Source organism: Hyperoodon ampullatus (genome assembly GCF_949752795.1).
Source record: "Hyperoodon ampullatus genome assembly, chromosome: 10".
NCBI lineage: Eukaryota > Metazoa > Chordata > Mammalia > Artiodactyla > Ziphiidae > Hyperoodon > Hyperoodon ampullatus.
Window position 1 is genome coordinate 42,566,297 of NC_136923.1, and position 66,543 is coordinate 42,632,839.

Genomic DNA, 66,543 nt, shown 5'->3' on the forward strand with positions numbered 1-66,543 from the left:
TACCATTGAAAAAACTGTACATATTTTCATGCACAACACATATTGTAGCAGTATTTAATTGAACTATTTTAAAATAGTGGCAATTATACTTCCTTACGTACTTTTCTAATTTTTAAACCATATAATTACAATTTGAATATACAGTCTGACTTATAATTAGAACTATGCACAACTTCTAGAGTGTATTTTTTCAGATTTATTTCTGCACATAAATTAAAGTTTAACTTGGTCCTTGATTTGGAGAGCTGTAACTACCTGGAAGCACTAAATTTTAGACTTACTGACAGCTAACAAAAACCCTTAAAGAGGGAAAAGCATCGACACTACCATGCGTGGAAAAGCAGCTGCTGCCTCCAAGTGCAACATCGGATTCAGCACAAGACCCGCTCAGAGGTCTGCATGTCTCCATGAAAGACCCCCAAGAAACCGAAAGGTCCAGAAGGAAGGAGCTGACCAACCAAGGGTATTTTCCACACTGGGGCAATCGTGAAAACAGAGGAGGCTTTGGACCTCTAGCATAAGAGAGAGACTTCACATTCTTTGATTTCACTTACACCTTTTAAAAAAGATAAAATACACCTGAACCTTTTTCATCACACTTAAACTGCACAGCTCAAGCTGACTGAACTCATAAGGCAGCCCAACTGAAGCTCCAAAGGAACACCAGACCCTGGTCTCCTCTTTCCTACTGTGTAGTCACAGACTATTTCGTCCAACTACTTGATGTATGTAAAAGACATTTTATAAACAGAGTAGAGTTAGCTTATTATTAAACTAAAGAAAAGTCCAAAGATGTATGGAGTATGCTTGCTAACAGCAACTGCTTCTACAGTGACAATAAACTGAGCTAGAAAAATAATTTCACTGTTTTAAATAAGGAAAGAAGCTAGATTTTTTTAAAATATATTACTTATTCTGCAACAGCTGATTAAATTGACAATGAATAGATTCCTTCCATTCCGTGAGCTGAATTGAGGTTACATTTTAATTATAGAATAGCTTCAAATTATAAATATAACCATCCCAATAGTAAAGAGATCATCAAGGCAGTAACATCAGATCAATTCTAAGTCATCACCCCCACACAAACGCGCAAGATGTGCTTTTGGATAAAGGATTTAAAAAGACCTTGGGCTGACGTGGAAAGCGGGTCAGTAAAGACTCCAGTTCTGCATAATGGAATCTTCCAAGCCAAGCCGCTTTCCACAGACACAAATTCAGTCTATCTTTTCTTTCTGGACCAATCTGGGAGCATCAACAAAATCTTTGCCATTGTAAAGAATAATAAAAAATGTTCCAATGCTTGCAACTCCCCAGAAGAGCACATATGCCAGTGTTTCTGTCCAGGTGTCACCTGTTGATTTTAAAAAACAAAGAGCTGATAAATAACAAGTCATTTTATTGATACTAGATCCAGCTTTCAGCCATTTAGCACATCTTGACAACATTAAAGTTTACAAACACATCCAAAGGAAAAATATAAGAACCTCTCAATTAAGGTTTAAACCAGTGGTTCTCAAACTCTGGCTGGCAACAGAATCCGCTTCAGGGCTTGATAAAGAATCAGCTGCTGGGCTCAACCCCAGAGTGTCTGTCTCATTTAGCAGGCCTGGGGTGGTGTCCAAGAATCTGCATTTCTAACAAGTTCCCAGATTATGCTGATGCTACGGGTCGAGAGACCACATTTTCAGAACCACTTGACTAAACTAATTTCAGGTTATATCAAGCAAATAGTAATTATTAGTTTTAGATTATATACTTTAATATTATAAGAAATTATTACTAATAGTTTAGTTCATAGTCCTATCTATGACAGGTATCAGCTACTACCAAAATGCCTACACAGGGCTTCCCTGGTGGCGCAGTGGTTGGGAGTCCGCCTGCCGATCAAGGGGACACGGGTTCGTGCCCCGGTCCGGGAAGATCCCACATGCCTCAGAGCGGCTGTGCCCGTGAGCCATGGCCGCTGAGCCTGCGCGTCCAGAGCCTGTGCTCCGCAACGGGAGAGGCCACAACAGTGAGAGGCCCGCATACCACAAAAAAAAAAAAAAAAAAAAATGCCTACACAAAAAATACTGGGTTGGCCAAAAAGTTCATTCAGGTTTTTCTGTTATGGAAAATAACTTTACAAATATACATGCTTCAGAAAAGTTATGTATTAAAGTGTATAGGGGCTTCCCTGGTGGAGCAGTGGTTGAGGGTCCGCCTGCCGATGCAGGGGACATGGGTTCGTGCCCCGGTCCAGGAAGATCTCACATGCTGAGGAGCGGCTGGGCCCGTGAGCCATGGCCGCTGAGCCTGCGCGTCCGGAGCCTGTGCTCCGCAACGGGAGAGGCCACAACAGTGAGAGGCCCGCGTACCGCAAAAAACAAAAAAAAAATAAAGTGTATAAAACAAAACTCAATAAATACAACATATTTAACACAACTCTCCTGATATGCATTTTTTTTCAAAGTCTAGAGTACATGAAGGAAGCAGCAGGCCAACAGGAAAAGATCTATTTTGTTCTACTCCTTGAATAGGTGAACCCAGTGTTGCTTCTCTCCTGCAATAGTACTGGCCTCACCTGCTGACAGGGAAACATGCAGAGGTCAACAGCCAGTTAAGAGGGCATGCCAGAAAGGAAATTCAGGGTGTAGACACTTTCCTAATAAGCTGTCAGAGAACATGCTTGCATTTATTTGCTATTCTCTTAAATACCAAAGTAGGGGCTAGAAATCAGACACTGTCATATCTAAACACCACAAAGATCATTACTTTACAACAATTAACTGACATGAGATGTTACTATCCACAGCATCCAATATCTTTTCACTTGAAAACATTCAAATTTCCACAACTGCTAATTTTGACAGCTCTGGGTTTTAAAACTTTTTGGATAAAGGAAAAAGCAGTTCCTCACAAGCCCACTCTGGGACACTCCCCAAAGGAATGGTCCATTTGTTCAGGCTGAGTCTTGGTCTTGACTTCCCTGCCTTTCCAGAGGTTCCACAGGGAAATGTGAGTATACAAAAAGACCAAAATAATAAAACTAATTCAGCAGTGGAGTGGTTCCCAGAAAATGGCATCCAATGGGCAATGTTTTAAAGAAAGAAGTCAAAGGATCTAAGGTGTGAACTGAACGATGAGCAGCACATGCCAGCTGGTCCTGTCCTCTTCCTTCCTGCCCCAAATGTGACACAGACCCCCTAGTCATGCCACACAGTGATGCTGCACTCGAGAGTCCTCAGCTTGTTTTTGCACTGTGATGGTTTTTACATTTTTAAAGAACTGTAAAAACAAACTGTGCAGACAGAGACTGTATGTAGTTTACAAAATCTAAAATATTATCTGACTCTTCAGAAAACGTCTGCTAACCCCTGCCCTAGAGTAACAAGATAGCTCCTCCCTGCGTCATGACTACCTACACTGCTGAACACTGAGGGGATTACAGAGATGAACAGGTTCTGAGCCTCCCCTCAAGAAGCTGGTAGAATTAGTGTGGGGTGTGGGGGGTGAATAGGAGTCCTTAATTCAGCAAAGTTTTGCTGAGAGCAAAACTGTATCTCAGACACAGGAGGTAAAACAATGAGTAATAAGACACCATCTCTGCCTTCAAAAAGTTGCTGATTCAGTGAGAAAGACGAATGAGTATGCAAATCACTACCACACAAACAGAAATACACCTTGGGTGCATTCGGGACCCCAAAGAGTACAGCACCTCTGAAGAAGAAATCCCTAGGTGCTTACAAGGTTTAAAGAAGAAAGTGCTATAAGAGAGGTACACAAAATGCTGTGGAAATCAGAAAGGGGGAGATGAGGTCTGTATGGGAGAACAAAGAGTCACTTCATGAGAGGGGAGCCTGAGGATGGCAGAAGTCAGCCAGGCAGAGAAATGTTAGCCCAGCGAATTCAGGATAGAGGATGAGACTGGAGGTGCCTAAGGCTGCACCTCCCAGGCACAATGCAACGTGTTACAGACTCAAACTCCCAGAGCACTGAACACTACTTAATATGCATTTAAGACGAAAATGTCTCCATTAACTTAGTAACACAGAAAAACATTGAGAGAGAAAATAAAACCAATAAAGACCTTGTTAGCTCAGGTTCTTAGGCAATTTCGCTATTAAAATTTAAGAAGTAATGTATTAATCTATAATAACATTTATTTGTCCAACATAGGTGGCTGGTTAAATAAATTATATATCCATTAATGGAATACTGTGCAGCCATTAAAAATAAAGAAGGTGGGGAAATATTTATATTACTCAGTGAAAAAACAGATTACAAAAAAATCTGTATCTCACTTTTGAAAAAAAAAATACACACTTATGAAGATTAAAACATCAAAATGTTAAGAGTAATTAGCTTATCTCTGAAAGGCAAGGTGATAAATAACATTATCTTTTTTGCCCAACTGTATTTTCTGTAATTACTATGTATTACTTTGATAGCAAGAAAAAAATATTTTAAAAAGCTTAAGTGGAAAAAAAAAGTATCAAGCTACTGAGTATACATTTTTCCTTTTGTCACATCTAAGGACTAATCCTCCCATCTGCCCACTTTACTCATTCAATTCAATAGGGAAACATCAAGTACTGAATAGGCGCAAACTTAAGATGCTGTACAGGAAAGTTCAACATTCTAAGAAATGACTGTAAGAATGTGAAACAAGGGCAGACTTACCAGCCATAAGCAAACAGATAATGCACATGGAAAAGGCGACAACCATGATAATAGGCAACTGGAAAAGAAGACGGAAAGAGAAACCATCACATAAGATGCTAATCAATGGTTGCACAATCAGTTATGCATGCTTTGCTTTAAAGAGAATAAAACCCTTCTGCAATCTAATATACAAAATATCTTTCTTTCAGCAAAACATCATTATTTAGAGTTTTGATCGTAACTGCCCAAATCTTCGAACAGGTTAAAAGATCTGAAAAAACATGGCTTTGCTCCAAACCAGGGAGTGCTAAGCAGAGGGAGGTCGCCCAGATGAGAACTCAGACACCAGGCCCCTCCACTCCAGGACACCCTGCCCACTGGAATGAGACCCCAGAGAGGCTCTTGAAAAGTCTGGTGAACAGAGGAGTCAACTTCCAGGTCACAAGTTTGCCTCCGGCAATCCCTGAACCTCAGGGGAGTAGTCTCCGGAAATGAGAAACCCTCACACTCCCCTTGCGTCTGTGTTCTCACTTAAAAAGGATCTGCGAAAGACAGTCAAGTTTGAAAGAAGACAAACATTCCAAAGTTATTTTACTCCTCTCCCTGATCTGCTCCTTGGGGACACTTAAATATTTATGTTCCATTTAGAACAACATACAATGTTTTGTATCAAGGGGAGTTGGCACCATCTATACCTTCAGACACAATCCTTTTAACAACTTGAAAAACATAAAGGTTTCTTACAGCCAGGAATTTCAAATCCCTTGGAACACTTAAAGGACTATGAGATTCTAATTCATCCACTGAATAGTTCCCAAGAAATAAGTCTATGGAATCCTAGAAGAGAAAAAGAGGAAATTAGTAACTCCCAAATTAGATATGATTATATTACTGAAGAACAGTACAAAGATACAGCCACCTAATGACCAAAAATTAGCATCAAATAACAAACTTACTTGTCTAAATCCATCAGAAAAGTTGTTCTTGTAATACCGTATCAGTGAGTTCCAGCCATCCATTATAAGTCCCAGCTGAGTTCTCTTCCCAGTTCTGGTTAAATATGAGGTTAAGTTTTGAGTTACAGATTTGCATATTAAATTCTCAAACTGTTTTATAGCCAATAAGTATGTGGTATGGAGACAGGTGAATTATAAAGATTTTTAAAAAAATATCCCTGAAGGGCTTCCCTGGTGGCACAGTGGTTGAGAGTCCGCCTGCCGATGCAGGGGACGCGGGTTTGTGCCCCGGTCTGGGAAGATCCCACATGCCGCAGAGCAGCTGGGCCCGTGAGCCATGGCCGCTGAGCCTGAGCATCCGGAGCCTGTGCTTTGCAACAGGAGAGGCCACAACAGTGAGAGGCCCCCGTACCAAAAAAAAAAAAAAAAAATCCTTGAATATATGAAGGAGACACCTCACAAAAGAAACCAATATCAGGTCCAAGAAATGTGTATCCTATTTCTAAAATATTATCAAAGTAGGCACAAAGGAAAAACGCTCAGTTCCACTTGCAAAGACAAGAAATAAGAAGAGAAACACACAGCCCAGGTTAAGTGGCATGAAACAGCAAAGAGACTAGAAAGCTTATCTTGCTCCCAGGGAATCCATATAGCAGAAAAAGACCCAACCACATGTGTAACAAATTCAAAACATTCTATCTAACCTCTCACTACCCAGTGTGGTCCTTGAAAACAGCACCAGCATCACCTGGGTACAGAATCTCAGGCCCTGCCCCAGACCTGCTGAGTGGGACTGGGGTGAGTCAGGTGCACAGTAAGTTTTGAGAAAAGCTAAGGAGCCATGGTTCTCAACCCCCACTGTGCATCAGAATCACCCAGGGATGCTAAGAAGACACCAGTGCCTGGGCCTCATCTCCCTGCAGTCCTGACTTGACTGGTCTGAAGTGAGGGCCAGGCACTGGTGGTTTGCTGTTGCTATTGTCTAAAAGTTGCCCGAGTGATCTACTATGCACCAGAATTGTGAACCACTGGTCTGGAATGTGATTTTAAAGCATGGCTTGCCTGGTAAAGTCAGTCTTCAAGGCACCAGTTCCCGCATACTGTTTGGCACAAGCATTTGCATTGTCAGCCCAGGCTGTGAGAAAAAGTAAAAATCAGCTGATAATGATTAAAATGACAACCAATGCTCTAAATCCAAAATATTTATTTCAAACTTTGAGTAACCTTGCCTCTGTTAAAGAAATTACCTACCGTTTTTGTAAATCTTCTCAAATTCATCTTGCTCTTCAAGCTTCTGTCCCACATGCAAAACTCCTAGTCTCTGGAATAAGAATCATACCTATGTTTATATGTAACAGATTTCAGCACATATGACTTAGGAAGAAAAAGCACAGTCCCCAGATCATCTGTCACCTGGCTGCAGGTGGGAGATGCTTTCCCTGTACGTGGGGACCGCAGCACTCTCCCGCTCAGGCCAGGCTGCAAAGCCTCTCTTTGGGCTTCCTTCTGCCCACAGCCCCCACTCTCCCTTGAGCCCCAGCACCGCAGGAACAGCGGCAAGACTGTAAACTCAGAGACAGGGGCAGAAGGGAAAGGACGGGGGAGAGGGAAGGCTGCTGCAGGATTCCAGCCATTCCTACCTCCTTTCCTGCCACCCCCAGCCTTCCACTGCCTTTACCCCTCTACCTCCTCACAATTCACCATCTCCAGACTTCTGACCTCCAAACTTATCCCCTAACCCTGGGACCCTTTGAGAATTGGGATGAATACTACCTACCTACCTCCCCACAAATAGCCCTTTGCATATAATCTCAGAGGACTCCTGGGCATCCTGAAGCTCTCTATGGACTCCCCACTGGAGTTCACTGACCACAGATTAGGAACTCCTGCCTTGGTCTTTGTCTCAGACCCGCAACCCTCTTGGAACCACCATCTTCACTGCTCACTTCAAATGACATCTCGCTCTCTCTCCCTCCTCAGAATGGGGCCTGCCCACGCTCAATGACCTGCCCTCACTGGAAGGGGAAAGGCACAACTGGAGTCCCCACATTAGCTGGCACTGAGGCTAGAGAGGTTCCTGCCCAAAGACTCTCTGAAGGTTGGTTAGGTTTTATAATACTATTTTTAGCATGTAAATTAGTTAAATACAGATTACAGAACCTAGTTAAATAGAGTTCTGTTAATCAGCCTTGGAAACAACCATTCCTAATATTGTTTCTATTGAAAAATATATTCTGAAGTACAATAAATCCAACAGACTGACAAGGACATAGTACCATACAAGTTAGAGAATGCTCAAAGAGGGCAACCACTCCTTTGGTATGTCCTACTTGAGGATTTGGGGAGGTATTTTCCCTCCATAATTCTTCCCTGAGTCCCATAAAATTGTCATAAACAAAGTTGAATGTTTACAAATTATTTAGGCAGGAAACCACTTGGGATGCATTTTGTTTGCTCCCTACAACAAATGCCAATGTGATCTGGAAATCTGAGATACACATGTTTTTAATTCCAAATATAAAGAGAAGAAAATATTTATACCTATGCTTTCTCAACAACACAGTCTTACTGGTAAAGCAAAGCTGTGTCAGAAACTTTATACCTGGGAGTTAATATCCCTTGCCAAACAATAAAAGAGGTGCAAACGAAAACAACTTTTGAGGTACTACTCTGTACTACTAAAGAAGAAATAAAACCTTTCTAAATAAAAATATTTAATGCTGGCAAGATTCACTTTTCACTGCTGGCTAGTCTTGTGTAACTGGTATAACCCTCTCGGAAAGTATATATTCTCTTTAACCCAGCAGGAGTTAACCCAAAGGAAATGATTCAAGCTAATAATAATATACATAGGTATATTCTCTATAGTCTTATTTATAAGCTAAAAATGTAGCAACCTAAACGGCTTAGTAAATTATAGCACAACAATGCACCTCTTAAAAACTATGATCACATATAATGCTAGAGCAAAAAGGCAAAATTTAAAACTGTGTACATACACTGACCATGGTTATGGACAAAGTATACATCCATGGATGGCAAGACACAAAACCAAAAAGAATTGGGTTAGGACGGGGGCATGTGAATGTTTCTTGTTATTGGTTTTTAAAGATGAAGTTTCTTTTTTGCTATATTGTTTATCTGATAAAAGAAAAAAAGCATTTGTACCTGAAGCTGGGCCTGAAGCGAACGACGAGCTAACAGACTCTGGATCACATTAGTTCTGTCCAGACAATCCATGCAATTGCTGCGGAACACGCCTTCCTGGTTAGTCACCACCTTGCCATCAGAGTCCACTAGAAAATAACTAAAACATATTTGTATAAACACTCTCATACCAAAGTCAGCCAAGCCTACTAAGGACAGACCTCTTATAACACAGGTCCATGTCAGAGACATTATTAAAACTGAATTAAACCTAAATTAAAAGGTCAGATGGGAAATGTACAGTTCAGGTATATTTGATTACCAAAGACCAAAAGGAAGTTTGAACAGAAGAGGCAAGACAGCCCCTATCTCAAAACAACTGTAGCATCAAGGTCACTTCACCCAAGAGATGTGAAAAGGGGCAGTTGGGAGTATTGTAAAGATGGCTATGGACATCACCGTGTTTCCCTAAGGCCAGAAGAGGTCTTCCTTTGACATAATTATTGCACCTATGCCCCCTACGTTGGGATTTCTTGAAGCACAGTCCCCTGTGCTGTCTGTATCAGAATTCCCTGAGATGTTTGTTAAAAATGAAGATGCTTGGCCTTGAAATAAACTGAGTAAGACTCTCTGAAGCAACGGCTGGATATTGTGCATTAAAAACATTAAAAAATCCCTTCTTAAAATGGGTAATAGGGCTTCCCTGGTGGTGCAGTGGTTAAGAATGCCAATGCAGGGGACACAGGTTCGGGCCTTGGTCTGGGAAGATCCCATATGCCGCGGAACAACTAAGCCCAGGCGCCACAACTACTGAGCCTGCGCTCTAGAGCCCGCGAGCCACAACTACTGAAGCCCGCGTGCCTAGAGCTCACGCTCCACAACGAGAGAAGCCACCGTGATGAGACCATGCACTGCAACGAAGAGTAGCCCCCGCTCGCTGCAACTGGAAAAGCCCATGTATAGCCATGAAGACTCAACGCAGCCAAAAATAAATAAATTAATTAATTAATTAATTTTAAAAAGAAGGGTAATATATGCAAATAGTACTAAATTTATAAGGTATAATAGGGTATTATTTGAAAAATCCATTTTCCTTTCTCCCCTGAACCACCCAGATGTCTGCACTGGAGCCAACCATGGTTACCAGTTCCTGTGTTTCTGTCATTTTTAACAATCTGTTCAGATTATTCTATGAACTCAAAAATTTGACAATGTTGACTCAGCGTGGCAGTAAAGAGCATGGACTTTGGCAGCAAACAACTGGTTTGCTACCCTTAGCTCCTTAGGCAAGTTACTAGCTATGTAACTTTAAGTAATTAACCTAATCTCTCAGAGCCTAAATTTTTTTCACCCATGAAATGGAGATGATAGCACCACCATTAGGCCGCTCTTAGGTTTAAATGAGATAATGTAAAATGCATATAAAGTGCTTAGCCAGATTGTATGGGACAGAGAATACAATGAATACTAGATAATATTAATTTTATTGCAGTTACTCCCCAAAATCAAAAAATGAGGGAGAAACACAATAGATTCACCAAGGGCTAAAAATCATGACCTTAAAATTAAGGGCTTAAGGGACTTCCCTGGCAGTCCAGTGGTTAAGACTCCTTGCTTCCAATACAGGGGGCATGGGTTCGATCCCTGGTCAGGGAACTAAGTTCCCACATGCCGTGAGGCGTGACAGAAAAAAAAAAAAGGCTTAAAAGAATGTGTTTAGACTAAAACTCTACATGAGGTTCATGCCAAACTGGTGAAGTTCGATTAGAGTATGTATATATAGAGTGCATGTGAGTGTTGGCACCCCATTAGTACTTGTAAACTAAATACTACATGTTTTATAAATATTATTTCTTAAACTATACAAGTCTAAGAGATAAGTATTATTATCTCCACTTTACAGATGGAGAAATCAAGATTTGAAGATAACTAACCTGCTCCTTGGTCACATGGCTAATAGGAGGCAAACTGAGATTTCAAACTTATTGTGTAGGACCCCAAAGCCCAGATTCTTTCCACTTCCCCCAAAATCCCTGGAAACAAATGTGCAGAGAGGTCATCTGAAAGTCACAGGTGAAACGTCTACTGTCCCTGTGGAACACAGTGAGAGCAAGGGACAAAGATTCTGGTGTCAATCCTCCCTTCTTTCTTATACTCTGTGGGGCAACAATTAACAGATGAACCCAAGGAAGTAACCCCTCTGACAAGGTTGGTCAAAGGTTGGACAAGCTATGCTCAAAACAAAACCTCACAGAAGAAAAAAAAAAAAAAAAAGCAGATTTAACTAACTATAGCTGATGACTTAATATGTATAAAAATATTTTTTTTAAAGCTGAGCAGGGGCTTCCCTGGTGGCGCAGTGGTTGAGTCCGCCTGCCGATGCAGGGTATGTGGGTTCGTGCCCCGGTCCGGGAAGATCCCACATGCCGTGGAGCAGCTGGGCCCGTGAGCCATGGCCACTGAGCCTGTGCGTCTGGAGCCTGTGCTCCGCAACGGGAGAGGCCACAACAGTGAGGGGCCCGCGAACCGCAAAAAAAAAAAAAAAAAAGCTGAGCAAATGTCTACAGAAATTTTACTATGTTACTGTGTAACTGAAATTACACAGTGCATTAGAACTACACAGGCAGAACAAAATGAGACTGGTTTCCAGATTCCTACTTCTGGCTTTAAAATAGGTAAAGACTGACATGTGCATAGAGTACAGCGAATATATGAACCCACACAGTAAGTAACACTGTAAACACATATGAGAAGTACCATGAAGATATTCAGACCCTTTGATCCATTATCCTACCCTCAAGAATTTATTTCAGGAAACCGTTTAACACAAGTAAAAATATATTTATACCCAGAGTGATTCACTGCAGCACAATCTTTCATGGTAGGAAGAGAAAAGGAAACAAACCAGATGCCCGATGCAAAGAAAAGCATTTAACTGAAACTGTACTATGACAAAATGGAACACAGAAAAGCCATTAAATGCTATCATTACAAAGACCTGGTAGGCTAATGACAAAATGTGATAAAATGTTTAGTGAAAACAACTGAACATAAAACAGTAGCAAACTAACTTCAATTATATAAAAATTTGTAAATGCGTAGAAGATAATACATAAAAATATGAAAATACCTGGACTTGGGTCATTTTTAAGAATTTTTAAGTATTTAAAACCACCAAGTCTCATCTTTCAGGGGAAAAAAAAAACTACAAATGAGAGTACAGACAAGTGCTATCAACCTAGTGAACTATATCTGTAAGTCTGTTAGATAATGCATAATATACATGATTAACATATGCACCTACCTCATCCCTCAACCTCTGTAGGGAAATAACAGCTTACCTTAATTCATCTTGCATTTCTGCTACTTGATCCAATAAAATACTTAGTCGATCCCATCTCATATTTTTACATTCCTTATGGAAGTCAAAGGCAATATATCTACCAAAAGAAAAGATACTCAGAAAGTGACTAAAGATTATTCATTCTCTTTCTGTTAATAATATCTTCATAAGCTGATCCTCCTCTCTACATACATATCACCTGGGAACAGTAGAGCCTCCTTCACTCTGGGTTTACCACTATACATATACACATGCATGCAGGCATGCACAGACACACCCACCTTCTCATGCTCATATCTACTGAAGGAAAAAAATACACACACACTCTCTTCTATCTTCACATGTTTTTCTAGAGGCCCTCAGACAGGAGTAAAGAAGCCCAGCGAAATGCTAAGAAGTGAGCTCAAGTAGAGCAATCAGGTATGTTAATATAAAGTAGCCTTGTCCAACTAAATATCTACTGTATATTTATTCTCTACCCCCATGTGCAAAGAATAGGGTCTCTTTTTGATTTTCAGATTAAGATGTTCAAAATGGTCAAATGCGATTCAGTCCAAGGAGGACTGGACTGTCTGTTGTGTATTAGGGGCTGTGAGAAGAACAGAAGCAGGATGGTCCCCATTCTGGTTAGTTACTGTTCATCCTACCAAAATATTCATTATCACTATCCATACATCACACATACATGTGGTAGAGAGAATTTTCTTGTCCATCAATCTGTAATGGGCTGTTTTCAGTTATCTAATACTTAAGAGGTATAAATCTCAAAGTTAGAACACATCTAACAGTGAAGGTGCCCTACTATGAGCTGGAAAATGTTGCCCCTTGAGAGGGGGAAAAATCATTAACCAACTCCCGAAAGTCAAGAGAGGAAGAAAGAATGAAGAGAACCTGGGCACCAGGGTACATGAAGATTCTCACACATTCTACTTCTACCCAACTTCCTATTCAGGGATCAAGTCAAGTCATAAAGGAGGAGGACTAGAAGAACATTCCACTCTCATCTACAGAGTAAAATTCAGATTATGTGTCTGCTCTCATGGAGCCTTGGCTCCAGTGGCTGAAGGGAAATCAATGTAGGGTGGGCTTCCAGCAGGTCAAGAGAGGGTCTTCTATCACCTCAATGGTTATCTCAGGGGAGAATGGGGTACTTAGAAATTAGTATAAAAACAGAAGTTAGCCAACTGTGAGGCCAGACTTTGGGAAGACTGGGAGTGAGGGGAAGCATTTTCAAAGGCAGCTCCATTAGAAGTGGTGGTGTGAGAGTTATTTTTGGAGTGCTCTGACCATAGCTCTAGACTTGCCTGAAGAATTTAAGTGGCTCACTAGCACATAAATGCACTTGGATTCTTAAGCTTGTATCCTTCTAAAATTACATTTGTTAAAATTACATTTGTATCTTCTAAGAATGTCTTATGTCATTATATTTTGGTAACAATAGCTTTAGGGTGTTTATTCCTTAGCAGTATGTACCCTCCAAGTGCCCTGGAACACCAAGGGCATAACTTTAGACTCTGACTTATGCCTCAAGTTCTCAAAGTTAGCTGCTGCTACAAACACTAGAGGCAACTCTGGAGGTGAGTATACCTACAGAAACCCTCTGAAGCACAGACAGGGGCTTAACCAGGGGTGTACAAAGGAGGCAGCAGATAAACATTTTCCAGAATAGACATGTTGGACTCTAAACCCAGTGATGCTGATTTTTCAGGTCTTAGGTATATTCTGAGTAATTCCTCTGAGGATTTTAAGGCACATCCTGGATAGGAATCACTTCTCTGACTCATCCAAGTGTGTTTGGGCAGGTTCCACTATGAGAAGGCAGAAATGGGCATGGAGTAAGGGTCTGATAAATTTGCTAGTTTTTGAGTTGGACAATAGGCTTAAATTCTTCCCCAAAGGTTCATTATATATCATTCTATTTTTGTGTATGTTTAAAAATTTCCATAGGTTAAAAAAATTCTCCCCAAACCACCGAGTACCATTTCTTTTAAAGTCTTCCCCCAATGCCTGTGACCACTTCCTACCACAGTATACCCCCACCTCCTACCCCGGTTTCCTGATGCAGAAGCTCCAAATGGGCTGACTCATTACCCTGCACATTTCCACAGGGCAACTGTTTATGTTTTAGGATCCCCCCTCTTTTGACAAGGCTACACAGAATTTGTAACTGTTGCCTGCTGCCTTACAGGAGGGGCAAGCTGCTGCTCCAGACAAGGCCGCCATGCAACAGTAAATTGCTCCAGCTCGTGTGGTGGTCAGGACCAGGCAGACCACACCAAACAATCATGAGTAACTGAAATTCAAGACCCAATGGGCAGAGCGACACAAAGCCTCAAGGAGAGGATTTTAATCAAGGGCTAAACTTTTACAAAATTAAAATTAAAATTAATCTGTTAAGAAGTTATTCTGCAACATGAATTATGCCAGAGAAAATTTCAAGCTAACAAAATCATGCTTTGAAAACAACAAACTGAAATACGTCTAGAGAGATCTATGTACTTACGTATATATGCATTGTACATCTACTCTGAAAATACCTACAACAGATTTCTAGTGAGGTACCTGATCATTCCATTTGCCAAGGAAGACACCATTGTCGCAAACGCCTGTTCAAGTGGCTTCTCTGAGCCCTTCTGATTAACCTGTAAAAAATTAAAAACACCACAGCCTGCTTTTTAAAAAAATATTTGTTTGTTTGTTTATTTATTTATTTATGGCTGCATTGGGTCTTCATTGCTGCGCACGGGCTTTCTTTAGCTGCGAGCAGGGGCTACTCTTCATTATGGTGTGCGGGCTTCTCGTTGTGGTGGCTTCTCTTGTTGTGGAGCACAGGCTCTAGGCACCCGGGCTTCAGTAGCTGTGGCATGTGGGCTCAGTAGTTGTGGCACATGGGCTTAGTTGCTCCGCGGCATATGGGATCTTCCCAGACCAGGGCTCAAACCCGTGTCCCCTGCATTGGCAGGCAGATTCTTGACCACTGTGCCACCAGGGAAGTCCCACCATAGCTTTAAGTTTAATTAAAAGGACAGAGTGACATCAGCAAAATGGCAGACTAGGAAGCTTTAAGCTCTTATATCCTCACAAAAACATCAGAAAAAAGAGAAGCTGTCTAAACCAACTTTGTAGGAGCTCTAGAAAAGTCAAAGGTTTATAGCAACCAGACAAATGTCCAATCAAGATAAAGCCATCCTCAAAATTGTAAGACAATTCTGTAGCATTTTTCTTGCCCTTATCTCATCCTTTCCCCAGTGCAATGATGATCTTAGCTTAAGCAGCGGCAACACAGTTCTCAGCCCCCCTCCACAAATGGGAGGAGCAGACCAGACCTTATTTGCACACTGCTCATATAAGCTACAAGAGGACTATAAACCAAGATGCCTAGGGCAAGATATTTCAGGTGGAGACATAAAATAGACCATCTAAAGCCTGCAGAAGCAGCTGGGGTGACATTCTTTGAGAAACTAGGATACTCAAAAGCAGCCACGTATATGGAGGGTTTTAGACAGCCGTATGCATACCCAAGCAAGATGCATGCTCAGAAAAGTCCTGAAAAGACCTTAAGCCTTCACCTCAGGTTAATCCCTACATTCAGAGCAAGCCTAACTAAATAAGTGAAGGACTGCTCCAACACAGAAGCAGTCTGCAGAGATTAGGAGATGGGGTTGTTCTCTCTTTTTTGTTTTTTCCTTTGTCTCTTTCAGTTCCTTGTATTCAAGGAAATTTCTGTCAAAACATTAGCTGAACACAAGCTAAAAGAACAGAGACTTCAGTGAGCATACACAACGAGGAACAGTCTTTGCAAAAATAGTTTGGAAAAGTCTCAAAACAAATAGATTACTACAGCATTCAATAATCAAAATAAAAACAAAACAAAACAACAGCAAACCCCTGGGAAAGAAGAATCTGACTTCCAGAGTTACTACATTATAAACATCCAATGCCCAGTTTTCAAGAACAACAACAAAATCATAAGGCATACAAAAAAACACAGGAAAACAAGGCTTATTCAATGGAAAAGGATAAACTGATAGAAACCATCCCTGCAGAAGCCTTATTTATAAAAAGCTTTCAGGGAATTCCCTGGTGGTCCAGTGGTTAGGACTTGGCACAGCCTGGGTTCCATCCCTCGTTGGGGAACTAAGATCCTGAAAGCCGTGTGGCGTGGCCAAATTAAAAATAAATAAATAGGACTTCCCTGGTGACGCAGTGGTTAAGAATCCACCTGCCAATGCAGGGGACACGGGTTCAAGCCCTGGTCCAGGAAGATCCCACATGCCTCGGAGCAACTAAGCCCGTGTGCCACAACTACTGAGCCTGTGCTCTAGAGCCCTCGAGTCACAACTACTGAGCCCGTGTGCCTAGAGCCCATGGTCCACAACAAGAAAAGCCACTACAATGAGAAGCCCATGCACCACAACGAATAGCAGCTCCCGCTCGCCACAACTAAAGAAAGCTGGCACCCAGCAACGAAGTCCCAATGCAGCCAAAAATAAATAAATAAATATTTAAATTTTTAAAAAATAAATAAATAAATAAATAGCAAAAAGCTTTCACAATAACTGTCTTAAATACGCTCAGAGCTAAAAGAAAGCGTGGACGAAGAACTAAAGGAAATCAGGAAAACCATATATGAAAAAAATGAGAATATCAACAAAGAAACAAAAAGTATTCAAAGGAACCACACAGTAAGTCTGGAGCTGAGAAGTACAACATGGAAATTAAAAATTCACTAGAGTTCAACAGCACATTTGAGCAGGAAGAAAGAAGAATCAGCAAACTTGTATAGGACAAAAGAAATAATCAAGTTGAAGCAGCAGAAAGAAAAAAGAATCGGAAAATTGAACGGAGCCTGGGGGACTTCTGGGATACCATCAAGCAGACAACATATTCATTATGGGAGTCCCAGAAAGAGAAGAGAGAGAGAAAGGGGCAGAGAGGTTATTTAAAGAGAAAATGGCAAAAAACCTTCCCAAATTTGATGAACGATATAGATCGTCAAATCCAAGAAGTGCCCAATCCCCAGATATGACAAACCCAAGGAAACACACCAAACACATTATAATCAAGCTACTTAATGACAAAGAGAGGATCTTGAAAGCAGCATGAGAGAAAGGACTCATCACATACAAGGGATTCTGAATAGAATTATATGCCAATTTCTCTTCAGAAACCTTGGAGGCTAGAAGGCAATGGGATAATATATTTAAAGTACTGAAAGAAAAGAACTGTCAACCAATAATTCTATATCTGGCAAAACTGTCCTTCAAAAATGAGACAGAAATTAAGACATTCTTGGATAAACAAAAGTTGAGGGAGTTCATTATCCCTAGACCTGCCCTACCAGAAATAATACAGAGAGTCCTTCAAGTTAAAATGAAAGGACACTACAAAGTAACTTGGAGCCACATAAACAAAAACATTCTGCTAAGGGAAATAAGATGCAAAGGAACAAATATTACACAATACAATTTATATGGGATACCTAGAATAGACAAATTTATAGAGACAGAAAGTAGAACAGAGTTACCAGGGGCTGAGGTAAGAGGGATAATAGGAAGTTACTGTTTAATGGATACTGAGTTTCTGTCTGGTATGATGAAAAGTTCTGGAAATGGTCAGTGGTGACGGTTGCACAACACTGTAAAATATTTAATGCCACTGAGTTGCACACTTAAAAATGTTAAAATGGGGCTTCCCTGGTGGCGCAGTGGTTGAGAGTCCACCTGCCGATGCAGGGGACACGGGTTCGTGCCCCGGTCCGGGAAGATCCCACATGCCGCGGAACGGCTGGGCCTGTGAGCCATGGCCGCTGAGCCTGCGCGTCCGGAGCCTGTGCTCCGCAACGGGAGAGGCCACAACAGTGAGAGCCCCACATAACGCAAAAAAAAAAAAAAAAAAAAAAAAGTTAAAATGATAAATTTTGTTTAAAAAAAAAAGGATGCTAAGGTTTTATTCCCCCCAAAGTGTAAGAAACATACCAGATTGATTAAGACTTGTTTTCCATAAATAATTATTTGTGAATCAAAATGCCTTTGGAAACCATCCATCTAAAGAGGGGAAAAACAAGAGTTATATACTTTACCAGATTACATTATAAGAATATTTATAAGATGTTAAAAAGTATCTCCTTAAATGTCCTATCTCTATATTCAAGAGAATGACATTAAGATGGACTCTATGTCTTCTAGATATTCTAAATACCATGTAGTGAGTAGTAATTATAAGCCATTCTACTGTGAGCTACAATATTACTATTTTATTTCTGAGCATGTCAAATAGAATACACTGAATATTCTAAACAGTGTAAGACTGCAAATCTTACTGAGATCTCTAAAATCTAAATTTACCATGTCATTCAGTTTGTTTTTCTACATTTCTAACATGCCATATACACAGCCCTTTGGTTTATAAGCTCACTAAGTGCCAGAACCAAGGAGAAAGGCCTCAAAGATGTTGAAGTCTAACTTATCAGAAATAAATACATGCTCTATACGCAAACTATAATGCCACTAAGCTTCTATTTATAGCCAATGAAAAAAGCATGGAAGATACACACATGATTTGCTACTTTGTTGATCAGTGGCAGTGGTTTGTACTTGAGATTTGGTCTTTGAGACCAGTAAAGTGGTATTGATCCTCGAGTCTAAAAGAAAAGAAAAGATATGTAAAAAGAAACATACACACAAACTTGTTTTTCTCAGCTTATTGTCAGGGGTATATACAATATCAATGACCGCAAAAGAAAAAATAAAAATGCAACCTACTAACTATGAAAGAAATCCATGCATACCGGCTGCTAAAATTCATATTTTGGGGCATGCATTTGGAAAGGACTTTTTCTGATTTTATATACATGCACTTGTGTAGTAGACAGTTGTGTTTCCCCTAAATTCTAAAATAAATCAATTTTTATCTACAAATAAAAATTACCAAGTTACGTCTGGTAAGTAATTTGGCATTATAATAAAACTAGAAATTGCTTTATTCATTCTCAAAAGAATATGTTTATGAACTTAAAAATATTTTTAGCCATTAATACTCTGGAGCAGTAAGTGATCCACAACTCAGATATTATGTCACAGTGAATGCAAGGCAGGTAAAGTCAGGCATAAGCCAACTGCTTGTCCTGTCATCACTGCCCTGAAGAAGTCTAAGGGGTTAAGCAGACCAGTGGCTCCATTTCCATAACCCTTGCACCTCCTACCCTACCCTCTCCTTTAGGGATTTAATTCAAGGGCAGAAAATGTCAGCAGCTGAGTGCCAGGTTAATGGAATATCCTTGTTTGGGGTGAATTCTTTCCATATTGCAGACAATGATATTACTTTAAAAAGGAGAGAAATTTCAACAATATGTCAGGAAATTACAATCCAAGTAGAAGAGACCAACTGGCTGGCTGCCTAACAGACATGTTAACTTGCCTGTACAAATGAAGCTCTGTTCCCATTGTAGTGCACAATTTGTTCTGTTTCTACAAAGTTAGCTGCGTGGCCTTCAGAATCAATTCCTGAATTGGAAAAAAATTAACTATATTTATTACATAAGAAAAACATCAGGAACTCACTAATTCACTCTAACTTGAAGAGAATTAAGTCAGTTCAAATTAGTGGAAAAGTACTTATAAAACTAAATTTCAAACAAATGCATAGTCCACCATCAGAAAGCTAACAAAGCTCACTCATTTAAACAGGCTTAAAGGGAGTATTGAGGACCTATTAACAAACAAATAATGTTGGCTGCTATTTAATATACCAATTGTTTATATATACACAATTCCTCTAAAACAGTGTTTCTCAAATTTTGGACATATTTTAAAGAAAAAACAAGTTCTCAAAAACCTCTGACAGTATACCCACAGATCCCAATTTTGGAAGTTAAAACCATTAAACACAATATTAAATGCAAATGTGGGCCATTATGTTAACAGTATTTTGTTATAATGATGCAAATGGTCCAGCAGATGCTTATAATTTTAATTATCAAAATGAAAGCACAAAAACTGTATATGATCCTACAATTTCTAAAACTCTATGAATATACCCAAAAAAACTAATTTGAAAAGCACTGCTCTTAAATATTTAGCCTTGATTTGGTTAGTTCTTTCAAATGTTTGAAGCATTACCTTACTATCTTGTTTACATTATCTTTACTAAGAAAAGCTCGCTAAGCAAAGGCAACTTTCAAGCGAGTCCCTGACTCAAATTATTAGGAAAGAAAAAAAAAGAATCAACAGATTTTTAATCATCTCAAATATTTCTTAACATTCTTTCTATCTGACATACTTCTAAAACATATAACATTTTGAGGTGTAACATATAACATCAGTGTTTCTGTTAACATATTAACAGAAGGGAAAAAAATTATAGTCAAATCAGCAATAAAATGCCTTCTCAGTACGTTCTAAAATTACTTGTCAGAAGCATGGGCTGTACTTGGTTCTGTCCAGAATTCCCATTAAGGAATAATATGTAGTTATTTTAAAAAGTGAGATTGAGAATAAGAGTGCGATTGTGTGTGTGTGTGTGTGTGTGTGTGTGTGAGAGAGAGCGAATGAGCATACGAGACATCTTTATGAAGCGATTTCCAATATATATTAAGTTAAAAAAAACCCAAGGTGCAAGAAAATGTACACAGTATACAACCACTGTCCGCAAAAGAAGGAGAACATACTTGGAATAGCATAAAAATTATCTGAAGGATAAGTAAGAAACTAACAACAGATCAGCTGGTCGGGAGGTAAGATGCAGCAGATGAAGTCAGAAATGAGAAATATTTTTTAACTGCATATCTTTTTATACTTTTGATACCTGATCTATGTGACTGCATTACCATTTCAAAACTTTTAATTAAAAAATATGACTCCATCCAAGAAAATCCAGATACAAGGGCATTGCTAACTCTAATCCTGGTTGTGTGATCTTGGCCAGGTCACTCACTAAATGTCTTTCTTCCTCTGCTATATCACCTATACTAAAGGAGATTAACCAAATGACTTTTACAACTTCCTGGCCCAAAACTTCTATGATTTACCTAAGGGTCCACAGGATTTTATTCTGATATACTCTGGCTTAAAAAAAAAATAGAGTTCGGGAAACTCGTTTTCATAATGACAGTAACTTCTAATACAGATTTTAAAAGCTTGGTTTAAGCAAATTAGCGTGTTGCTAGCACAAAGCCTAAAGAATAAATGCTCAAATGTAAATCTTCGAAGTTGAAGGCATAAGGTCAAATGTCTAGCTTTATACATGCAAAGAAACCAAGAGCAATAAAAGAAAATACTTTCTGATATGAGTTTAGGTTATTGAAAACTATAGTGAGTTCAGCTATGCTTTCAGACATCCAGCAAATAACATGATCAATTCCTCTTAAAGCAGTAAGAAGCAGCCTACAGTGTCTCATTAACATCTGCAATGTAACTACAGTAGCTGGAGTAAAGCACAGAAGACCTACCTAATTATCATAATGAAGCAGGAGATAAATATTTAGCAAGGCTATCAAATGATAATGAAACAAATAAAATACAAAAGGTTACATTCATGTTACCATGAGCCAAACATTAATTAGAGATAGATATAACCCAGTACCAAATCGTGCTGACAAAATTAATCTCACCTCTTACATAATAGCGGACACCAGCTCTGAAACAACTCCTCCTCGAGATGAGAATCCAATCAAAGTATTTTCCATTAATAGAACATGAGTGCATAGTAATAACTTAACTACATTAAGAAAAATATAACATATTGCAAAATCATATGTATTATTTTCAGATGAAATTTGAATCTATCTACCCTAGTAAGAATGACTCTGCCTACAGAAAATAAAAAGAATATGCAAATTTTTTGGTTCCTCATGAATATTCACAAGCCTTTAGTACTGATTGTGAAGCTTTGTCAAGTCAGTAACCCTATAATGACATAGTCAGTGTGTTTAAGTGGTTCATTACAGTGTTTCTATTTAAATAATATGATTTCCTTTCCCAGATAGTTTCAACCACTTTCTGAAAGTAAAGAATTAAATATTAACCACATCACAAAAAAATCTTTGAATGAAAGACTTATACATTTAAAATAGATTAACCTTCCAATAAGAAATGGAAGAAAGGGTGGAAAAAGACTAAGCTACTGAAGTTTATATTATATGCATAATTACAATTACCAATAACAGTTGCTAAGTATATAAAGATTTACAGATCAAACTGTAAATTAAAGATTATTCAGAAACAGAAGGTATCTCTCTCTTCCTCATAGGTTTGGGTTTGCCCTATGGTTATTTCCTTTACATAACATTTTGCTTAATATAATTTGATGCATCCATTATAAAGCATAAGAGCATAGTAAAATATCTATAAACCTACCTCCAACTTGCGAACAGTATCAAAGCCCTGAATCTAATATCTGTTCCTTCTTCATCCCATCCAACTGGCTTCTTGCCCAGAAGCCCTGTGGAGACGATTCCCCTGCCTTCTTACTTTCATTATATGCAACCATGACTTGAAAACACACAGCTTGCTTTTGAGTTTTATAAAAATGGCACAACACTCTTAATAAACTTCAAGTCCTTGTTTATGCCCCAGTAAGTACCTAAGAGTCATCCTTGCCCTGCATGAAGCAGTAGTTTGGTCCTCTTCAGTGTTGTGTGCAATCTATAAGGACCATATCACAACAGCCCTAATTCTTCTGCTGATGGAACTCGTGGTGCTCTGAGTTTGCTCTATCAGTGGTGCTGTGAACATTTCTGAAAAACCTACTGGTATAAACGTATTGGGTATGTAGAGGGGAAGGCCTGGTAAATCCATAAGGAAATGCCAAATAATTTTCAAAACAGTGGTACCAAATGATACCAGCAATATGAATTTCTTATGATTCATCCCTCTCTATCACTTGGTATCATCAGACTTTGTAATGAGTCATCCTGAGCTCCCAATTCACAATCCTTTAAAACCACAGTACTAGAGAAGACTCCAAAGCCGTATTTACTCATTCATTCCCCCAAGTTATCTACTTGGAGCAGGGCACAAAGATGAATCAGACATGGAGTCTGCCTCTGAGAGAACTGAGTATAGCATGGAATATGTATGCTTTATGAATCATTTTCTTCTGATTACAAGATGAATATCCATCCAAAAGCATGTAAGGAACGAAAGAAGAAGAAAAATCATGCAGAATCCCAGCACGACACAACTTTTTAAATGTCGATGTATTTACTTCTAATCTTTTGTCAATTAGTGACTCTCAGGGCCATGCACTCCCACTTGGGATGCTCATTTCACACTTTCTCCTCAACCTCCAGCTACTACTCACAGCTAATGGCACTGCTTCCAATTTCACTGTGAAAATAAAAGCCATCCACATGCTCCCACCACATCTATCTACCTACTAGCCTCCAGGTCCACCATAGCTGTTTCCTTTCTACTATGGCGGATGAGCTGGATGGTGGATAAGCTGTCTGTGTCAGGCCTTTGACCTGTGTACTAGACCCCACCCCCTCACACACTCAAGGACATTGCTCTAGCATGTGACTGTGCTCCCACCTTCTCCAAAATCTTTCTTCCCAGCATTTGGTAACAGCCCCCATTTGGGGAGAAGTGGGGGAAACAGGAACATAACCTCCCTCTCTAATGGTCTTTTTTTTTTTTTTTTTTTTTGCGGTACGCAGGCCTCTCACTGTTGTGGCCTCTCCCGTTGTGGAGCACAGGCTCCGGACGCGCAGGCTCAGCAGTCATGGCTCACGGGCCCAGCCGCTCTGCAGCATGTGGGATCTTCCCGGACCAGGGCACGAACCCATGTCCCCTGCATCGGCAGGGAGACTCTCAATCTAATGGTCATTTTTAAACAACCAGCAGCATATCAGCTGACAAGACCCTCTGCTTGGAAACCTTATTTTCATTTGCTTCTGGGACACTACTCTCACTTGGTTGGTTCTTCTCTTCCTCACTTGCCTTTGCTGGTTTTTCCAACTTCAAATCTTAGAGTAACTCTATATGACTCGTCATTTCAGTTCACTTACTTTGGTTCCCCCACTTCAGAAGTCCTTTGTCCTGAGGCCTGTAGTCCATGGCTCTACCATTTATTCACTATCTAGAACCCCCTTCAGGTTGTCTTCTTTCTCCACACCTTTTTCTTCTCTATATACATTTCTTCCTTTGATGATCTCATCCCACTTCATGGCTTTAAATGCCATCTATACCCTGAGGACTTTCAAATTTATGTCTCAAAAAAAAAAAAATTTACATCTCCAACATGGACTTCTCTCCTAAACTCCAGTTCCATTAATCTATGTCTTCTTGACAATCTCTACTTGGATATTTACAGAAATCTCAAACTCAACATGTCCAAATAGAAGTCCAGATACTCTGGCCTGCCTTCCACCTCGGCTCTTCCCCACCACAATGCATGGTTTCCTTCCACTTACTCTGGCCAAAAATCTTAAGACTCATACTCAACCCTCCTTCATTCCCCATGTACAATCTGTCAGAAAATCCTTTTAGCTCCACTTTCAAAACATATCTAGAACCTGACCACTTTTCATCACCATCAGCTAGCACCCTGGTCCCAGGCAACATTACATCCCATCCAGATTACTACCACTGCTCCTAGCTACTCCTTGCATCCTCCCCTGCTCACCTTTGGCATATTCTCTACATCACTGTCCGAGTGATCCTGTCCTACCATGACAATCCACTACTCAAATCCCAATAGTTTCCCTTAACAGTTAAAGTAAAAGACAAAGCCCCTAAGGCCCTGCATAATGTGGGTCCAGCAGCCTCTCTGAATACAGCTCCCACTCCCTGTCCATTCTCTGCTCCAGTCAAGCTCCCGCCTTGGGCCCTTTTTTCTTGCTGATCTCTCTCTAAGTACAGGAAACATCTGAGGACATGTCTTGTCAAAGAGCTACACTAAACAAAAGCCAATGTAAAGCTTCAGATTTAAAGCTAGGGCTTCCCTGGTGGCACAGTGGTTGAGAGTCTGCCTGCCGATGCAGGGGATACGGGTTCGTGCCCGGATCTGGGAAGATCCCACATGCCGCGGAGCGGCTGGGCCCGTGAGCCATGGCCGCTGAGCCTGCGCGTCCGGAGCCTGTGCTCTGCAACGGGAGCGGCCACAACAGTGAGAGGCCCGCGTACCGCAAAAACAAAATAAAAAATAAAAAATAAAAAAATAAAGCGAAATAAACTGTTTCTAAAATCACCTAGCAGGGGCTTCCCTGGTGGCACAGTGGTTGCGCGTCCGCCTGCCGATGCAGGGGACACGGGTTCGTGCCCCGGTCCGGGAAGATCCCACATGCCGCGGAGCAGCTAGGCCCGTGAGCCATGGCCGCTGAGCCTGCGCATCTGGAGCCTGTGCTCCGCAACGGGAGAGGCCACAACAGTGAGAGGCCCGCATACCGCAAAAAAATAATAATAATAATAATAAATAAAATAAAATAAAATAAAATCACCTAGCAAAAGTGTTCTATAATCTCATTTGTTATTATTCGCCCATTCACAATCTCATTCTGGAATTAAAGAAACACATACACACAACTGGCCCAAACCCTTAAAGCACTAACTAAATAGTACGCTTGTTATTATTTTATCCTTAGGAGAACTTAGCTCCAGGGAAAAACAAAAACAAAAACCAGAATAAACAAGAGCTTTTATCCTGACATTTTCTGATTTTTATTCCCCCACAACTGTGGAAAATGTTTCCTGCATTACATTTCTGTTTTTAAGTATAACAAGCATAATAATTTAAGGAAATCATACTAACATGATGAACAAATAAATCACAGACTGTTGTGTTAGTTAATAAGCTTCTTTGCGGGTATGTGATAGAAAGACCCCCTCAGTTTCTGCCGGGCAGAGAGTCCTGACTATAGGCACTCATCAGCACATTGTGCTTACCCTTTAACAGCCAGCTCACTTTGCTTCCCTATTTTTATTATGATGTCTATGATAAAGATAAGCTTTAAAAATGAACTTACAATTAGATAACCATTACTCATTTTGCATTTGTACTACACCTCAGACCAAGCATCATTCTTTGTACACCATGTATTTTCATTTTTCTGTGGCTATTTCAAATGACAAATAGAATTTTTAATTGTAATTCTCCTCTCCAACTTGCTGGTTATCCTAGTTCCTGAGTCTAACTTTTTTAATTGCTAAGGAAAATTTTCAATAGGCTAAAACTATTCTTGTTTATTGATACAAAGTCTAATAAAGCCAAAACACAGTGGACATATTTCTTCTTTTAAAACACCAGCCCCAGAGAGCATTAGTGAGTCTAAAGAGTTTATTCTATTAAAAAAACAATGGTCATTTACAACCAGTATTCTAAGATTTTATGTTAATGGTTTGATATTATTATCAAAAGAGATTTCTACTAATTCTAAAATACTCTCCTCATGTAATATTTGAGATTGTCTTTAAATCTAATTTCTAATAATATTTAAATAAAGGCTGCTAGAAAACTAAAGAGTAATATGTAAGGATACAGCCATATAATACCGGAAGAGCAAACCGATGGACCTGAAATGAAGATGTATGTTACGTTTAGGAATAAATATAGTTCAAAAATAATAAACAAAAAGAAGCACTATATAAAAAATATTTACAGATGGGGAGGTAATATACAAATAAAACAAAGTAGTAAGCTTATGGGTAACTTTTAATTTTAAAGACATTTCTCTAATGTAACATTGTCTTTTTAATTAAAAAATTTAAGTATGTGCTACAGTCATTTGGGCTTGAACATTTGCAGATTTTGGAACACTAATAAAACTACATGAAGTTGCAGAATGTTTATCTCCCTCCTTTTCAGTCTTTGCCCGCAACAAGTTCACTGCTCCAGGGAAAAGATATCTCCACGTTAACGGTTTGCAGTTTAAACTACTTTTCCCAAAAAAGCAAAGGAAATGCCAAGAGATAATGCCATTAGGCAAATCTGTTTACCTAGATTCAATACATTATGCTTCCTAGGTGGCCTCCTTGTTTACATCTCATTTGTATAAACCAAGAACAGAGGAAGGTGACACCTATGCATGTCTATCCTGGGTGACGGAAGGGAGTCAGGTTCCCATAGGAAGACAAATGCAAAGCTCTCCACTGCCTGGGGAATTAGCTCTGGCCCAATTTCTAACATTATTCACCTACCAAGACCCATTCTCTCTCTCTCACTTATAGAAAGCAATGTATTTATACTGAGGTATTTTTCTTTATTTAAGGCTTCTATAGAAGATTGGAGTAAAATAATTAGGCTTCTTCAACCTACAATGATGTGGGAGGGTAGATCGGATCAAAGTCCGTAAGTTATAAACGAGTTAAATTAGAATTCTTTACCAAAATCCTTGGCGATTAGGTAGCCATTTTATAACACGTATTCAATTAAAACTTGAATTGTAACAAATAAGCTGGTTTTATTTAGTGTACATTACCTCTGGCTGAGCAGAAAGTTCTCTTAGAAGATGACCATTCCATACAAACCGCTGGTCTGCCTAAGAGAGAAGTTTTAAAATTAATATTCAGTATCTCCTGCCAATTTGAGTTTCTACAGAAAGAAAAGTATAACAATCAATGTCTCCACCTGGTGGCCAGGAGCAGGTCTCTTTGACATGCTGCAAAAAGAACTCCACTTCCCTGCCAACTTGCCCCTCCTCCGGGTATCCCTGTCTCGTTGCCTCAAGCCAGTGCTGCTGGCCCATACAGAAACCTGGCAGTCCTCGCAGGCTCTTTCTCTTATATTTAATCAATCATCGAGTCCTAAATCCCCTTCCGGATCCATTTCCTCTTCTACATATCTATTCTCACCACCCCTGGCTAACACCTGACTGCAGCCCAACTACTAAAACAGCCTCCCTAGCCTCAAGCCTTAGCCTGGCCCTTCACAACCTTCCTCCACATGCTGCCAGCAGTTGTTGTCTAACATGACACGTCTCGTGTCTGCTGGAAATTCTTCACTGGCTCACTGTCATCTAAAGAACCAAATCTTCACATGGCCTAACCAGTCCTGGAATCTAGCAACCCTACTTAACTCTCTGCTCTCATCTCTGGCCACTCTGACTTTCAAACTATACAGAAGGAACTCCCTCAACAACACAGTAGACTAACCAATTCTCTTCATTCTCTTTATAAAACACAGCAACGGACACTCCCCTGTCCCCCGTCCCCAGCAGAAAGTCACAAGGAGTGGCTCTTGCACTCAGGCATAACCAGTTGAATGGTACACTTCCTGAGATTCAGACTGTGTGTTCCCAATCAGTTTGTGCCAGTTTTTCTTATTATTCATAACATAATTTAACTATTTTATAAATGAATGAAATATGACTTAAAAATAAACTGCTCTTTCTATAAAGTTGAATGATTTACAACAGAACTTGATAAAAGGCAAGTTGCTAAAAACAAAACTTCTGTTGAACTAGTAGTAAAAATGGCAACAATAAAAGACTGGAGAAACATAGTAAAAATATATAGTATTCTGCAAACAGACTGCTCTGTGTCAAAATCTTTAAAGAGACTTAAACTGGAAAGCATTATGGATATAATTTATACAGGAAAGACAATTAGGAATCAAGGAACCAAAAACAAAGAAAAGCTTATGATCCTACATCAAAAAATTGACCAATGTAAAATTTTATGTTTTAAGTTGAGATAAAATGTTTATAGTATATATGGTTCACTTATCACTTTTGTGATTCCCAAAGTTATGGTAACTCTGACTCTTCTGATTAGCTGACAAAAAATTCCCTCCCATCCCAACAGATGAGATGGCTTCTTCTTCAGTTTAGCCTAATATTGCCACTGCCTCTGACTGGAACCCTCCTTCTCCCACTGCTGCCTGATCAATAAGGCCTATTCATCATTAAGTCTCGGCTCAAAAATCACCTTCCTCTGCTCTGTACAGTCGTCCCTGACTCCCCCAGACAGAGTGAGTCCCGCCTTCCTTCAGGATCCCACCACACTTGGGTACCTATCTCTGTGACAGCAATTGTCCCTTGTTCTGTGATTGCCTGGACTTCCACTTCCCCAGTAGACTGCAGGCTCCCGAGAGGCAGGGGCATGTCTTTTCATCCTGTGTGGTCGGTGGCTAGTACAGTGCCTGGTACATGGCAGGCATCTGAGAGACATTTCATAGCGAATGGAGACTGTAGCAAAAAAGCAAGAGTCTCTTTGCAGTTAAAAGCCAAATTTCTTCATTGCTTAGCTTACATCTAAACTTACATTGAAGCCTACATATAATCTTACAAAATTAGACTATAAAGTCTTTAAAAAGCCAGTCAACTAAAATATCGATTTAGGATTTCCCTGGTGGCACAGTGGTTAAGAATCCACCTGCCAATGCAGGGGACACGGGATTGATCCCTGGCCCAGGAAGATCCCACATGTCGCGGAGCAACTAAGCCCATGCGCCGCGATTACTGAGCCTGTGCTCTAGACCCCACAAACCACAACTACTGAAGCCTGCGTGCCTAGAGCCCATGCTCCGCAACAAGAGAAGCCACCGCAATGAGAAGCCTGTGCACTGCAATGAAGAGTAGCCCCTGCTCGCCGCAACTAGAGAAAGCCCGCGCGCAGCAACAAAGACCCAATGCAGCCAAAAAAAAAAAAAAGATTTAGGTTGAGCTATATAAAATGATCATTTTTATTGGTCAAATATGGTCAATTAGTGGCAATTTCGTATGGTCCAACCTAATAGATAACTGACAACTTTTTTTTTTGACAGCAACCTTTTAAATGCTGTCTGCCCCCTAAACATATCTACTTTTGCTAACAAAAAATCAAGGCAGCAATTATCTAGGTTCCTGAACAGCAGAAATTTTATGTTGAAATCACCTGAGGTTCAGTTTTAAAGATACACTTAAGTCAATAAAATAACCAAAAACCCCACCCTAAACAAAAGCATATTTTTCAAGTTCTTAACAAGTTGTTACTTTTCTACTTGTAAAAACTATAAAAAACACCACTGCAGAAAGAACATCATCCATTAGAACATTAATTTTACAAGTACAATTATGTTGCTAATGCTAATAACTGTTATAACACAGAACACAGAGAGCTAGGAAATTACCAACATTCATGTTTAAGCTAGATTTCTAAAAATGGACCCCTGTAGTTCTCAATCCTGTCTGCGTAACATACACAGATTCTGGGGTCCTGAATTTGGAAATGAGATGTCTATTTGAAACATGGTATACTTTCAAAGCCCCATACATGATCCTGATAGAGCCAGGACTGAGAAAAATCAATATGTATTTTATGGATGAAACAGAGAAAATCTCCTTAAAATTATTTTTTAAAAAAGTAATAATAATTGAAAATTAAGCTTACCCTTTCCAAGAGACTCATTTCCTGGAATTCTGGACTAGTGTTAGACAGCCGCTGCAAAGTATGGGTCAAATCATATGTCGTTGAAAAGTAAAACCCATCCACACTCAAGACATGGTTTATCATTGCTAGGAAAGTTTTGTTATCTTGTAACTGTAAACAAAGGGGAGCAAATAATCAGTCTATCTTGTACTTGAAAAGGAATCTATCAACATGACAAAAGAGTGAAAATAAAAACCTGCAAGTTCAGCCCTGTTAAATGCCACTGGCACAAAGACTGGGCGAGGAGGATGCTCACCATTTCCCCAGGACCTGGGACAATTCCTGATACATGGACAATGCTCAGCACCATAGGGTATTATATTAACTGATTAGACCTCCTTTCCCATTGGTATCCTTCACAATTTTTACTTTAAAGGGCAGAAGAGTCACATTAACAAAACATCACCACCTTAGGTTATGACCTACTGTGTCCCAGACACTTTACAGAGATTCTCCTTTATCTTAACAGCAACCCCTTGCTAGTTTAGCATTAATTATCCTCATTTGACAGAAGAAAAACATAAATTCATGAGGGGCCCAGTAACAGAGAGTCAATAACAAGAGAACAATACCATCCTCATTCCTAAGAAACTTTACTGGTTTGGGCTAGTTGGGAAGTAAAATGGGATTCTTTACCAAAAAAACAAAAACAAAAACAAAAAACAAAGACTGAAAAGAGAGGTCCAGGAGAGAGAGAAGTAGCCAAGATGGTAGCATAGGAAAACCCTGAGCTCACCTCCTCCCACAGGCACACCAAAACTACAACTATTCACAGAACAACTATCTATAAGAGAAACCTGAAGACTAGTAGAACAGATTTTTCACAGCTAAAGATATAAAGAAGAAACCATGATATGGGTAGGAGGGGTGGAGACCTGGTATAGTCAAGACCCACACTCTCAGGTTGGTGACCCACAAATGGGGAGAATAATCACAATTGCTGAGGTTCTCCCCAGTGAGCAAGGGGTCTGAGCCCCACGTCAGCTACTGAGGCCGACGATCTTGCACCAGGAAGACAAGCCCCCAGAATGTCTGGCTCTGAAGGCCAGAAGGCCAGCAGGGTTTGCGTGCAGGAGAGCAGGACAACTGTAGGAAACAGAGACTCCACTCTTAAAGGGCCCATACAAAATCTCACATGCTCCAAGTCCTAGCATGGAGGCATTTGAAAGGAGCCTAAGTCAGACCCACTTAGTGATCTTTGCGAGCCTCCTGGAGAGGCAGGAGGCAACTGGGACTGCTGCTACTGGGGATGTAGATGTTGGCAGCAGCTGTCTCAGGGAGTTTGTTCTACCACGAGGACACTGGTGCTAGCAAGTGCCATTTTGGAGTCCTCCTTCTGGCCTATTAGTGCAGGGGCTTACCTGCCCACCAGCAGGCCAGCACCAGTGCCGGGACACCCCAGGGCCAACAACAGAAAAGAACAATGAAACTAAGACCTGTTTTTCTGAAAAGATAAATAGAAATTGATAAACCTTTAGCCAGACTCATCAAGAAAAAAGGAGGTAGGGCCTAACTAAAATCAGAAATGAAAGAGGACAAATTACAACCAACACCACAGAAATACAAAAGATCATAAGAGATTAATACAAATAATTATACACCAATAAAATGGACAACCGAGAAGAAATGGATAAATTTCTAGAAATGTACAATCTCCCAAGACTGAATCAGGGAGAAACTGAAAATATGAACAGATTTATTACCAGTAATGAAATTGAATCAGTAACCAAAAAACTACCAACAAAGTCCAGGATCAGATGGCTTCTCAGGTGAATCTACCAAACATTTACAGAAGAGTTAACGCCTAGCCTTCTCAAACTATTCCAAATAATTGAGGAGGAAGGAATGCTTCCAAACTCATTCCATGAGGCTAGCATTACCCTGATACCAAAACCAGATAAAGACACCACACACACACACACAAAAAATTATAGGCCAACATTACTGATGAACACAAATGCAAAAATCCTCAGCAAAACATTAGCAAACCAAACTCAACAGTACATTTAAAAAATCACACACCATGATCAAGTGGTACTGATCCCAAGAGCGGAAGGACAGTTTAATATCCACCAATCAATCAATATGATACACCACATTAACAAACTGAAGAATAAAAAGCATATGATCATCTCAATAGATGCAGGAAGAGCTTTTTACAAAATCCAATATACATTTATGATAAAATCTCTCAACAAAGTGGGTATACAAGGAACATACTTTTAACATTATTAATAAAGACCAGGGAATTCCCTGGCGGTCAAGTGGTTAGGACTCCGTGCTCTCCCTGCTTAGGGCCCAGGTTCAATCCCTGGTCGGAGAACTAAAATCCCACAAACCACATGACAGGGCCAAAAAAAAAAAAAAAGACTATATATGACAAACCTACAGCCAACATCAAGCTCAACAGTGAAAAGCTGAAAGCATTTCCTCTAAGATCAGGAATAAAACAAGGATGCCCATTCTCACTACTTTTACTCAACATATTATTAGATGTCCTAGCTACAGCAATTAGACAAGAAAAAGAAAACAAAGGAACCCAAATTGAAAAGAAGTAAAATTGTCACTGTTTGCAGATGACATGATACTGTATTTAGAAAACCCCAAAGTAAAGATGCCACCAAAAAACTAGTAGAATAGGACTGCCCTGCTGGCGCAGTGGTTAGGAATCTGCCTGCCAATGCAGGGGACACAGGTTCAAGCCCTGATCCGGGAAGATCCCACATGCTGTGGAGCAACTAAGCCCACACGCCACAACTACTGAGCCTGAGCTCTAGAGCCTGCGAGCCACAACTACTGAAGCTCGTGTGTCTAAAGCCCATGTTCCGCACAAGAGAAGCCACTGCAATGAGAAGCCTGCGCACCATAACGGAGAGTAGCCCACACTTGCCGCAACTAGAGAAAGCCCACACGCAGCAACGAAAAACCAATGCAGCCAAAAATAAAATAAATAAATTTTAAAGATAAAAATAAAATGGCAGGATATAAAATTAATATATACAGAAGTCTGTTGCATTTCTATGCAGTAACAATGAACTAACAGGAAGAGAAACTGAGAAGACAATCCCATTTACAACTGCATGGAAAAGAATAAAATGCCTAGGAATAAATCTAACCAAGGTGGTAAAAAGACCGTCATTAGAAAACTGTAAGATATTGACAAGAAAATCATAATTCAAAAGGATATATGTACCCCAATGTTCACTGCAGCACTATTTACAATAGCCAGGACATGGAAACAACCTAAACATCCAACGATAGATGAACGGATAAAGAAGATGTGGTGCATATATACAATGGGATATTAGTCAGCCATAAAAAGGAATTAAATTGGGTCATTTGTAGAGATGTGGATGGACCTAGAGTCTGTCATACAGAGTGAAGTAAGCCATAAAAAGAAAAACAAATATCATATATTAACGCATATATGTGGAATCTAGAAAAATGGTACAGATAAACCTATTTGTAGCGCAGGATTAGAGATGTAAACATAGAGAACAGACATGTGGACACGGGCAGCAGTGGGGAGAGGAGGGTGGGACAAATTGGGAGACTAGGTTTGACATAAATACACTACCATGTGTAAATCAGATAGCTAGTGGGAACCTGCTGTATAGCACAGGGAGCTCAGCTCAGTGCTCTGTGACGACCTAGATGGGTGGGATAGGGGCGGGTGGTGGGAGTGAGGTCCAAGAGGAAGGGGATATAGGTATAGCTGACTCACTTCATTGTACAGCAGAAACTAATACAACATTGTAAAGCAATTTTACTCCAATAAAAAAATTTAAAAAGAGGAAAAAAAAATGATACAAACAGACCCACAGACAGAGAACAAACTGGTGGTTGCCAGTGGGGAGGGAGGGGTAGGAAGGATGAGTGAAATAGGTAAGGGAGATTAAGAGATACAAACTTCCATTTATAAAATAAGTAAGTCATGGGGATATAATATACAGCATACAGAATACAGTCAATAATATTTTAGTAACTTTGTATGGTGACAGTTGGTAACTAGACTTCTCATGGTGATCATTTTATAATGCGTAAAAATATTGAATTACCATGTTGTACACCTGAAACTAATATAATATTGTAAGTCAATTACACTTCAATAAGCAATAAAGGAAGATCCAGTAAAAGCAGTATATCTATTTATTTTCTGATAATTATTTTAGCTGGCTTTCCCAATGAATACCAAGACTGATATTTGTTTTTATCCTTGTTTTAAAAAACAATTTTTAATAATTTGTTACTGTTTAGCAAATGATTAATGTTAATTCATGTTACGAATCTACATACAAAATTTTTAATTTGGCCTCAACATTTTTGTAAAAAACAAAAGGTATAAATAAGCAAAGCATATACAGCGAGGAATGCTAAAATTAGTTACATAGCCTGAAAACAAACTATAGCAATAAAGAAGAAACTGTTCAAGTAAATATTACTAGGCTATTAAATGAAAACAACCATTTTTATTGCCTTAATTCTCATGTCTCATAGAGAATGAGCTTATTAATATATTGATAGATATATATACAGTAAGAAAGAAATTTTAAGTTTAAAGTATAAAAACCATATTCTACAGCTTTACTTAGTCAATAAGACAATAGTGCTAGGACTGATTTTTTTTTAATGTTTATCATAGGTAAGATACATATTTTAGAATAATAAGCTTTCTTTTAAAAACAAACTTTTTGTAATCTTGGGAATAAAAATACAACTTAAAAATTTTAAAAAGCAAATACTATAAATAAAGTACATTTAGAAAACAAGTACTCAATAGACGTAAGTCTCTAAACATAATGTTGACTTAAAAAAAGTAATTTTCAAAAACTAGAAGAGGGTTAATGCCATTCATGTAAGTTTTAAAAAATACTGCAAGCAAAAACAGGTATTGTTTGAATATGAATACAGGCAGTCTTCACTTTGCGTGATAGGGTGGGACTATAAAAATGACCATGTTATCTTAATCTTAATAATCTTAAACTATCTTAATAATCAATAGGAAAGTTAAGATCATTCCATGACTTAAAATTTTTTTAATCAACACATTAAAAACTCTCCTACTGTAAGTTATAAATGTATAGGGAAATGAAAAAATAGTAAAACGTTATTCAGTGTACTGTAATTTGAAACACTGATAATTAAAAATATTTTACTTCTGGTCAAAATTTATCAAGAGTAGCCTGAACAGTGCTTGCATTCTTCTCCATGTAAATTATGATACCATCTTTTCTACACCCTGATGAACTGTCGTACATCTAAGCCTGAACTAGCTTCTAACACTTAATCCTTCATACTATTAATATCATGAAATACTTCTGTGAGTTCCTTTAATGTGAAGTTTGTTACCGGCATCACTTGCTCTGGGACACGTTCAACCTTTTCATCACGACCATTAATGTCGATAACGTCACCTTCACTGAGACCTCTGGCTGTGTATCCAGAGTCTCTTATTCCCACCATCAGCTGTTTCTTCTATACTCTATTCATGTTCAATTTGAATTTCACTTCTAGAGTTGTCATTTTTTGTTTCATTGCGCTTTCATCTTTGGTGAGCTAATTCTTTAGTCAATATATCATGGTAACTGAAATTTAAACTGTGTTGTTGGGAACTGGTGTTAACTAAACTGTGGTAACTGAAATCCATGCATATAGGAACTGTGCAAAAAGAGGACTGTTTGAACATGTACACATGCACACACACTTATATTCCCATGTGGCAAAACTGAAGAAAGCTTTCTCCCTAGGGAAAGAGGGAATGAAACGGGATGAGTGGAACTTCAAAGATAATGTTTTTTTTTTTTAGTAATATATAGGAGCATCCCTTTTATTTTTACTTCTTTTAACGTCTTTATTGGAGTATAACTGCTTTACAATGGTGGAAAGATATTTAATATGTTATTTCTTCACAAAAAGGATATGAAGTTAAATCTACGTGTTGACTACATGTGCATTTTCAGTCTGTCCTTTTCTCTTGTATGAAATTTCATATCTAAGAATTGAGTGAGTTAAAAAAAAAACCCAAGTGCAATAAAATATATGAACAGTTTAAAAAGAAATACATTTTAGGGCTAGGTATGTAGAGTGACCAGCTCTATGCATTGTTTAAATAATTAGGTTTAAAAGAAATCCATCAAACATTCTTTGTGTTCCACCTCCCTTCCCCATCCACCCCACGGGACTTCTTTGGATTTTGCAATTAGTAAGTGCTTCCAGTTCTTACCTGAATATCAGTTAAGTGCAACATTGTCTTCTTATAAGAAAGGACATCAAAATCTATTGCTTTCCAGATTACATGATTGAAAAATTCACCTATTTTTTTCTTTTTGGTAATGACAATTAGGTAATTACCTGCAAAAAAGCACAGCCAAGTACACGTAAACAGAAATAAGGCAACTGTAAAGCCAGAAATAGTGGTCCTTATTCTTTAAAGGCGAGTTATGGGAATTCCCTGGCAGTCCAGTGGTTAGGACTCCGTGCTTTCACTGCCGAGGGTGCAAGTTTGATCTCGGGTCAGGGAACTAAGGTCCTGCAAGCCTTGAGGTGCAGCCAAAATAAATAAAAATAAATAATGGCGAGAGCTGTGCTAAATAGATAAAGGACCCATACTTTTTGAAAAGCAATCTTGTAATTTATGAATAGAAAGACCAGCATATTATTTAGACAAATTTTTATTGAAAGATCAAATTTTTTCTCAGAAAGATAAAAGTAAAAGCTTTTGGTAACCAGAGTAGTGATCCTAGCAGATGGAAAGTACAGACAGAAAACGCTTCTCTCTCACTCTCCTGTCATCCCCAGAGCATACGGGCCTCTGCTAATGCATTTTCCAACGTGTAGCTTAAAGCATCATAGGTCATAATATCTGGCCACTGCAGATATCTACACCTCCCATGTCCTTCATGTCATTCTAAATGGTAGAGAAATGTGCTGGGGCAGTATAACTAACTGGTTACTGGAACATTCCAAAGATGAGTGGTCAGGAATCAAGAAGCGATCCCAGCACCATGCATTAATACACCAACCCTGATCCTGGCCACCTCCTCCTCCCACAAATAAACCAGGGTAAGCCTTTACCACTAGATTAATTCTTCACATCTGTTCAAGGCTCTAATCACAAGTGCCCTCCCTGAAAGTATTCCTATGTACATCTCTCTCCTAGAACTTGTCACACTGTTCTGCAGTAATTTACTATTTAAATGCCTCTCTCACTCAACTGTAAGCTACAGGACAAAAGGGACTTGCATCTTTTATAAATAACATCCAGCACAGTGCCTGATACAACAGGAACTTTTCAAAAGTTCAATGAAATAAAATTTAGATTAAAAACCATCACTTTCCTAATAATGCAGAACCATGGAGTTGAAGGTTTAGAATACTCTGGTCCAGGACTTCCCTGGTGGCACAGTGGTGAAGAATCCCCCTGCCAATGCAGAGGACACGGGTTCGAGCCCTGATCGGGGAATATCCCACGTGCCGTGGAGTAACTAAGCCCGTGTGCCACATCTACTGAGCCTGTGCTCTGGAGCCCACGAGCCCCAACTACTGAAGACCGTGCGCCTAGAGCCCGTGCTCTGCAACAAGAGAAGCCACCGCTATGAGAAGCCTGCGCACCGCAATGAAGAGTAGCCCCCACTCGTCTCAACTAGAGAAAGCATGCGCATAGCAACGAAGACCCAACGCAGCCATAAATAAATAAATAAATAAATTCATTAAAAAAAAAAATAGAACCTCAGGCTTACAAATTTAACCACTTGCTATTTGGGGTATATTACTTTTAGAAATTAATGACAAACACCTACAGATTTATTGCCTAAAGCAAGATATAAAGTGTGCCTTCATCTCATACTCTAATAGCGTCGATTTAATTACCTTCTTGTCCATCTTAGCTCATTTTTCTTACCTGCCACCAGATGAATTGTGCCCAGTATACCAAATATTGGTCTTGTGACAGCTGAAGGAGGAATATCTTTCTTGACTTTAAAGAAGAAAGTAAAGAAAAATGACTTAGAAAAAGCTCACCAACTGAAAGAGAAATGTAGTTTCATTTCAATGGTTACTTCAATATGCACGCTTTGTTCTAAGAAAACAACATTCCTTCATTAGCGTTAGACCTCCAGTTAGGCAGAATATAAAATAAAGATGTCCATGTTACATATAAAGGTCTCTGCCTGTCTAGAATATGGTGCCAAAAGTAACACGCTTCAGCAACCTCACTACGTAAATTAAGGGTTATTTTCCAATGCCAATTTTCAACCAAGTTTATTCAACCTCTTGTCAGAAACCAAATCTTTACCCCTTTAAGAGAATTAGAAAGTAAATGGAAGTTGAAACAAGATTTTAATCTCAACATGCAACAAATGGAATGCAAAAAAAGGACTCGCCTAATTCCCTAATAAGAATGTGAGACATGGAGGCCAAGATCCAAGAGGGGAGGAGGAAGGAAAAGCCTCCTGTTCATGTCTAAAAGAAACTGATACAGGTATCCAGGGAGGCAATATCATCAGCTTCGATTTTATCAATAATGCCGTTATTAATAAAGACTACCTTACATTACAAGGTTCATTTCACAACTGTTAAACTTTAAGCCAATGTGTTTCACAAAACATATTTTGTAGAACTCTAGTTGAGGGAATAATGCCCAAAAAGAGGGGAGGTAGGGTCTCCCACTCAAAGAAACTTACTTTGCTACATCCATACTAACTCTACCCCTCCCAGAGTCACAACGCACAGTAGGAAATTAAAGGCTCCGAGAAGGCCTACAGTAAACGAAAGCTGTTCCACTGTTTAATTCAAAGTTTTCCAAACCTATGTGGCTATAAAATTTTTCTTTCAGTCACAGTTTAATTATCAGCCTGGGTCCCATTCTGAAACACTGCTGTAAACTCCAGTCCTGTTTCTTAAAGGCAGTCCTGTTTTTCTGAATAAACTAATTGTGAATAAGGTCTAAAATTCACTTGTTTCTCTCAATAATTCAATTCACTTAGCAATGCTATGCCATAATTAATTACCATGAAAAATGGAAATACCAGTGCAGTTAAAAGCTCAGAGAAGATTCTGAATATACTGAGATCACTGATAAACATAAATGTACTACTGATACAGCTGTAAGTTACATTAACTGGAGCGTAATATCAATAACATTATGATAATTCCTAAGACTATGTTGGTTTTTCAGGGAAGAAAAAAAATTCCTCTTTCAGTGGCAATGGTTTGTATTCCCAATGATGGTAAAAGGAAACTGCCAGAGAAACTGTGATCGACAGCCCCTCATCATCACTAGCTTCAGGTCAAAGTATCTCTTCATGTGTCTACCAATGACTGTTTGGTTATCATTTTTACATCCAAACTATTTAAAACCTTTAGCTTTGTCCACTCAAATGGGTCTGCATTCTCTACTTAGAAATAAAATGGCACTGAAAGGACAAAAAATAATTGAAAATACATCCATACTAAAGCTTTTATAAGACACTAGGTGGTAGGGAATTCTCTGGTGGTCCAGTGGTTAGGACTCCGAGCTTCCACTGCCGGAGGCACAGGATGGATCCCTGGTTGGGGGACTAAGGTCCTCGTGGCAAGGCCCACCACCCCCAGCCCGCACCCCCCCCACCCAAAAATAAAAAAGACACTGGGTTGTATCAATATGTTATAAAGTAGTGGGACTAAACTTCAGACATACACTAAGCATGGTTAAAATCAGTCAGCTATTCTGAGAGAGCAGTCACCTAGCAACAGTCACAGGAAATGCCAAATTATCAAACTAAAACAGCTCTTACTTTATTTGGTCAAAGGAAAAGCTTACCAGAAAAAGCAGACAACCAAGGAAATGGAGATTCATAGTCCTACCTTTCTTACACTTTAGTATCCTATGCAAAATATTTTCATGTTTCACTTAATCTGTTCAAAGGATATTTACCATTTACCGAATGCCTACTCTATGGTTACTCAAATACTGCCCTTCAGAAAAAAATTAATACAGAACACTATCTAGAGGTAAATTTTTAAACAAATGGAATATGAAATTCTAAATGTGATATCACATGATACTTTAATTCGTCACCAAAATTACTTCACATTAATCTAGTCAGAAATCAGTGTTCCACACAATTGAAAAACAAGTTGCTTTTCACACCCCAGAGAAGCAAAGCTAAATTATAACTGGATTGATAGATAAGATAGATAGATAAAGCTTAGGAAAATCATTCTGCCTAAAACACAAGTTTTACCCAGTGATGTATATATTATTTTTCATTTATTAAATTATCCTCATAGTCATGAATATTTTCAAAACAAATCAGCTGTTAACATTCCACACACTTACTGCTAAAACAACTTTCTCACACTCAAATAATTCAAATCTTACAGCTAGAAAGGAACCTAACACATCAACAAAACCAAATCCTGTTACGGTATTGATAAGGGAACAAATAAAGAACGTTTTTAAATCCTTATGAATAGTAAAATGCTACCTAAAAATTTCAAGATCATTTCTCCTTTTCATGAAAAGGAAAAAGTATAAAATTAATGCATAAAAATCAAATGAGGTAGCAAGAATTAAAATTTTCTAAGAAGACACTCAGATATCCACACTCACATGGATCTCATTAATTTAACTATTGCAACTTAAGTGTAAAATCTTTCTAGACACTTCTAAATCTGGCCATGAAATACCTGAGAGCGTAACTTCTGTGGACACACGGTCGATGATAAGTACATCATCTGCTCCATCATCACAAGCTTCCACATAAAATTTTTCAGGTGTGATATGCCTAAGAAGAAATTTAAAACCAGAAATAACGAAGTGAAATGAAGACTTCCAAAAAAAACTATTATAACAATTTAACAATGTTTAAATTTGACATCATTGGGCTTCCCTGGTGGCGCAGTGGTTGAGAGTCCGCCTGCCGATGCAGGGGACACGGGTTCGTGCCCCGATCCGGGAGGATCCCACATGCCGCGGAGCGGCTGGGCCCGTGAGCCATGGCCGCTGAGCCTGCGCGTCCGGAGCCTGTGCTCCGCAGCGGGAGAGGCCACAACAGTGAGAGGCCCGCGTACCACACACACACACAAAAAAAAATTGATATCATTTTCCCAGCTTCTGAATAAAGCTATTATGCTGTCCTTATGTGTTCACTGCAACTCTTTTCACCTATTATGCTGTCCTTATGTGTTCACTGCAACTCTTTTCACCTAATTTAATGCTGATAAGGTTTTAATTTGCTGTAAAACTACCACTCTGACTTACATAAGAAAATCATACTAAAATCTAATTTATACTCAACATGGTACAGGAGGCAATGTAGCACAGTAGTCAGCACATTCTATGGAACCAGACTGACTGTGCTGTGTGAATTTGGGCACGTTACTCCTCCCCTGTGTTCCTCAGTTCCCTTATCCACAAAATAAGGATAATACCAGACTCATTAAATTGCGTTGTTGTGAGGATAAAATGAGATAATCTTTGATAAGCACTTAGAACACGTGACACATAGTAACCCAGATTTAAATATTAGCTAAAAACACTAAGAAACACATTTCCAGGAAATTGTTTAAAATAAACTACTTTAACATTTTTGTATTTTGTTTGAATGCCACTGATGTGTTCTGGAAAAAAAAAAAAACCTCATCCTGCAAAGTAAAAAATAAAGGGGGTAAAATTAGGGTCGGGACAGAGTACTCAGAATTTTTGCAACTTTGTAACCTGAGTCCAACAAAAATTAACAGTTGGCTCCTCAGGAGGTAACATGGATAACTCCAGGCAAGCAATTCAGCATGGCTGGGGACTGCCTCAGGAAATAACATTCAACAAAAACTAAATAAAGTTAAAATAAAGATTTGCAGGCACTAAAACAATGGAGACTGAGGCTGTTGTTAAGGTGGGCACAGGAGTAAATACAGGTATCTGCCGGGGATTGGTTCCAGATACCAAAATCTGTGGATGCTCAAGTCCCTCATATTAAATGGTGCAGTACAGTCAGCCCTCTGCAACCGTGGATTCAACCAAGTTGGAACCTGCAGGTACGGAACCCGCAGGTACGGAGGGCCTCCAGGAGCTGACCAGAGTTGGGGCGAGAACTAGCTTGTTTGTTTTTCCAGGGACTAATCTCTGCTGTTCTTAAACCACACTTGAAAGAACATCTGTCTGTGCAGCAGCCAATCTGAGGGCTTTTCCCTTTCCTTTTAAATTCTACTCCCTCTATTCTACTCCTCTTGCCAATGAAAAATCTTATATAAACCCACACACCATCACTGACATCACTTCTTACTTACTGACCATGTAGAAGCTTTTTGGTGTTATAGAAACAAGTGCTGTAGCAGAACAAACTGTACTGACCATTTTTGACTATAAGTTTTTGAGGAATAATCAACGCTTAATTATCCAAATATAACTTACATCCTTTTATGGTTCATCTATAACTAACTTCTTAATATTTCCTCCATGGGGTGGGAGTGGGGTATGCCAAGGAAATGAAAGTCAATTTTAATACAAAATAAGAAATGCAACAAAGGAAACAAATCTGCTTCAAATATGGCAGTCTTTAATTCAAACTAAATATATGTTCCTTTTTATTCCTGAATAGTAGTCCACTGTATGGATATATCACAATTTGTTTATTCATTCACTTGCTGATGGACATTTGTGCCGTTTCCAGTTTAGGATATTATGAATAAGGCTTCTATGAACATTCTAGTACAAGTCTTAAGGCAGACACATGCATCATTTCTCTTGGATGACTACTTAGAAGTAGAATGGCTGGGTCATATGGTAGTTGTATGTTTAACTTGCACAGAGAAGGGAAAACGGGAGTGACTACAGACACAAGGAAACTTTTAGGGGTAATGACTCTATTCATTTGATACTGGTGATGGTTTCACAGGTGTAAAATATATCAAAATGTATCAAAGTGCATGCAATAAATATGTGCAGTTTATTGTATGTCAACTATGCTTCAATAAACCTATAAAAAGAAAAGCAAAGTGAGAGGTCCTGAAACAAACTAAGGGAAGTATAAAAAAACTTCCAGACAATCTAGTCATAGGATAGTTACCTCTAGTCTCAAATCATTAAAAAAAAAAAAAAAAAAAAAAATCCAACACATCAGTCCATATCTGCAGAAGATGTTTTGTGCAAGGGTAAGTTGCACTCCAGGAGTAAGTCTATAAATTTATTGAAAAGCTACCATGTGCTAATAAGCATTACACAAGCACTAGGGACAAGGAGGTAGGTGATAAATAAAAAAACAAGTAACAAATAGAAACAAAAATTTTAAACAAAAAGTAGACCTGAAAAACAAGACTTCTTTATAAAAGCCTTTGGAAAAAATTCTTTCTCTAAATCAGAGGGCATTTTATAAGCCTCACTCTTTAGAATCCCTCCACACCCTAACAACCCCCAATCTTTTAAATGCTGTTTAAATGCCTGTGCATCAGATGTCCCACTGCATTTCCAGGTCTTAAACAGGCTCAGGATCTGAAAGAGTCATGTGAAATGCTTTCCTATAATGGAAAATGCTTTCCTACAATGAAGATTTCAATCATGAGAAGGATGTGACAAGTTGTTGATAGTTCTTGAGATGTTGAGGTCACGTGCAGGGACAGGAGAGTGGCGTCAGGCTGACAGCCAGCAAGAAAACAGGGACCTCAGTCCAACAACCACAAGAAAATGGATTTGGTCAACACCCTGAATGAGCTGGATTCTTCCTCAGAGCCTCCACTATGAAACATTTGATTTTAGCCCAGTGAGACTCATATTGGACTTCTGACCGACAGTAACTAAAAGATAATACATTTGTATTGTTTAAAGTTTCTAAGCTTATGGTAATTTGGTACAGCAGCAATAGAAAACTACTACAGTGATCAAATCCCTCCTGGAATGAAATAACCTCCACATTAACTCCTGGCCAAAACACAAAAACACTTTATCTTCCTGGAACAAAGCAAAGAGATGTTTCCTTCAATTGAGTTTGATACCTAGTGTGTTAGTTTCCAAGTGCTGAAACATTTTAAAAACCATTTTTAATGGAATATCTTTAATTTATATTTTATTAAACCAAGGTTTTTTCCTTATGTCTTAACCTAAGTATAAGTAACAATGTTTTCTTGACTGACTAGGATCTTGAACACATCGATTTCTGGGCCATCCTACCAAAAGATGATTCCTTCAAATTCTAGTAACACAGTATGGTGAAAAAATTACAGGTTTTAAGCTCTTACAAACCTGGTTTGAATTCCAACTCCATGCTTACTGTCATGAGTCCCTGAACAAATCACTGAACTTCCCAGCTCAGCTCTCTCTCTATTAAAAAGTGGTAAGTGATCAGTGAGGGTAAATGAGAGAATATGCGTGACATGCCTGGCACTAAGAAGAGACTCCACGAAACGGTGGCATTATTATTTTTACTAAGTGACCTCAGACCACTGAGTTTTAGTTTTGTTTCTCTTCTGCTGTCTCAGTCTCCTGACAAAGCCATCACCACTGCTCCTACTCAGCTGCTTTAGTTTTACATTTGAGACAAAGGCTGATGAATGCTACACAGTTCTGACCACGAGTGAAGTCCCTGGGTTTTATTATATCCATCTTCTTCATATTGCTCAGGGCCCTAAGCTCTTCTAAATTCACAGCTGTATTTGGGGGGGAAAAGCTAGCACAGTTTACTTCACACAAATGGTGTTACTTCTTTAATAACTAATGTTATTCTTAATATAAGAGATGATTATCAACATACAATCTCAGAAATCAAATTCCTCCACTTTTTCAATACAATGGACAAAAACACAAAGCTTGCATCTAAATAAACAGCCAGTAAAGAAATGCATACTGTGTTCCCTCAATAGCTCCACCATCTTATACTTTGACTTCTTTTATCTATATACAGTAGGCCCTCCTTATCCATGGATTCCACAAGGGCGGATTCAACCAACAGTGGATTGAAAATATTCAAGAAAAAAAAATTCCAGAAAGTTCCAAAAAAGCAAAACTAGAATTTGCTGAACACCAGCAACTATTTGCATAACATTTACATTGTATTTACAACTATTTACATAGCATTTACATTGTATTAGGTATTACAGAGATTATTTCAAGTATACAGGAGGATGTACATAGGTTATATGTAAATACTATGCCACTTATATACGGAAGTTGAGCATCTTTGAATTTGGTAACTGACGGGGGCCCTAGAACCAATGTATTTAAGCTTCTCACCTGCAAAACTTCTACCATAAAAATAAATTATTTGAATGAAGTCAATGAATTTAAAAAAATCATACAAGTTTTGGTGTGTTACCTAACAGGAACCTTTTAGTCAGTGAAATTTATTATAAAATCAAATATTTATAAGAGCAGAAAAATCTCCTATTAAAATTTTAATATGTATAATTATGTAAAATATATATATAAATAAATATATTTTAAAATGTACATGGAACAAAAAGTATCCCTAATATAAGCAATTAAAAATTTTTCCCCAACTTGACATTTAAATTTAAAACTGATCTGGAAGGGTGTGGAACACTGAAAAAATATATACATTTTGGGGACTTCCCTGATGGTGCAGTGGTTAAGCATACACCTGCCAATGCAGGGGACACGGGTTCGAGCCCTGGTCTGGGAAGATCCCACATGCCACGGAGCAACTAAGCCCATGAGCCACAACGATTGAGCCCACACGCCTAGAGCCCGTGCTCCACGACGAGAAGCCACCACAATGAGAAGCCCACGCACCACAACGAAGAGTAGCCCCTGCCCGCCACAACTAGAGAAAGCCCACACACTGCAATGAAGACCCAATGCAGCTGCAAATAAATAAACTTATTAAAAAATATAGGGCTTCCCTGGTGGCGCAGTGGTTGAGAGTCCGCCTGCCGATGCAGGGGACATGGGTTCGTGCCCAGGTCTGGGAAGATCCCACATGCCGTGGAGCAGCTGGGTCTGTGAGCCATGGCCGCCAGGCCTGCGCGTCTGGAGCCTGTGCTCCGCAACGGGAGAGGCCACAACAGTGAGAGGCCCGCGTACCGCAAAAAAAAAAAAAAAAAAAAAAAAAAAAAATATATATAAATATATATATATATATATATATATATACATCTTGGATTAAGACTTTAAATCATATACAAAAAATATACAGCCACAGAAATAGGCCTTTACTAATTGTTACATTCCTAATAATCGAAGTTAATAACCTCACTATGTGTTTAAAATCCTTAAAATTACATAGTTAGAAATGAAAATTTCTTTTATATGAAGGTGAAATATACTATATATAACACTTCCAGTCTGGCTAGGTACATGTGAAATGAGAAGATCAACAAATTAACTTTTTAATCGAAGTAGAATGAAATGAATTTCCAAGAGTGAAAACCCTCCAGAGAAAAAGCCTTGATATTCTTTCAGAAGATGGAATCTGGGTAGTACCAAGAGGTGGGTGCAGGCTGTAGGGCAGATACTAGTCATTCAAATACAGGTCTGGAAGAAGAAAAGTGCTTGGAAATGGGCTAATTAAGTTACTTCAGAATCTAACTGCCTATGGGGTGAGAGCCAACAAAGTAAGCAGATTCCAGCCGTAGAGTGCTGAAAAGACTCAAGAACTAAGGACTTGGGTAGGGGATGAGATGGGGCAGTGAGATTAACTGCGGGGTTGGGGGTAAGAATAAGGTGGTTCAAAGTCTGTGTAAGGAACAATCAGATCCCTACCCAAACCTAGAGTCCAGGTACCTCCCTGACCATACGATTTAATGCTTAGAGCAGTTCAACAAGAAAAGCCCTGAACTCCAGAAACCAGGCACAGCTGAGGACCACAGTGAGTCAAGTAAAGTCTGGAGACCCAGAGAAGGTCTGCTTACAGATTGGGAAAATCATCCACCCTCTTCCTCTGCCAGGTTCCCAGAAGGCTAGCAGCCAAGCATCCCACTTCCCCCAACTTCCGAAGGAGCTATGAATACTGTCTCTGAAGAAACTTACGGGCCCAAAAGAAAAGACCTGCAAATGCTGACATTTAGGGCACCTCCCCCAAAGAAACAGTTGAGTTCCTGCACAATCACTCTGGTGAAGGCCACCAATTGACAAATCCTGACCCACAAACAGACCCTTCCAATCAATTTTTTAGTGCCTCATTCTTAAACATGAAATGACAACCAAGGATCACCAGATATTTGAGATAAGCTTCCATCACAGAAGAGACAGAACAAAACAAAGAGAAAAATAACTCTGGGTAAACAAACTATGTTGAGAAGAGAGTAAAACTTCAAAACACATTTATAACTGGTAGCCTGAGAGAGAAGACATTGCATTCGTGAAACAAAAATAGCAAAAAGGAGGGGGAGGGGGAGGAGAAGGAGATTCAGCAAGCAAGAATATGTTTTTGGACCGACGGCAGAAATAATAATTTGAATATTCAGTAGAAGGACTGGAAAATAAACTGAAGAACTCTCCTTGAGAACAGAATAAAAAGATAAGAGCTGTAAAACAGAAAAGCATAGGAAGGAAGAAAGGGGGAGATGGAAAGAGACAGGAGGGGGAAAGAAGACAGGAAGAAAGAGAGGGGCACAATCCAGAAGGTTCAACATCCACTTAGCAGGAATTCCAGGAGAGTACACAAGAAAAAAATGTATCAAAGAAATAGTGCAAAAACAAAGAAGAAACCTCAAGCCAAAGGACAAGTTTCCAGATGTAAAAGGCCCACCAAATATATGAAACACACACACACACACACACACACACACACACACACACACACACAGAGGCACCTTAAGCGTTAAACTCAAAATACCATACAGATACAATCCTAAAGCTTCCAGAAAAAAAAAAAAAACTAAGAGAAAGAAGCGCTGAAATATTCAACAGCCACACTATTGGATTATTCAACAGCAACACATTGGACTATTCAACAGCAAGGTCTTTAAAATTCTGAAGGATAATAATTTCTGAGAATTCTATACTTAGCCACACTAACAAATAAATGTGAGGATAGAATAAAAGCATTTTCAGATGTGCAATATCTCAAAAGATACTTCTCTTTCACTCTTTCTTTCATCGACATGGAGTAAATCAAGAGTTAGACTTGGAATCCAAAACAGGAGAGAGGGAAAAGAAATTCTCATGATGATGGTAAAGGGAGGTTCCAGGACAATGCAACAGGCCTAAAGAACAGCCAGTCCAGATTAAAGCAGAGGGGATAGGGCTCCTGGAGGTAAGCCTCACAGAAGAAGATGAATTGACAGTTACCGTCAGCAGAGGAGTTTTACTGCTGTCCCAGTGACTGAAGATTAATTAGCAACACGTACATTAAAGAAAAGTCAAGCAAACTTTTTAATTCAAGGAAAAACAAAGCATTTTTATAAGGAAATATAATTATATTACATTACTGACTTCCTCTGAGTCATACCTACACAATCATAATAATGTGAACACTGAATATCTTAATATAAACACACTGAGAGGAGAGGAAAGGAAGAGAGGTATAAAAGCTAAATTCTCATCTTCTGAAGTAAAAAGTCATCATATGACTGAAACTGAAAAACAAATCAGGAAATAGTAGTATAAGCATGTTGTTTAGAAGTGTGAAGCAAAATACCAGAAGAAACTGCTTAAAAACATGAAAATACTGGGACTTCCCTGATGATCCAGTGGGTAAGACTCCATGCTCCCAATGCAGGGGGCCCGGGTTCAATCACTTGTCAGGGAACTAGATCCCGCATGCTGCAACTAAGAGTTCACATGCCACAACGAAGAGTTCACATGCCACAACTAAGAGTTTGCATGCCGCAACTAAGACCCAGCACAACCTAAATAAATAAACATTAAAAAAAATGAAAGTATTGATAGATGTCTCTGGGACAGTGGGAGTTGGGAGTGCTGAAAAGTGCTCTTTTATTACATAAGCTTTGTGTTACTTAGTTTTAAACCACATACTCGTATTAGATTATAATAAAAATTAAGTTTAAAAAGATGTTAAAAGGACAAAAACAAAAATAAGAGTAATTGTGGATCAAGGTAAAGAGTTCTATCTAGCCTAAGGGCTCTGGGACCTTTGCTGGATCTTACCTCTCAGAGAGATGTTGCTAGAATCTAAGTTGCGGGTGCTGCCACCAGGCTGCTCTGATAAATGTTATTGAAAATGGCTTAAGAATTGGAGCAAGAATTGGAGATATGAACAGCGACTGCCAGCTAATCAACATTTCTAAGAAGAGTAATTACAAGTAATCGCTCTAATTAATCCATCTAATAACAGCAAGTGTCATCCCAACTCAGTTTTCTACATATGCCTTTGCTGCCTTCCTCTTCTCCTTTCCCTCCTTCCATTTCCCACCACTGTTTAATTGGCCTTAATACTGATCTGAAGTGTGTTTTATGCAATAAATTTTATTCTGTAAGTTTTATGCTCCCAGGTTTCATTTCAAAAGCTCATGAAATTAACTTTAACTCTCTAGCACTTAGAGTCAGAAACACTTGAGTAAACATTCAGGGTATAATTTTTGCTGGGGTTATGGTTTTATTGTTATTTTTGTTTTTAAATCTTCACCAGGGACTTCCCTGGTGGCGCAGTGGTTAAGAATCCGCCTGCCAATGCAGGGGACATGGGTTCGACCCCTGGTCTGGGAAGATCCCACATGCAGCAGAGCAACTAAGCCCATGCACCACAACTACTGAGCCTGCGTGCCACAACTACTGAAGCCCGTGCGGCTACAGCCCATGCTCTGCAACAAGAGAAGCCACCACAATGAGAAGCCTGCGCACCACAACGAAGAGCAGACCTCACTCGCCTTAACTAGAGAAAGCCTGCACGCAGCAATGAAGACCCAACAACAAAGACCCAATGCAGCCATAAATAAACAAACAAATAAATAAATAAATGTATTAAAAAAAAAAAATCTTCACCAAACAGGCTACCAAGCCTCTGCAGACAAGGACTCTAAGCTCATCCATTACCATTGGTATTCTCACACAAGACAGTAAAAGCTCAATCAATTTTCTTAGCGAATAGAACATAATTAGTCAGAAAACACATACATTAAGTTGTTTTTTCTATATGGCCCTTAACTAATGTTTTCTTTGGCTCAGTGACAGAATAAACAGAATTTTAAAAATTGTTTCTTTTCTCTTAGCTAAGGAAAGATCATGAGAGGTCAAATTTTAACTGGATTTGAAGTTATACTGTAACTTATAAGAAGAGTAAGAGGAAGCAGGGTGTTCTCTAAATAGAAAGTCTACGAAGTATCACTAACACCAAGTTCTGCCTGGAGTTTTTCCAAAATTAACCAGTCAACAGGCTCTGCTAAGTTCTCAATGTAAAAAGTACATGGAAACCAAGACAGAAGACTCAATGATGAACAAATATCTAGGCAAAATCCTCTCCCTGTTGCAAAAAGAATGGCCCTCAACTGGTGTGATGTTTCTTATTTCAGTAAAACTCTCTCACATCACTTATTTATGAAATAGATCTTAGAAGTTAAAGAAATTCCCTCCACGAAGATTATCTGGTCATTAACTATGCTGTTGATATCAAACCTCTAAAGTTCAAAGTAATACTGTATACTAAAATAATCTGGTGAGGTTATCAGAATCCAATAGGTATCAACTATTAACTAACAGAAGAGGAATACTACCTAGTTTCTTTCAAGACAGGGGATTTGATATCAACCCAGAGTCCTAGTTTCTGTTAAGATGACACATATTTTGGAAGATATATCAAAATAGGCATGAGCTTGCACTCTCTCTTCTTGATCCCAGAGACCATGGACTTCAAAGCCTATTAAGCTTTGAAAATAAAGGCCCATGGAGATGTGTGGCCAAGATGGCAGAGTAGGAAGACCTTGAGCTCACCTCTTCCCACAGGCACACCAAATTACAACTCTTTACAGAGCAACTACTGATGAGAAAAACTGGAAGACTAGCAGAAGAGATCTTCTACAGCTAAAGATATAAAAAAGGAACAAGAGGGCTTCCCTGGTGGTGCAGTGGCTGAGAGTCTGCCTGCCGATGCAGGGGACACGGGTTTGTGCCCCGGTCCAGGAGGATCCCACATGCCACGGAGCGGCTGGGCCCGTGAGCCATGGCCGCTGAGCCTGCGCGTCCGGAGCCTGTGCTCCGCAACGGGAGAGGCCACAACAGTGAGAGGCCCGCGTACCGCAAAAAAAATAATAATAAATAAATAAGGAACAACAAAACGGGTAGGAGGGGAGGAGAGCCAATGTAACCAAGACCCATACCACAGTGGGGGCGACCCACAAATGGGAGGATAATTACAACTGCAGAGGCTCTCCCCAAGGGGCGAGGGGTCCAGCCTCACACCGGGTTCTCCAGCTTGGGGTTCCTACATCAGAAAGATGAGCCCCTAGAACGTTTGGCTTTGAAGACCAGTGGGACTTACTTTCAGAAGAGCCAGAGGGCTGTGGGAAATAAGAGACTCCACTCTTAAAGGACACACACAAAATCTCACATGCTCCAGGACCGAAGCAAAAATCTGAAAGGAACCTGGGTCAGATTCACCTGCTCATCCTGGAGAGGCAGGAGGCAACTGGCGCACCCTGGGGACACATATAGTGGCAGCCATCTTTAGAAGCTCACTCTACCACAAGGACACTGAGGGTGGCAAGTGCCATTTTGGAGTCCTCCTAGCTTAACTAGCACAAGGACCTGGCCCCACCCACTGACTTAACTGGCTCCATCAGCATCAGTACCGGGACACCTCAGGCCAAGCAACTAGCCAGGCAGAGACACAGCCCTACCTACCCACCAGCAGACATGCTCTCTTAAGACCCCTCTGAGCCCACAGCTGCCCCAAGACCCAGCCCTGTCCACCAAAGGGCAGAGGACCACCCCTAGACACCAGGATCCCAGTACTAGCCCCAGGATCCCCAGGACCCTGCCACCAGAGACCCTGGGACCCAGCTCAGCCCACCAGTGGGCTGGCACTAGACCTAGGACCAGCCTCACCCACTAATGTGTAGGCACCACCCCTGGGATCCCCGCCCCACACAACAGTGGGCAGACGACAGCCCCAGGACCACCGCAGCCCTACAGCCTGCCGTATCAGGACCCAGCCCAGCCCCCTGGGCCCGGGCTCTGCCCACCAGCAGGCCAACACGAGCTCTGGGACACCATGAGCTCTGCAGCCAGTGGATATAGCCAGTAAAATCACCTACATTCACAATAAGTAGTTAAGGGATACACGAAACAAAAAGATATAAAAGATGATATCAAAAGAGGAAACATGCGGGGTAAGGAGGAGGAGAGGAGCAAAAATGCAGGGTTGTTAAAATGTGTCTGACTTAAGAGATCAGCAGCTTAAAATAATGATAGACAGACAGACTGCTATACATAAACCTCACTGGAGCCACAAACCAAAAATCTATAACAGATACACACATAAACAAAAAGAAAGAACTTCTTTCAAGTGCACATGGAACATTCTCCAGGACAGCGTGCTTGGAAAACGAGACTGCTAGATGCAAAAGGATCAGAATGGACTACTCTCTCACACTATGCACAAAAGTAAATTCATAATGGATTAAAGACTTAAACGTAAGACCTGAAACCATAAAACCTCTAGAAGAAAACAGAGGCAGGATGCTTTCTGACATCAGTCTTAGTAATATTTTTTTTGGATATGTCTCCTCAGGCAAGGGGAACAAAAGCAAAAATAAACAAATGTAACTACATCAAACTAAAAAGCTTTTGCACAGTGAAGGAAACTATCAATAAAACAAAAAGGCAGCCTACTGACTGAGAGAAGATATTTGCAAATGATACATCTGATAAGGGGTTAATATCCAAAATATTTAAAGAACTCAAACAACTCAAGATCAAAAAAAAAATGAACAGGGACTTCCCTGGTGGTGCAGTAGTTAAGAATCTGTCTGCCAATGCAGGGGACATGGGTTCGAGCCCTGGTCCCACATGCTGCAGAGCAACTAAGCCCGTGCACCACAACTACTGAGCCTGAGCTCTAGAGCCTGCGAGCCACAACTACTGAGCTCTCGTGCCACAACTATTGAAGCCCACGTGCCTAGAGCCTGTGCACCGCAACAAAAGAAGCCACTGCAATGAGAAGTACACGTGCCGCAACTAGAGAAAGTCCGTGCGCAGCAGTGAAGACCCAAAGCAGCCAAAGATAAATTAAAAAAAAAAAAAAGTTAAAAAAAAAGGAACCACCTGCGTAAAACATGGGCAGAGGATCTGAACATTTTTCCAAAGAAGATATTCAGATGGCCAATAGGCACATGAAAAGATGTTCAACATCACTAATCACGAAGGAAATGCAAATCAAAACCACTATGAGGGCTGCCCTGGTGGCGCAGTGCTTGAGAGTCCGCCTGCCGATGCAGGGGACACGAGCTCATGCCCCGGTCCGGGAAGATCCCACATGCCGCGGAGCGGCTGGGCCCGTGAGCCATGGCCGCTGAGCCTGTGCGTCCGGAGCCTGTGCTCCGCAAGGGGAGAGGCCACAACAGTGAGAGGCCCGCGTAACAAAAAAACAAAACAAACAAACAAAAAAAAACCACTATGAGATACCACCTCTCACCTGTCAGAATGGCTATTATCAAAAAGACAACAAATACAATAAGTGTTGGCGACAATGTCAAGAAAAGGGAACACTGCACTGTTGGTAAATTAGGGCAGCCACTATGGAAAAGAGTATGGAGCTTCCTCAAAAAATTAAAAATGGAACTACCATATGATCCAGCAATTCCAATCCTGAGTAATTATCTATAGAAAACAAAACACTAATTAGAAAAGATATATGTACCCTTATGTTCAATGCAACATTGTTTACAAAAGCCAAGATATGGAAGCAACCCAAGTGCCCATCAATAGATGAATGGATAAAAAACATGTGTGAGATATATACACACACACACACACACACACACACACACACAAGAGAATATTACTCAGCCATAACAAAACAATGAAATCTTGCCATTTGCAACAACCAATGGACCGACAGGGTATTATGCTAAGTAAAATAAGTCAGAAAGAGAAAGACAAACACTGTATGATTTCACCTATACATGGAATCTAAAAAACAAATGAACAAACAAAACAGAAGCAGAGTTAGAGTTACAGAGAACAGAGGGTCGCCAGAGTGGAGGTAGGTAGGGGAAGGAAAGGAATAGGTGACAGAGATTAAAAGGTACAAACTTCATGGGCTTCCCTGGTGGCGCAGTGGTTGAGAGTCCGCCTGCCGATGCAGGGGACACGGGTTCGTGCCCCGGTCTGGGAGGATCCCACATGCCGCGGAGCGGCTGGGCCCGTGAGCCATGGTCGCTGAGCCTGCGCGTCCGGAGCCTGCGCTCCGCAACGGGAGGGGCCACAACAGTGAGAGGCCCGCGTACCGCAAAAAACAACAACAACAAAAAAAAGGTACAAACTTCCAGTTATAAAACATTATAAATAAGTCAAGGGTATGAAATGTACACTGTGGGAGATACAGTCAATAACTATGTAATATCTTTGTATGATGACATATCATAACAAGACTTATCATGGTGACCATTTTTAAATGTACAAAAATACCAAATCACTATCCTGTGTACCAAGAATTAACATAGTGTTGTAGGTCAATTACACTTCAAAAACAAACTCATAGAAAAGAGATAAGATTTGTGGTTATCAGAGATGGGTGGGAGGGGGGTGGACGGGAGAGGGGGAATTGGATGAAGGCAGTCAAGAAGGGAGATGTGTGAGTAATCTGAATGTTCACTGTACTGTATAAACTACATATATCTTCATCACAGAATTGCTTAGTTTACATCTGATCTCAGGATTCTATCACCTCTCCCCTGGCTGACCTCACAGCTATGACAATCTTTTAAAAAGAAAGTCCACTTCTTAACTGAGGAAACAATGTTTCTTCAGATAGAAGCTGCAACCTGATTCACTTTCTGCCTTACACTTTTTTCACCTGACCCTTAAAAGGAAAAAAATGTTTTAAATATTTCCAATCATGGATTTCTGTTAATTGTCTTGCAATTTCAAACTTATCACTGTTTGACATTACAAAGGCTTACACAAATGATTTTAAATGAAAAAAGGAGTTGCAAAATAGGAATATTAAGAACTGCCTGGATGTTTAAATAGTATAAATTTTAAATTCTCAACAAATCAATATTGTCTTCTACATCAAAAATCCATAATGAACATGTCAATTATTTTCAGTTGTTAAGTAACTCATTTCTATACCAGACATGCCCAAGGACTAAGGTGAGAGCAATCTGATGAGAAAAAAGGTAATTTGAATAATGCAATATAATGAAAAGATCATTGGACTCTGGGCCTGCTGTGTTCCACGGCCAGTTCTGCCATGGTTTGGCTGTGTGACCTAACTGTGGGGGCCAAGGGCAATTATCTCCCTGTCTTCAACAATGACAGATGATATATATCAACCTAGACTTCACAGAGGCACTGGAAAGATAATACCATACATAAAACGACTTAAGTTGCTGCTACTTCAAAAGAATACATTCCAAATTACCCCAGACTGTGTTTTGTTTTTTTGAAGTACTGGTAGGTGTTCTATACTGGAAAAGTTCTTTTCATTTACTTAGGTGATCCACTGAGGACCTGTAATGCACCAGGCTTTACGTTGGGAACTGAGGACTAGAGAAGAAATCAATGTTAAGGTGTTTCTAATATGTTCTACATACTTGTAACCTGGTTGGAGAAACAAAGTATTTATTAATGACTTCATCATTTCTAGGCAGCAAAGTGAGTGGTTCAAACAGTGCTATGGCTCGATCATTCTCTCAGTCCTCGTGTCCATCAGACAGTAAGTACACTGCTAATGAATCATAAGAGACAGAATGTGAAAACTCATATAGACGTTTGGTGTCTAGTTCCTGTGACAGCAGACTGTTATGGGAGCTCAGTGAAGGAAAAGACATTGGAAAAAAGGCTTCGCAGAGACGAGGAGTATCTGTTAAGTATGCTGGTTTCATCTACGCTCTTTCAGTCCTTATAATACTGTGAAGTAGAAACGTTCCCATTTTACAGATGAAAACCCGATTCAGAGAGATTAAATAACATGGTCAGGACACAAAGCAAATAGCAGGTGAATCTAAGTCTAAATAAATCTAAGTCTGTTCTGACTTAAAAAGCCTGAGTTGTCTCGGCTCTACCATAGATGTGATCAGCATGTAAAGAGGGGAGAGAGGAAGAAAACATTCTGGATAGAAAGATCAAAATAAGCCCAAGCTTGAAGCAAAAAGAGGGTGGCCAAGTCTGGTGAAAGGGAAAAAAAGGAAAGAAAAAAAAAAAGCACTGGGCAGTTATGGGAAATAAGGTTAGGGGACAGACTGTGAAGAGGCTAGAATACAGGTGGCTAAGAAATGTGGGCTTATTCCTGTAAGTCAATAAAATGGAACTGGAGATTGTAAGCAGGAGAGTAGAGGATGAAACTTAGGGCATTAGGAAGGTGAACACCACAGGAAAGAGATGGACTGGAAAAAATGTATGGCATAACACAGAACAAATTTTTAAAATCCCAAGCACTTCGATATTTAAATAAACCCAGTAACAATACTTTCGTAATACAATAATCAAACTATCTCTTGTACGGATCTTCCTTAAAACGTATCTCTACCCACTTTTAAAAATGGCCATTATGTCCTACTAATTCTTATATGGGTCAGAAACCACTTCCACCTCCAATGCATCTAAAAAAGAATACACCTTAGGTCGGAGGCCACATTTTAAAACCACACCTCAGAGCAGCAAGGGCCAAACAAAAGAAATAAGAGCAGAGACTCCAACTCACAAACTCCTTGGCAAAGAAAAACAAAGTTGTAAAAAAGTTGTATCTTCATTTACAGGAGCATTTACAACTATTTTTTTTCAGGGAAAAAAGGTAAGCACTGAAAAATTAGAGAATGACTTTCATATAACCCCAGATTTACTTTTTCCCCCAAACAAATTTATAGTTTCCACTTCTCACAAAAATCAATACAAAAGCATCAGCGTCACCACTTCAGTGCCAAATTTCCTTTCTCTTTTATGGATATAGAGCTTTTTTTTTTTTTTAAGGTCTGGACTGGTGCATTTATTGCCTCCTTGGCAGTTATCATCATAACTCTCAAGTTCTCCATCCCATTCAATCTTTGCCACAGGAAAATTCGATTGCATTTCGTAACCTAACGCTGAGCGGCAATCAAGCCAAGGCTCCATATTTCTTAAACACAACTGAGACCTGGTGTAGGATCACATTAAAACCCTTTAGTGACTATCAGGTAGACAACAATAACCTAATTAGCCAACACAGCACACGTGACACTGGCCCCGCCAGTACCTCAGTCAAAGACACTTTCCTAGACTCATTCACCAACAAGGTGATCACCTTGTGAAGGGGAACTGGGAGAGAATAAGGAAACCTAACAAGAAAAACGTGGAGGGAAGTGCGCAGCTGGGGCTTTTCAAGGGAATTACAGTGAAGAGAAGTGGTAAGGGGGGTGGACTGAGGAAAAAGTAATCTTCTTTTATGCAAAGCATCTGATGTCGAGATGGCCTCACTTCCAATTCTGCAGCCCTAACTTTTAACTGAACCTTCCAGAACGTTAAGTGGGCTTGACGTTCTGGGGAGCATAGCAAGTGCCCAAACCACATCCTGATGTCCTCATATCCTTGTATAGGAAATGCGATACCTGTGCCTAAGTCCCAAGATATTTTAACTTATTTAGGGATAGATAAGCTTCTCAAAAACCACATCTACTTCTGCTGCCAAAGACTTTCTGAGATGTGGTCACTGGATTTTCAGTCTAGAGGTAAAGCATTAAACACAAAGTGAGTAGAACAAAGTTATTCACAGACAAGAAAAGCATAGGGGCTGAGAGTAATGCTAAGGGAAATACATGTTTTTGCTTTTGTTTTAAACCCAGGACAAACCCTAAACCCTACAAATACCTAATTTACAACTCTAACAACCAGAGCCTATTTCTCAGAGCCTCAAGAGCTTGGCTTTACCGAAAAGTCAATTTGCAGTGACAAAATTCTCGACAGTAGCCCCTGGCTGTCCACGTGGACTTAACAATCTGTTTTATGCTTGGGCGGTATAATATTTAAAGCCAAGTAAACCTTTTAGGACCTTAAGAGTATTGACTGTACTTTAAATTTTTCCTGCATCCTAAAGACCGGTCAGAAAGGCTTCAATGCCCAGATAGAGAAAGGTTTATCCATTTGTGTGTGGCCTCTAACATGCTGCTATGGGTCCATGAAATAAGAAAAAAACTTCTCGTTTTCTCTCCTAAGCAATAAGGATAAATTTAGCCGCCACCTCTCTAAACAACAAAAAATAAAATAAAGTGGGGAGGAGCGTGCCCCGAAGGGCTGCATCCAAACGCCGAGCCCGGCTCGCCGGAAGACGGTGCGCAGCTTCGGTCCCCCGCCGTGGGCTCTGAGGCCGAGTTGAGCGGAGAAAAGCTGGCGGGACAGCCGCTCCCGGGCCTGTGGCGACTCGGGCGCGGCGCCGGGGGCGGCCGCGCCCGGCGAGTAAGGCGGGGAGCGCGCGGGGTTCCCACACCCGGCCCGCCGCCCCGGCACTCAGGAAGCCTCCCCGCTGCCGGCGGCCCACACCTGCCGCCCCACCCGCCGCCCCGCAGACCCTTTCGGGCAACGGCTTCCGGCCCGCGGAACTCACAGCTTCAGCCGCTCGTAGGTTGTTGCCGCCATCCTGCACCACAGCCTCCTCCCTGCTCTTTCCGCCCGCCCCGCCACCTCGAATACAGCGCTACCGGTCACCCTGGCACGGCGGCCGCAACGCCCCGCCTCGTCCCACCTCCTCTCCCTGCCCGGCCGGGCTGCTCCCGAACGGGAGGCGGCCGTGGACAAATTTAGCGCGCGCGCTAGAGAACGCTAAAGGCGCAGTCCGACGCGGCGGATGGGAGTGCGCCGAAGAGCGCCGTGACGTCACCGCTGCGGATTGGCGGAGCGCATGGTTGGGGAAAGGCGGAGCCTTGGGAGCTGTGGACTAGCGCCGCGACGCCTGGTGCAGGGGCGGAAGCGCAGCGCTAGTGTTGGGGAGCCTGTTGTAGATGCGTAAGGCGTGATCTATGCTACAGTGCAAATCTTGTTAGTACGGGGCCAGTGGCGCAATGGATAACGCGTCTGACTACGGATCAGAAGATTCTAGGTTCGACTCCTGGCTGGCTCGAGGCGTACTTTTTAGCCACAACTGGGTTTTATGTTACAGGACGTCCTTAGGACTCTGGTGTGAAGGTTAAATACCTTGAATTTTAACGGTACTGTCCCCGAAATGTCATCTTTTAAGCTGTGTTTGGAAGCCGGAGTTGTGTGAGGTGATTTGTAAACTGCAAAGCGTCCTAATTAATGATGCACACGAGGAGACTCTGTAAATGGGTTACATGTGGGAAAACACACCTAGAATGGTGGTAGTTTGCAGTAGGGGGGCGTGCTGTGGCCCGAGGTTAGCTAGCGGATGACACGAAAGCGCATTTAAGGCAGCAGTTCTGGCCCTTTTTCCCGTGGAGCAGAACGCCTACGGTGACGTAAAAAGCGGCACAGTCCCAGTTTACCAGGATCTGGTGAGCTCTGGCTCTAACCTGCCCCGCAGACGCGAACGCTGCAGTGCGGCTGCGCGCGTTAGAGGTGGTCCGCAAAGTGATCGGAGTCTGCAGCCCTGTCCCTTGAGAGCTCCTGGTCCCCAGTGAATCGGGAAACCTTAGCACATGGGTGTTTTTGCAGTACGAAAACCCCAGGTAATCTAGTATTATATATTACCCCTCACTCTATTGGCGCCTGGGTGGAAGACCTGAGAAGGACCGAAAGGTCTGTGGCGGAAAGGAGAGTCAAACCTGAAGAGTGGCTGAAACAGCCGACACTGTCCATAACTAATCATTCAATCGATCAATTAATCTCTCCAATATAACGTTTTTTCCTCCTGAACAAATTACAGGAAACTTGTAAAATACAGAAAAGTACTGGGAATCAAAAAAACGCAAATTCCCATCCCGAGATAATTATTCTTAACGTCATAATCCCCGCCCCCGCCGTCATTACTATTAACGTCATATTTTTCCTTATGGACTTTACTTTTTTCCACACTTTTTAATATAAACCTACACACGTATTTTTTTCCAAATTTGGGGTTTTGTCACAAATGTCTTTGTGTTCTCATTTTGTCCCCTTAGCTTTTTGTCTGAGATTTATGGTCATTAAATATTCTTTGAAGATAACCCATAAAAAAACTAGATATTTTAAACATTACCGTCTTTGTTGGGAATCTGAGTTGTTGTCAGTTTAACACTTTTTTAAAAATAATGCTATGTTGAATTATTTCTGATATCTTATAAATTTTTAGATGTTAAATGATCAGAGAGCCATTTTTAAGGTCCATTTCATGGACTTTTTAAGACTTCGGTACATATTTTCAAGTTGCCTGCCAAAAAATTTAAACAAATACACATTTCCATCAATAGCATCAGTTTCCTTGCATGCTAACACTGAGTATTATAAATTTCATTATGATCTTTTTGCACTTTTCTTAACTGAAAAATGGAACTTCCTTTTACTTACATTACTTGATGTATATATTTTCTCTTGGTATATGTACTCATTTTCATATAGATTTGTTAAACTTTTAAATATATTAAGGATATTAATTCTTCAGCTATCGAACGCACTGCAATTTTTTTAGCTTATCTTTTATATTTTCCTTTTCCTTATAATATTTTTGAACAAGTAATTTTCACTTTTATATATTCCAGTTTACCAATATTTACCCTATGGTTTCTTCTGTTGCTCTTTTCAAATTGTGTTTGTATTGTGTTTCCCATGTACTTTAACCCATTTGTAATTTATTTTGTTAGTTGTCCCAATGGAAAGATAAAGTAAGTCTTAAAACCTGTGAGTATTATTGAAAAATTAAGAGCTCTAAGCTCATTACTTGGACTAATTCAGTCAATTCCACAATAGTCCTGTAAGGTAAGTTCGGTTGTTATCCCCATTTTTACAGATGAGGGAACTAAATTTGCTTACGTTCTTTGAGCAGTTTGGTGGTGGAGCCCGAGTTAGAACTTGAATCCAGGCTTTTGACCCCAAAGCCACCCTGCCCGAGGGCTTATTGTACACCAGAGGGTTGACCACATGAGTAGACTCAGGGCTATTCCCCGTCTGGGTATAGATGGCAATCACATACCTTGGCTCCTCACCCCTTCTCCCATGCTAGTTAGCAATCGGGAGACCTCATCTCTAGTCCTGGGCACACCCTGGCCCAGACAACATTTCCCCTGACTACATCTTCATCCCTTGTAGCATCAGGGTCATAGAAAAACAGCAGCCTACATTTGTAAAATCGGAATAGCCACCCTCTCATTGCTTGCCCCTTCCCTCTGCAAGTCCTGCCTTCCTGTATGTGGTTGCCTTAAATCTAGAGGGTCACTCACCTCTGGAATTCTTTGGCCATAACCTCATTAGAAAAAACAGTAACATACACAAAAGGGAAGGAGAAAAAACGACCACCGTTTTGAGCATGACCTGAAAAGTCTCAATAATAAGGTCCCAGGTGAAGAAACTGGATGCTTGAAAGACGATTCTCCAAGGGCCTCTCACATTCCTACACATCTTGTGAGGGAGGCACTGCCTTACTACCAGACTACCTTTTCAAGGATGTTTGTGTAGTAAACAGACTTGGATGGAAGAGATAGTGTCTCTCTCTGGAGCAAAAGTCAGGCAGGTTTACTGCCCATTTATAAAAGATTGTGGTTCTCTAAGCTTGGGTTTCCTCTTGTAACACAGCCCGCTGCATGTGCAGGTATCACCTGGCCCTCTTCACGGGGCTCTGTAGGAACTGGAGCTCAGGCAACTAGTGCAAAGGCTTACAGTGTGAAATGCTACTGCTGCTACTGTGAGTAATAAAGTGTCCTTTGTCTCTGACCCAGGAGTCTTATAACTTCTGCCAGGATCCACAAAACCATGGCATGCTAGCTTATTAGCTTGCCGGTAGGATAAAATGTGAGACCCTACACAGTTTCAACGCCCGAATATTCCTTTAAGAATCCAGAGCTCTCAGACATAAAAAAGAATGAAATAATGCCATTTGCAACTACATGGATGGACCTAGAGATTATCATACTAAGTGAAGTAAGGCAGAAAGAGAAATGACAAATATCATATGATACCACTTTTATGTGGAATCTAAAATATGACACAGATGAACTTATCTACGAACCAGAAACAGACTCACAGACATAGTGAACAGACTTGTGGTTGCCAAGGGGCAAGGGCGTGGGGGAGAGTTGTACTGGGAGTTTGGGATGAGCAGATGCAAACTATTACATACAGAATGGATAAACAACAAGGTCCTACTGTATAGCGCAGGGAACTACATTCAATGTCCTGTGATCAACCATAATGGAAAAGAAAGAAAGAAAAAAAAAAGAAGCCAGAGCTCTAAAAGACCAAATCCCGTTAGCAAAAAGCCCCATCTGCTTACTCCATACACACAAAAGAAGACCCAGTGAACATGATTATGTTGGAGATCACTTTAATAGTCTACAAATTAAGGCAGTTTTATTGTCATGATATTTGGAATAATTTTATAGTAACAGTAAATTTTTGAATAATTTTATAGTAACAATATTTTGAATAATTTTATGGTAACAATATTCTGAATAATTTTATAGTAACAGTAAAATTTTGAATAATTTTATAGTAACAGTAAAATTTTGAATAATTTTACAGGAACAATATTTTGAATCAATTAAAGTAAAAGAAGAGACACAGGGGAAAATAATTTCCCTGCAGAGTGAAATTTTCATACACTATATAGAAATTTCCCACATCTGTCCAGTTCTGGCTCAGAACAATTGATAGCTAACACATCTTCCTCATCTTTTTCCTACTGCTTTTAAAAGTTACTTCCAATAGTAACTGGGAAATTAGGACTCATTCCTGGCACAAAGGAGAACACAAAGCACTTGGTTTCCTGGTCGACAGTTTTAACAAGTGCATCGAGCAACAATGGTTTGGGGTCAAGTCTTGCACACATTCTTTGCAAGGGCACTAGCAGCCATCATAGCTCTCATACTTTCACACATGTGGGAAAGGGCACGCAGAAACAGCCTGCAAAGGAGTGTGAATTCCAGATCATTCTCTCAAATTCTAACATTTCTGTTTTTCATCTCGGGTAACTCAAGTCCACGGAAACGAGGTGAGGGCAGCACTTGAAAGCAATCAGAACTCCTCGATAATCCCACCGGCCACCCAGGACTCAGGGGCACAACCTCAGTGGACTCAGCCGAAAGAGGCTTTCGCTCAAGCATTAACCACGGAGAAATGGAAAGTCCTGCCGCCACGTGCAGGCAATGACCCAACAGGACTCAATGCCCTTCTGTGTGAAAAATGAACAAATCACTCTCTACTCAACCACAGATGGGAGGATAATGTCAGAGAGAGAGGATCCTGCTATGACAGGCCAACCTGCATTCCTGGCTTTTCTCAGATCACTCAGGCCGTTTTTGAATGACCCTAGCTGGGCGGAAAAAATGACAAGAAAAAACTAGAGGGCAAAGTGAGGCAAGGGAGAAGGCTGGAGGCTGGCTTTGGCATCTGAAATCAGGCCATAATTCTTGTTTATCTAAAGTCCGAGAGTCATCTAGGGAACTCAAGATAAGGCTATCTGCTCTACCTTTTAAAACAAACGTATTCATCCTGGTCTACGAAGTGCTTGTGTGTTCTTTCTACATGCCTATAAATACAACCCCATTATAGCTCTATTTGGCTAATAACTTACAGAAAGTTTAAAATACCAGGTAAGTGGGCATCTATTCATGGCTTTTTTGCAAGGGCCTGAGGAGGAGACAAAACTGGTGGGAGATTCCTACCCAGTACCCTCTCCAGGGACACTGACAGTAAGAGAAGTTGCTGCTCAGATTTCTAGGGTGTCTAGAAATTCTCTTACTGTTCTTCTTCAGCAGTATAAAATATTTGCTGAGGTATCAAAATTGCCTCAATCAAGGCCACTTTAAAAATTTCATTTAAAAAATGAATCAGATTTTTAAACTACAGTTATGCCTTGAACAACTTAAGGGTTAATCCTCATATAACTTATAGTCGGCCGTCCGTAACCATGGTCCCTCTGCAGCGTGGATTCAACCAACCACAGATCTCGTGTAGTACTGACTGCAGTATTTACTACTGAAAAATATCCACATATAAATGGACCCATGCAGTTCAAACCCGTGCTGTTCAAGGGTCAACTGTTACCAATTTGCAAACAAATCCCTGCTACCTCTGATGTGGCTCCAAGGCAATTTTCTTTCCTCTGCTTGACTTCATAGTGGAGCAAAGGTGTGTCATCAAGGCCAGAAATAATCCTTGGTTGGCAGAGACAGGTTGAGACATACTGGCTGGCTCCATTTGCCCATCAGCCTTGCCAAGGCTGAGCCAGATGGTGTGCTGGGAAGGGAGGGGGGACCCCAGGGTTCACCTCCCCAGCCCTCTGGATTTTTAGCCCTCCTATAAACATTCATGGGTTTTTAGGAGGCTCAGCCTGTGAAAAGGAACCAATAGAATCACACAGCTTGGGCTGAAGTGACACCTGGCCAAAGGATTCCAGCAGAATGAATTTAACAAAAATGGAAAAGACAATCCATGGTGCCCTTTCTGTGCTTCTTACAGGCAACTGCTACCAAATGAGTCAAAGCATGGTTTAGAGGCTTAGAACTGGGCCCAGTGAATAGTCTGAGAGTCCCTGTGCCTTTGGGTTCCACTGATGCCCTCCGAGGCCCCAGCCACCCAATCCCCTCCCTCTGGATGTGAGGTGAGGCGGCAGAGAGCAGATGCCAGCCGCCATGCTCCCAGCCTGGCTGGCAGTGGTGAGATGGCCCCTGCCCTCCTGCGACAAGGCCCTGGGTCCCTCCCCATGGGCTGAGAAGCCAAATGCCAGCCAACCTTTTTCTCACACTTTCTTCTCATTGAAATACCCAGGGGTATTGACCTCTAGCCTCAGGAGTGTGACACACAGGGCACATTTTGCCTCTTCAGTGCAGAGGTGGCCTTGAAATCCTGCCAGTAGGTGGCCCTCCCTTAGCCCTTGCCATCCCGGGGAGCCAGCATGATGAAATGCATAAGGCAGGAGCACCCGGTATCAATCAGATCTATTCCCAGCTGAACTTTAGTTAAGATTACAGTGCCCTGACCCACTGGTCTGACCTGGGTGAAGCCAGAGGCTCCTAACACACACTGGCTGAGTCCAGTGTGATGGCCAAATTCCTCCTTAATCTGAAGCTCTTATCTGTGAGGTATTTTTTGTGTGTGGGAGACTGAAAGTAGAGGGAAACAATTTTTACAGAAAGAAAAAGAAAAAAAAAAAAAAGACAAAAGCAGTGTACCTTATACTGGTTTCTTCAAGCATAATGCCTGAATTGGCAAGAGAGAAACCTGTGAAATGAATATCATAACTTATGCTCAGGCACTCTCCCAGGCTGGCTTTGAGATCTTACACACAAAAACTCTCCTCATTAATAAGGGGTCAGGTCTCAGTATGTGGGCACGCTTCCCCAAAGTCCATTGTTCAAGAAGCGAAAATAGGCCTAAGAGGATCCCCACAAAAGATCCCGAGACCAGCCTTTGAAGAGGGAACTCTGAAGTCCCAGATTCTTGAGAGCTCCAGAGGAAAAAAAGCACAACAGGCGGGCAAAAGAGGCCTGGCGCCTGCACCAAGTTCTCATCCCAAAGCACACTCTCCTAGAACAGGATCAATCCTCCATCAGGCCGCCAGCTGCCTTTAAAGGAGTGAAGATTTCCAGGGGCACACAGAATGCTATTAGGCTACAAGGAGAAAACCCCATCTCACTTATTCCAAACCTTGGCTCTGCTTTACCAAGTGAATTCTTCCTAAGATACAAAGCACACGTCAGCGCATCCCTCTTGCAATGATGCAATTAAAATTTGAAGCCATTCTACAGAAGAACTGAAGCTCTGGAGTGGAAGGAAATCTTAAATTATGGTATGTGTGGGCCGGGGGAGATGTTGGGAGGGGGTGCTTGGGTGCAGGTATTTTCCGAAGGGGAGGGAAAGGATTGAACATATCGGCAGCTGAAATCTCTCTTCAGTGCAAACCTTTCCCACTGAAGTGTGAACTCTTCCCAGAGGGGACAG

At 40.3% G+C, this 66,543-nt stretch overlaps 1 protein-coding gene across 2 annotated transcripts; it reads right to left on the bottom strand.

Moving 5' to 3' along the window:
• Window positions 1-1,217: 1,217 nt before the first annotated feature.
• SACM1L (SAC1 like phosphatidylinositide phosphatase) lies at window positions 1,218-41,180 on the bottom strand (the record flags this gene model as incomplete). 2 transcript variants are annotated; one of them, XM_079712529.1, is made up of 18 exons in its annotated part: window positions 1,218-1,354; window positions 4,666-4,723; window positions 5,392-5,484; window positions 5,604-5,697; window positions 6,666-6,738; window positions 6,855-6,924; window positions 8,772-8,910; window positions 12,092-12,190; window positions 14,656-14,735; window positions 18,072-18,140; window positions 18,650-18,736; window positions 19,513-19,598; window positions 21,704-21,805; window positions 26,570-26,603; window positions 27,509-27,568; window positions 30,399-30,548; window positions 38,338-38,412; window positions 41,106-41,180. In XM_079712529.1, the coding sequence occupies 18 exons, from the start codon at window positions 41,178-41,180 to the stop codon at window positions 1,218-1,220; spliced, it is 1,581 nt and encodes a 526-aa protein (XP_079568655.1). The 2 variants fall into 2 exon arrangements, with proteins under 2 accessions (XP_079568655.1, XP_079568654.1); XM_079712528.1 differs by lacking the exons at window positions 38,338-38,412; window positions 41,106-41,180 and adding an exon at window positions 36,661-36,699.
• Window positions 41,181-66,543: the final 25,363 nt, after the last annotated feature.